This window comes from Centruroides sculpturatus, unplaced genomic scaffold (assembly GCF_000671375.1).
Source record: "Centruroides sculpturatus isolate CEXI.00-Female unplaced genomic scaffold, Cexi_2.0 scaffold1344, whole genome shotgun sequence".
Taxonomy (NCBI): Eukaryota; Metazoa; Arthropoda; class Arachnida; order Scorpiones; family Buthidae; genus Centruroides; species Centruroides sculpturatus.
This window is the reverse complement of record NW_019385699.1, coordinates 1-59,175: the sequence shown is the minus strand read 5'-3', so window position 1 is coordinate 59,175 and position 59,175 is coordinate 1. Positions and strand designations below refer to the sequence as shown.

The 59,175-nt window shown below is 33.7% G+C and overlaps 1 protein-coding gene and 6 non-coding genes across 7 annotated transcripts; 5 read left to right on the top strand and 2 right to left on the bottom strand.

Annotated features, from left to right (window-relative positions):
• Positions 1–32,421: 32,421 nt before the first annotated feature.
• On the top strand, positions 32,422–36,482 carry LOC111641308 (DEAD-box helicase Dbp80-like). Its single transcript, XM_023387459.1, has 11 exons — positions 32,422–32,566; positions 32,968–33,076; positions 33,262–33,400; positions 33,739–33,831; positions 33,921–34,023; positions 34,146–34,260; positions 34,463–34,640; positions 34,833–35,070; positions 35,338–35,500; positions 35,584–35,775; positions 36,076–36,482. Exons 1-11 carry the CDS (start codon positions 32,501–32,503, stop codon positions 36,138–36,140), a joined length of 1,461 nt encoding a protein of 486 aa, XP_023243227.1. The 5' UTR covers positions 32,422–32,500; the 3' UTR covers positions 36,141–36,482.
• Positions 36,483–40,193: 3,711 nt separating this feature from the next.
• Trnak-uuu lies at positions 40,194–40,266 on the top strand. Its single transcript has one exon. It is a non-coding gene; the product is annotated as a tRNA-Lys (tRNA).
• A 3,201-nt stretch (positions 40,267–43,467) lies between these two features.
• On the bottom strand, positions 43,468–43,549 carry Trnan-guu. Its single transcript has one exon. It is a non-coding gene; the product is annotated as a tRNA-Asn (tRNA).
• A 425-nt stretch (positions 43,550–43,974) lies between these two features.
• On the top strand, positions 43,975–44,058 carry Trnay-gua. Its single transcript is given in 2 exon segments — positions 43,975–44,011; positions 44,023–44,058. It is a non-coding gene; the product is annotated as a tRNA-Tyr (tRNA).
• Positions 44,059–44,127: 69 nt separating this feature from the next.
• Positions 44,128–44,211, top strand: Trnay-gua. The gene is given in 2 exon segments: positions 44,128–44,164; positions 44,176–44,211. It is a non-coding gene; the product is annotated as a tRNA-Tyr (tRNA).
• Positions 44,212–56,354: 12,143 nt separating this feature from the next.
• Positions 56,355–56,436, bottom strand: Trnas-gcu. The gene has a single exon. It is a non-coding gene; the product is annotated as a tRNA-Ser (tRNA).
• A 386-nt stretch (positions 56,437–56,822) lies between these two features.
• Positions 56,823–56,909, top strand: Trnay-gua. The gene is given in 2 exon segments: positions 56,823–56,859; positions 56,874–56,909. It is a non-coding gene; the product is annotated as a tRNA-Tyr (tRNA).
• Positions 56,910–59,175: the final 2,266 nt, after the last annotated feature.

Sequence of the window (59,175 nt, the reverse complement as noted above, 5' to 3'; positions counted from 1 at the left end):
TAATTTGGATATAATATCGCACTAATCTAAACTTCAAAATATTAAGATTGTTTTTTTGAAACAATCTTAATATTTCGAAAGTAAAATATAAATCGACAAAAGAAAATTGATTTATTAATACATTAAAAATTGGGTTGTATTTCGATTGAGAATTCGATAATCACACGAATATTTAATTAAAAGTACACACGGCGAAATCACTTAGTAATGGATAGTGCTATATATAAATTAAAATTAAGTATAAAGTTTTATTATACAATAAATTAAATTTGTATGAAAGAAAATACAATTTCGGATAAAACTAAAACTAAAATATTAAATTATTTTTGTTTATTTTATCCAACTGTATACAAATTTATAAACGCAAATTTCTAAATTAGACAAACTGCGATATTTCTTTTACAACGCTGGAATATTAGACACGAAATAAGATTCTTTAATGCAGTTATATAATACATTTACTACTGAAGGCCACTTATGCATTTTCGTCACGTGATGACAATTCAACATTAAAATCGATCGTTTGCGCCATATTCTAAAATATCTTTCATAAGAGAAGCTAAATTCGCTTTATGTAACGAAATAAGCTGCATTATAATCGCGGAATTGAGACTGAACCTAATATTGTTCGATATTCGCATTACGATCTTCGATACCTAACAGTAAAACATGTATTCAGGTTACAAGAAATGTAGTTTGTGCTTTGTTTGCTTTCTAGGACCAGTCCTCTGGTCGTTAGAAATATTTGGGATTAAAATTATGTATTGCGATTGTAGGAAGGCTGCCAAAAAATGGAAATATCTGTCAAAGTTATATCCAATGTACCAAACAGCGATAGATATATTTCTGTGGACTAACATAGTACTTTCTGGTCAGGAACTAACAGACAATTTGGTTTGTGTCGGATGGATCCGAATGTTCTCGAACAATCAGATACTCATAAAATTTATTTTAGCTACATTTGGTATTTTTGTAGCTTTTCAATTTAGTTTATTTAAAAGGAAGAAGCTTTATTTTCCTAGAAATAACAGTGGATACGAAGGAGAGGAACAAATGGCCGATGATATTCAAATACTTTTTATAGCTGTACTTACACTTTTATTTTTTTCAATAATCCCATTTGTTACTGTAATTGACTTATTTCTGTATCCTACTTTAAAGGAAATAACTAATTCCGAGTTTGAACTCGCATTCTGTAATCTGAATATCACATTAATGTGCATTTACGGAATTGGACAATTAGATTGCTGTATACTTGTTATGGGAACATTTGCCATCATTATCTCGAAGAGATTCAGGAATTTATCTGATGCAGTCGATGAATTGAAAAAAGAGGAAAGTTTTCTAAAGAATAAAATCGAAACCTTGATTGAAACTCATTGGGATTTATGGTCTTATATACAAGAATTAAACTTAGTTTTTGAAATATACGCTCCTTCTCTTTATTGTTGCGCAATATATCAGACAAGTTTCTTCTTCTGCGCAGTTGTTTTCTTTAGACTTGATGGTGTAATGCGTCTTGCAATTTCTATTGTTTTGATAATTCTGGTTATCGTAATTACATTAATATCTTTTCAACTATCTCGTTTTACGTCGTTGGTAAGTAAAATTTAAATATAGCGTGTGTGAAGTAAATATCTTCAGAAAGTTTCTTAAAAAATAAAATTTATTCTTTGGTTAATCAAAATCAAATATTAATGATAATCATAACCTATTTATGAACAACGAATTAAAAAGTTATTCTAATATACAAGTGGGTTAACGTGATAAACGACTGAAAAGAAAAGATGTTTCCAACGAATTTATTTAAGTAGGCCTACCAAATTTTTTTATAATAAAAAATGTTGAAGTACATCTTTTATACGTAAGTTTTTCCAATAGGCAGGGCCGGATTTGAGGCAATTGGAGCGATATGCGCCAATCGGGCCCCGCGTTTGAAGAGGCCTTAAGCACATCAAAATTTATATATTTAAAAATAGTGAATGTTACAAAAATAAATAGCTAGGTATATTATTATTAAAAATATAACAACAAATTTTTTCTTAAAAAGTTCGTGTCGATCATGTCGATTGAGAGTCAAGAAGCAAGCCAGTTGGCTTTTGATGCTATTTTAGATTTTACAGAACAAAAACTTCGTAACATATAAAACATCTTTTTATAGGTTTATATTTAATAAAATTTAGTTGTTTTTATATTTGGTACAGGTTTTTTAATGTAGACATTTGTTCACCTTATGGTTCATGGCTTTGATTTTTATAATTGGATTTTGAATTTTGTTTTAAATAAATAATTAAAATATATATTTTAATATGTAAAATAACTGTAAATTAATTTTGTTATTTAAAGTTTGAAGGGCCTCGCAAAAAAATTCAATCCAGCCTCGCACCTATTGCATCCGGCTCTGCCAATAGGTATCTACAAATTTAACAATTTGATACAACGGAAGATCGGGATATACAAACTTCTTTCAAATATTAGTGGAATCATTATCTAAAGCTGTTTTTTCAAATAGTTGTTGCAATTTGTGCAGTAATGTTACCTTTAACTTTAGTGATTTTCTTCAATCATTTCTGAAAGACTTGACTCCCCATTTTTAAGAGCATCTCTTGGAATGGCCAAGAGATGTTGACAATTGATGTCAGCTTCTCCAAGTCTTTGAGCTGCCTTCGAAGTTTTGTTTATTGCCATGGTATGAAAATGGGATAACTGGGATATGTTCATAATTGTTTGTTGAATACATTTGAACTTGAAAAATACACATAACTAGAGATGGCTGAATATCACTTTTCTCGAATGCTAATATAGAATTAATATATTAGCTAGGCCCGTATATCTACGAGAAATATCAGATGAGAAATGACTTGGAATAGTTTTTGTAATCACTTTTATCAGCTACGGCTGACATTTGTGGCTGTTGTAACATTAATCTGCATTGGAAACTATCTGTAAGTTGTTTCGAACAATGAGAATGCAATAAAATTTTAAAAATATGGCGACTACGAAAAATACGACAACATTGTCCAGAATTAGAAAAATGATCGATTTTATGATAAATTATAATATTAAAAATTATAAATGATAAGTTTAGAAATAGTTGTTGTGGTTTCACTTTAAACGACAAATACGTAAGAGTTCCGTGATGGTTTGGGCTGAATTTGGAAAACGAGGGAAAACAAATGTTACCTTTCGTGAAGTAAGGCATAGTGTTAAAAGATACATCCCGCTGGTAGATATGCATCTACATTCCTTTGGAAAAAAACTGGATGTCATCAATGGCATTTCCAATAAGATAACGCTTCCTTCCATATCGTCAACATTGTTTCTGGCCAACAGGGATCAAGTTACAGATTGGCCACCGGATTTGGTCTCTACGGACAATGTCTGGGACTTCTGATCAGGTCAGTGTATGTAATATGATAATACCATTGAACAGAAGACTGCAATTATTAAGAAATGCAAAGAAATTCGTGAAGGTTTTTTTTCAAAAGTTGAATTGAATGGATGATAGACAGTGTTTTCAAAATAATCGTAAACAAGGACATTCTGGTTATTAGCTTTCATAAATGACCTCGAAAATATCTTTTTAAGTTTGATATTAATAATTTAATTATAATATTAAGTATTATTATTAATATTATAAATATGAAGTTAATAAATCTTTTAAATATTGAACAATTGAAGAAACTCGTTTCTTCAATAAAATTATCCTATTTTTTCATATTAGAATTTTATATTTTGTATGTAGATGTATAAACTGGTTGAAATACATAAAATCGAACGTGAATTCTGATCGTTCCGTTAAACGAAAAAAAACTGTTGAGTGCCGAGAGTTCGTGTTTTAAATATGAAATAAAATTAAAATTAAATATATCGAGTTATATTTTATTTATAAATATATGAATGAACTATCTGTTACCCGCGACTTCGCCGGCGAAAGTTTTGCAAGCAAACCCCATTTATAGTCAGTATTTCAATAACCATAGCACTGTAATTGTCATATAACACCTACCGCTGAGAATAATGAGAATTGCTGAGAATCAAACGAACTGTTTTCAATTTGATCAATTTTCTGGAACGTTTACAATCGTTCTATAATCGAATCAATATGCAGTAAAAAATTCGAATTTAAAACGGTTCGTACATTTACTTATAAAATTGAAATATATAAAAATATTTATAACAATGTCTGAAATGTTATCAATTTAATACACCTAAGTACTCAATGAAGACTAAACGCAGTTAAAAACAAAAGATCGCATCTAAAATAGTACAGTAGAAGCCGTTCTTCCGGATATGCCTTAATGCTCGCCCTCTCCCCCGCGCGGGAATTTCGAAAAACCTCTTCTTAGTGTGCGTTTCCATGACGTACCCTAATTGTGTACCAAATTTCACCTCTAGGTTCAGCGGTTTGCTCTGGGCGATGATGAATCAGTGACTCAGTCAGTCAGGACAAGTAATTTTATATATTTAGATGAACAAGTCAGTTATTACCGTATAACAATTTTATAAAATTTTAATATCTAAAGATCTATTAAACTTTTATTTAAGTGCACTCTACACTAAAATATGTCATGATATTTTATTAAATTATATAGAATAAAAGTTTGTGCTTTATTTTTAATTAGTATCTCTCTTGAATTTGATCTTTCATTTTTTTCTTAACCAGAATTGTTAAATAGTGTTATATTAATTANCTTCGCGTTGAATTTTCGTCGATGTTAAGCCTAACGAAGACTATTGTATCGTTAAAAATTATTTTTTTATTTTGTACAAACAAAATAAATATATTGAAAAATATAAAAACAATAAAAAATTATACTTCAGAAGTTAATTTAGTATCAAAAACGCAAAATATTTGAATAGCCGAAGACATAGCCAAAGATTACAGTGCCACAGCACTGGCGAAAATTTAAATTTGTCGACTGGAGTTCCTTCGGATAGCCAACGTTTCGGATAACCGACCTTCGGATAAACGACGCTCTACTGTACTTTGTTTTGCTTGTAACACAAACTTATTGTTGGGGGTCGATGTGAGGTTTCGAAAACTTGTAGAGGGTCGGCGATCAAAAAAGTTTGACGATCCTTGGACTAGAGTATGCAATAACAAAAGACCTACGAGCAAGACGCCAACATTTTTTATTTTTTTCTTTTTTATAAAAAAAAAACAAACGACAACGTGAAAAGCAAGTGGAAGATAAATAAAACAGAACCCGATGATTAGAAAGCAGGGCTGTGGAGTCGCGTAAAAATCTACCGACTCCAAATCCGACTCCGACTCCGACTCCGTTTCATATACATAACAAGTTGGTAAGTAAAAGGGAGTCGGAGTCGGCGGATTTTTTGACGACTCTGACTCCGACTCCGACNCACTATAATCGAATCAATATGCAGTAAAAAATTCGAATTTAAAACGGTTCGTACATTTACTTATAAAATTGAAATATATAAAAATATTTATAACAATGTCTGAAATGTTATCAATTTAATACACCTAAGTACTCAATGAAGACTAAACGCAGTTAAAAACAAAAGATCGCATCTAAAATAGTACAGTAGAAGCCGTTCTTCCGGATATGCCTTAATGCTCGCCCTCTCCCCCGCGCGGGAATTTCGAAAAACCTCTTCTTAGTGTGCGTTTCCATGACGTACCCTAATTGTGTACCAAATTTCACCTCTAGGTTCAGCGGTTTGCTCTGGGCGATGATGAATCAGTGACTCAGTCAGTCAGGACAAGTAATTTTATATATTTAGATGAACAAGTCAGTTATTACCGTATAACAATTTCATAAAATTTTAATATCTAAAGATCTATTAAACTTTTATTTAAGTGCACTCTACACTAAAATATGTCATGATATTTTATTAAATTATATAGAATAAAAGTTTGTGCTTTATTTTTAATTAGTATCTCTCTTGAATTTGATCTTTCATTTTTTTCTTAACCAGAATTGTTAAATAGTGTTATATTAATTATTATTTCTACTAAAATTCGCATTAATAAAAAAATTATTATGGTAATTTCGAAAAATCTCTTCTTAGTGTGCGAAAAATCTCTTCTACGTTTAATCCCGAACAACTCTATTAAACCTTAAAATTATTTTAAAGAAATAAAATGTGAAGAACAAGTTACAACTCACAAATATCGAGCGAGTTACCAAATGAACAATGTCGTTTTTTCAAAAGTAAAAAAAAATGCTCGTATTTTCTGTTTAAAATAATTTTATTCACGAAAAACTCTTTCTGTTTGGTGGATTTCAAAGGATGTTGTTTAGCAGGAGTATTTCATCGTTGATCAAACTCTCACAGATTTGTACAATGAGCAGCTACAAAGTGTATAGGACAAATTAAGGTTAAATCATCTTTGGCAAATCGTCGAAGTGTTTTTGATTTTACAAGAGTATTTACATATGGCAGAAATACAAGAAAGAAAACAATGCAATTGGAATGGGAACTGTGACTCCATCCTATTTATTCTGTTGACTTAACACCGTCGAATTACTACGTTTTTTTAAAAAATTTTTCAATAATGATATGCGTAGAAAACAGTTCACAAATAACGCAGCTTATTATAAAAGAGGAAGAAAGTCCATTTTTAATACTAAAAATGGCAATTTCAAACTGCTTTTCCATTTAGTTTACTGTACAGGTACCTCGTATAATTGAATGTGAAGTTGATTATTTTGATGAATAAAAATATGTAAACAAAAAACACAAGCATTTTTATTCACATTTGAATAAACGACATTATTTATTTGGTTAGTTGATATTAATTTATATATCTTATTTTTCCTGTAATTATATTTCAAAAGAAGAGATCNTACGAGCAAGACGCCAACATTTTTTATTTTTTTCTTTTTTATAAAAAAAAAACAAACGACAACGTGAAAAGCAAGTGGAAGATAAATAAAACAGAACCCGATGATTAGAAAGCAGGGCTGTGGAGTCGCGTAAAAATCTACCGACTCCAAATCCGATTCCGACTCCGACTCCGTTTCATATACATAACAAGTTGGTAAGTAAAAGGGAGTCGGAGTCGGCGGATTTTTTGACGACTCTGACTCCGACTCCGACTCCGGCTAAAACACCAAAACTCCACGACTCCAACTCCGACTCCACAGCCCTGTTAGAAAGAAAAGAAACAAGAGCAACGTTTATAAACTATCTGCATTTAGGGCATTAATAAGAAGAGCCTGTCATATATGTTGGAGCAATAGCTCTAACATATATGACAGGATAAACGAGCTGGATAAAATTAAAAACGTAGCTGTATCCTTAGGATGTAAATCTATTGTAACTGAAAAATTGATAAAAGTTATACGGAGAATAGAAAGAGAATGGTAACAAAAAAGAACAAAATAACAAAGTTTACGAGTAACAAGAATATGAACAGTATTGTAAGTGAAATAGCAGACTACAAAGACTCTCAGTTCGTTTTTGAGATAGTGTCCACCATTTATTGCCTTTGAAGAAATGATTATGATAAAGATACGAAAGGAGAGCAGGCTGGAGTATACAAAATCCTGTATAAAAATAAAAAATTGGATTTGGAGAAAGAATACATAGTGTTATAAATAGAAACCTTAATAAACGTCTTAAAGAACATGTGAGAACCCGGGCTAGAGCAAATTAGTTTAATTACTAAACCTCATTTAATTTCATAATTTTGTTTTGTCAAAAACCTGTAAAGAACAAAAGTCCCAAGTTTTATACAGTTAAGGAACTTTATAAACTTCTCCCACAAATAGCACTTCCTCTATGAGCGACACAACTTTCAAATAACTAATCATCGAGGGAAATAGAGATAAAATCGCGGATCGGAGCAACCGGCAACTTCACCATAAATGAATATTAGAATGGCCGAGAAAAGACCCCAAATAAAAGAAAAAAAGGACAAATGACGATAGATTTTGCCTGTCAGAATTTGTGCACGCTTAATCCCCACCGTGTTCTATCGCCGATCTTCTCGACCTCCCGTCATTTTCATCGGTCCTTAGCCGCCCCGAACTAACGAACAATCAATCGAAATCCACTGTGAGTATTGCTATTAGCGGGAGACTATCCTTTCTTTCTTCAGAACGTGCAAAATTGACCCTGACTGATTCAGGTATTTACTAACACACATCCGAATTTGTAAACGCTCTGTCTCTGTTCGACGTGGTTGTAGAAAAGATTCTTCCATTGATGTTACGGTTTTTTAAATTAGATATAACCTTAAGAAATAAATTGTTATTATTTACTGTTTAAATGCGTAGAGGAGTGCTTTATTTCCGGCGCGCTGTCTCTCGACTCCCTCCTCCATCCCGAATTCGACTGTTCTCATACACGACAGCTCGCGCGAGATTTTCATACGAACGGAACGGTAATTCCTGGCTTGGAATTACCGACGTAGCCGTCGCGGTGCCAACTGAGAGGTCACAAACACACGTATAACATTGAGAAAGGACAGTATTGTACGGCATTGTCTACAATGGAGCAAAGCGAAGGATCAGAGGAATAATGGGAGGAAGCTAGCATTATAAAACTGGTACAGTCATTAGCATTAGTGATGAATTTAGAAAAAGTTGACATGTAAAAGCTGTAAGTAATCTTTTGTGCAGATGTAAAAACTATAAGAATGCCACAGTATTAGCCACAGCGTGGAAATATATGGTTGAAAAGAACTTAGAGAAAGTGCGTAATGTCCATACAATCAAAAACTGATATTACGAACGTAATTTTTTAATCTATTTTATTATTTTAAATTGTATATACAGTATATTACTGTAATTTATTCTTTGTATTCAAATAGTTCAATATTTCAAATAATTTTGTACTTTAAATGTGTTCTTGGCTGTTCTATACAAAAAGAACAATTACCATGATTTTTTAAAATCTGAAGATGGTCTGAAGAACACGTTGAAAACGTTTGTTAAAGTTAATAAATAATTCTCAATAAGGTCTGTTGTAGAAGTTACGAAAAATATATTCATATAAAGTTTCCGTTTAGTGTCTAATTTTTGTAAGATATAAAAGACATAATTGAAATGATGTTCTTTCAGAAACACTTGCGGTATTTTCTGAAGGATTCGAATTTAATTTCGAGTTAATTTCAAAGTTTCATAGGCATATGTCAGATGTTATTTTTCACTATCTGGCGTCAATCCGTGATCAAAACCAGTGGTGTGCAAGCTATTTCCGACCCCCCATCTTGTGTAAAATTTTGCCGCGACCGCTGAATAGGAAATAGACTTTTTTTTAATTGTTAACGTAATTAATAAATTAAAGTGAAATTCTTTCTTGAATTTGCGCTTATGTTTCTGCATTATTAAAGGTCTCAATTAAACATATAATTTTATGAAACAATGGCTTTATTTATGCATATGAATGTAAGTACTTATTTAATAAAAAATACTTTTGAAAATATTTACATCATAAGAATTTAATATGATCTATGCGCTTGCAAAGAGCTCATGATTGCTTCTATGTGTCGGATCTGTATTGGTAATCGCAAGTCATAAGTCATCATTGTCTGTATTAGGTACTAATACAGACAATTGTTTTCATTAAAAAATATAGTTCTATTTTTATAAATAACATAATTTTATTTCACTATTTTACTGAAACTGTGCCTGATACTTGTTGAAGAAAAGCCTTATATTTTTTTATTGTCAAATAAATTTCTTTGAATTTGGCGACCCCGAAAAATTTTCTCGCGACCCACCACTAATCTACACTTCAATTACAGTAACAAAGAATTAAACTTAGTTTTTGAAATATACGCTCCTTCTCTTTATTACAGTCAATTACAGTAACAGAAGTTTAGATTAGTGGCTTGAGCACCACTAATCTAAACTTCAAAATATTAAGATTGTTTTTTTGAAACAATCTTAATATTTCGAAAGTAAAATATAAATCGACAAAAGAAAATTGATTTATTAATACATTAAAAATTGGGTTGTATTTCGATTGAGAATTCGATAATCACACGAATATTTAATTAAAAGTACACACGGCGAAATCACTTAGTAATGGATAGTGCTATATATAAATTAAAATTAAGTATAAAGTTTTATTATACAATAAATTAAATTTGTATGAAAGAAAATACAATTTCGGATAAAACTAAAACTAAAATATTAAATTATTTTTGTTTATTTTATCCAACTGTATACAAATTTATAAACGCAAATTTCTAAATTAGACAAACTGCGATATTTCTTTTACAACGCTGGAATATTAGACACGAAATAAGATTCTTTAATGCAGTTATATAATACATTTACTACTGAAGGCCACTGATGCATTTTCGTCACGTGATGACAATTCAACATTAAAATCGATCGTTTGCGCCATATTCTAAAATATCTTTCATAAGAGAAGCTAAATTCGCTTTATGTAACGAAATAAGCTGCATTATAATCGCGGAATTGAGACTGAACCTAATATTGTTCGATATTCGCATTACGATCTTCGATACCTAACAGTAAAACATGTATTCAGGTTACAAGAAACGTAGTTTGTGCTTTGTTTGCTTTCTAGGACCAGTCCTCTGGTCGTTAGAAATATTTGGGATTAAAATTATGTATTGCGATTGTAGGAAGGCTGCCAAAAAATGGAAATATCTGTCAAAGTTATATCCAATGTACCAAACAGCGATAGAGATATTTCTGTGGACTAACATAGTACTTTCTGGTCAGGAACTAACAGACAATTTGGTTTGTGTCGGATGGATCCGAATGTTCTCGAACAATCAGATACTCATAAAATTTATTTTAGCTACATTTGGTATTTTTGTAGCTTTTCAATTTAGTTTATTTAAAAGGAAGAAGCTTTATTTTCCTAGAAATAACAGTGGATACGAAGGAGAGGAACAAATGGCCGATGATATTCAAATACTTTTTATAGCTGTACTTACACTTTTATTTTTTTCAATAATCCCATTTGTTACTGTAATTGACTTATTTCTGTATCCTACTTTAAAGGAAATAACTAATTCCGAGTTTGAACTCGCATTCTGTAATCTGAATATCACATTAATGTGCATTTACGGAATTGGACAATTAGATTGCTGTATACTTGTTATGGGAACATTTGCCATCATTATCTCGAAGAGATTCAGGAATTTATCTGATGCAGTCGATGAATTGAAAAAAGAGGAAAGTTTTCTAAAGAATAAAATCGAAACCTTGATTGAAACTCATTGGGATTTATGGTCTTATATACAAGAATTAAACTTAGTTTTTGAAATATACGCTCCTTCTCTTTATTGTTGCGCAATATATCAGACAAGTTTCTTCTTCTGCGCAGTTGTTTTCTTTAGACTTGATGGTGTAATGCGTCTTGCAATTTCTATTGTTTTGATAATTCTGGTTATCGTAATTACATTAATATCTTTTCAACTATCTCGTTTTACGTCGTTGGTAAGTAAAATTTAAATATAGCGTGTGTGAAGTAAATATCTTCAGAAAGTTTCTTAAAAAATAAAATTTATTCTTTGGTTAATCAAAATCAAATATTAATGATAATCATAACCTATTTATGAACAACGAATTAAAAAGTTATTCTAATATACAAGTGGGTTAACGTGATAAACGACTGAAAAGAAAAGATGTTTCCAACGAATTTATTTAAGTAGGCCTACCAAATTTTTTTATAATAAAAAATGTTGAAGTACATCTTTTATACGTAAGTTTTTCCAATAGGCAGGGCCGGATTTGAGGCAATTGGAGCGATATGCGCCAATCGGGCCCCGCGTTTGAAGAGGCCTTAAGCACATCAAAATTTATATATTTAAAAATAGTGAATGTTACAAAAATAAATAGCTAGGTATATTATTATTAAAAATATAACAACAAATTTTTTCTTAAAAAGTTCGTGTCGATCATGTCGATTGAGAGTCAAGAAGCAAGCCAGTTGGCTTTTGATGCTATTTTAGATTTTACAGAACAAAAACTTCGTAACATATAAAACATCTTTTTATAGGTTTATATTTAATAAAATTTAGTTGTTTTTATATTTGGTACAGGTTTTTTAATGTAGACATTTGTTCACCTTATGGTTCATGGCTTTGATTTTTATAATTGGATTTTGAATTTTGTTTTAAATAAATAATTAAAATATATATTTTAATATGTAAAATAACTGTAAATTAATTTTGTTATTTAAAGTTTGAAGGGCCTCGCAAAAAAATTCAATCCAGCCTCGCACCTATTGCATCCGGCTCTGCCAATAGGTATCTACAAATTTAACAATTTGATACAACGGAAGATCGGGATATACAAACTTCTTTCAAATATTAGTGGAATCATTATCTAAAGCTGTTTTTTCAAATAGTTGTTGCAATTTGTGCAGTAATGTTACCTTTAACTTTAGTGATTTTCTTCAATCATTTCTGAAAGACTTGACTCCCCATTTTTAAGAGCATCTCTTGGAATGGCCAAGAGATGTTGACAATTGATGTCAGCTTCTCCAAGTCTTTGAGCTGCCTTCGAAGTTTTGTTTATTGCCATGGTATGAAAATGGGATAACTGGGATATGTTCATAATTGTTTGTTGAATACATTTGAACTTGAAAAATACACATAACTAGAGATGGCTGAATATCACTTTTCTCGAATGCTAATATAGAATTAATATATTAGCTAGGCCCGTATATCTACGAGAAATATCAGATGAGAAATGACTTGGAATAGTTTTTGTAATCACTTTTATCAGCTACGGCTGACATTTGTGGCTGTTGTAACATTAATCTGCATTGGAAACTATCTGTAAGTTGTTTCGAACAATGAGAATGCAATAAAATTTTAAAAATATGGCGACTACGAAAAATACGACAACATTGTCCAGAATTAGAAAAATGATCGATTTTATGATAAATTATAATATTAAAAATTATAAATGATAAGTTTAGAAATAGTTGTTGTGGTTTCACTTTAAACGACAAATACGTAAGAGTTCCGTGATGGTTTGGGCTGAATTTGGAAAACGAGGGAAAACAAATGTTACCTTTCGTGAAGTAAGGCATAGTGTTAAAAGATACATCCCGCTGGTAGATATGCATCTACATTCCTTTGGAAAAAAACTGGATGTCATCAATGGCATTTCCAATAAGATAACGCTTCCTTCCATATCGTCAACATTGTTTCTGGCCAACAGGGATCAAGTTACAGATTGGCCACCGGATTTGGTCTCTACGGACAATGTCTGGGACTTCTGATCAGGTCAGTGTATGTAATATGATAATACCATTGAACAGAAGACTGCAATTATTAAGAAATGCAAAGAAATTCGTGAAGGTTTTTTTTCAAAAGTTGAATTGAATGGATGATAGACAGTGTTTTCAAAATAATCGTAAACAAGGACATTCTGGTTATTAGCTTTCATAAATGACCTCGAAAATATCTTTTTAAGTTTGATATTAATAATTTAATTATAATATTAAGTATTATTATTAATATTATAAATATGAAGTTAATAAATCTTTTAAATATTGAACAATTGAAGAAACTCGTTTCTTCAATAAAATTATCCTATTTTTTCATATTAGAATTTTATATTTTGTATGTAGATGTATAAACTGGTTGAAATACATAAAATCGAACGTGAATTCTGATCGTTCCGTTAAACGAAAAAAAACTGTTGAGTGCCGAGAGTTCGTGTTTTAAATATGAAATAAAATTAAAATTAAATATATCGAGTTATATTTTATTTATAAATATATGAATGAACTATCTGTTACCCGCGACTTCGCCGGCGAAAGTTTTGCAAGCAAACCCCATTTATAGTCAGTATTTCAATAACCATAGCACTGTAATTGTCATATAACACCTACCGCTGAGAATAATGAGAATTGCTGAGAATCAAACGAACTGTTTTCAATTTGATCAATTTTCTGGAACGTTTACAATCGTTCTATAATCGAATCAATATGCAGTAAAAAATTCGAATTTAAAACGGTTCGTACATTTACTTATAAAATTGAAATATATAAAAATATTTATAACAATGTCTGAAATGTTATCAATTTAATACACCTAAGTACTCAATGAAGACTAAACGCAGTTAAAAACAAAAGATCGCATCTAAAATAGTACAGTAGAAGCCGTTCTTCCGGATATGCCTTAATGCTCGCCCTCTCCCCCGCGCGGGAATTTCGAAAAACCTCTTCTTAGTGTGCGTTTCCATGACGTACCCTAATTGTGTACCAAATTTCACCTCTAGGTTCAGCGGTTTGCTCTGGGCGATGATGAATCAGTGACTCAGTCAGTCAGGACAAGTAATTTTATATATTTAGATGAACAAGTCAGTTATTACCGTATAACAATTTTATAAAATTTTAATATCTAAAGATCTATTAAACTTTTATTTAAGTGCACTCTACACTAAAATATGTCATGATATTTTATTAAATTATATAGAATAAAAGTTTGTGCTTTATTTTTAATTAGTATCTCTCTTGAATTTGATCTTTCATTTTTTTCTTAACCAGAATTGTTAAATAGTGTTATATTAATTATTATTTCTACTAAAATTCGCATTAATAAAAAAATTATTATGGTAATTTCGAAAAATCTCTTCTTAGTGTGCGAAAAATCTCTTCTACGTTTAATCCCGAACAACTCTATTAAACCTTAAAATTATTTTAAAGAAATAAAATGTGAAGAACAAGTTACAACTCACAAATATCGAGCGAGTTACCAAATGAACAATGTCGTTTTTTCAAAAGTAAAAAAAAATGCTCGTATTTTCTGTTTAAAATAATTTTATTCACGAAAAACTCTTTCTGTTTGGTGGATTTCAAAGGATGTTGTTTAGCAGGAGTATTTCATCGTTGATCAAACTCTCACAGATTTGTACAATGAGCAGCTACAAAGTGTATAGGACAAATTAAGGTTAAATCATCTTTGGCAAATCGTCGAAGTGTTTTTGATTTTACAAGAGTATTTACATATGGCAGAAATACAAGAAAGAAAACAATGCAATTGGAATGGGAACTGTGACTCCATCCTATTTATTCTGTTGACTTAACACCGTCGAATTACTACGTTTTTTTAAAAAATTTTTCAATAATGATATGCGTAGAAAACAGTTCACAAATAACGCAGCTTATTATAAAAGAGGAAGAAAGTCCATTTTTAATACTAAAAATGGCAATTTCAAACTGCTTTTCCATTTAGTTTACTGTACAGGTACCTCGTATAATTGAATGTGAAGTTGATTATTTTGATGAATAAAAATATGTAAACAAAAAACACAAGCATTTTTATTCACATTTGAATAAACGACATTATTTATTTGGTTAGTTGATATTAATTTATATATCTTATTTTTCCTGTAATTATATTTCAAAAGAAGAGATCTATAGAAAAATGAAATCGATAAATATAATTAGGGGCATTCCCAGAAATTTCTTTTCTAATTTAAATTAAATACAACAATCGTGTAAAAACAAAAGATGTATTATTCATATCGTTCTTACTGTATTTAAACTTGGTGAGTATATTAAACACATTCCTAATATAAGTGTAATATAATATAATATTGAAATCGATTCATCAAGTAATGTATTTTATAAGAGTTTATACAACAATTTTACAATTTTTGTTTATGATTTACGAATAATTATAATTTTTGTTTATAATTATTTGAATTTTTTTAAGATGTACGGAAAATTCATTGAAATCGATAAATTGTGTTCTGCTGATTTACCGTTAGAAACCAAAATGAAGGTAATAGAAATACATTCAAATTCTTTCTATCGGTCTATAAATTTAATATTATTAAACATTTTTTTCTTTAAAAGATGCTGAATTTTATGAAAAGATACGGTAAAACTCCATTTGGAATAAGCATCGGCGGATACTTTTATATTAAAAAAAAACTTCTTTATTCGAGTAAGTTCGTTCAATATATTCTGTTTGAATTTGTAAAAATATCATTTATAACTGCGTGTATAGTTTACAAATCTATTTAATTTGAAGAATCGTAGTAAATATGGAATTGTCTTTAGGTATAAATGTTATGGACCAAGTGATTAATAGGGCATTATTTATAATGCTCTGCCAATGTGAAGACTGAAATGGGCGCGCAGTGTGATAAATATCGATTAATTTATTAAATTTACCAACATTAGAAATACAGCCAACTTCCCTTTGGACAAATTGACTTAAAAAACTTCACTTTTTCATTAAGTATTATTTATTTTTTGTAAATTATTTCAAAGTATTTTAAAAACAATTCGCAATCTTTTAAAGTAAGCATTATTAACTGTTTTAATTAAACTCATCTTAACGAAAAGTATTATTATCAAACTTTTACTTCAATCAAAATATGAACTTTATAGGAAACTTCTGGAATTTTATTTTTGGTATAAATTACATAAAAAATTAAATGTTTTTAGTTTATTTATTCGAGCAATTGAGATTTTGCTGACATTAGGAATTACATAATTTTTTTTCTTTGTAGCATTTGCATCTAACTTATTAGATTTGCAAGCAATTTTGCAGCAGCATCGACTATAGCCTTGGCTTCCAGAAAATGATGACATTCTTGCACATTCTCTAAGCGAAATTTTTGAATCCGATACATCTCCAACAGAAATAAAGTTTTCTTTACAAACAGTAAATTGGTTTCTGGGATATAATAGATTTACTATGCCGTGTTTGATACCTGTCTGTAAAGGTTTTTATCTTCAATCGCAACAATGACACCTAAAATATTGTTTCTATCCTGCAGACTCGATCTACATCTGGTACACGAATCCTTACTGTATCATCGTTAGCTGTTGGGTATTTCGAATTCAATGTATTAATCATTTCTTCTGCTTGCTTTTTAAGATTAGACAAAGATTAGATTGTTATTCTTTTTCTATTTTTGGATCAACTATTTGAATTCTTCGTCATTCGAGTCGGTCAATGACGAAGAATTCAAATATTATTATTATAGAGTCTATAATAACAATAACTCTCTATTTGGAAATCAGCACGATTAGATTTTTTCAGGTGAAAACGATGTAGCTCTTTGAACTTGATCAATTATATTGCTATGTGCGGGTGTTATTATCAAATAATATTTTAGAATGTTTTCGTGGACCGTTCCCCGTCCTTCAGAGTTTGCGCAACTTTAACTTACTTTGTCATTAGTTTTAAAAAGTCTCTAGTTCTTTGTTCTTATTAACGTTGGTCAACAATTCGTTGGGTATAAAATGTTTTAGTTCAACTTTGTTCCAAACATGGTTTCATAAGGACTGAAATTTATACCAGTGTGATGCGCTCGATTTTTCATCAGTTGTACTAAACGTATACTAATTTTTTCGACAATTTGTTATTGTTGTTATTCTCCAACCAAGAACTAAGTATATTTTCAACGTCTTGTTTACATCTTTATATTGCTCCTTGACTTTGTGAGTGCCTGGGCTTTCTTTCCATGCACGGTTATTAAGTCAAGCCACATACTATACTTTAATGACATTGTTGGCGAATTCTCTGCCGTTATGGCTTTGCAGAATACTCGGTTCACCAAAAATTGTAAAAATGTCTAATAGAACGTATGCAACATTTTCAGCTTTTTTGGTATTTAACGGTAGTAGTTAAACGAATTTAGTCAGATGGACTTGGTAAACGAGTGTAAATTTATATTGTTCATCGGCTTACGACTGCATATGTATTACGTCGACCTGATATCTCGAGTTCATTTTATTACTTAAAAATGATTTAAATACCAAGCCACTCTTAGGAATTGCTTTTTTCTGTCAGATAAGTTCAAAAAATTTATGATTATCTTCCTTTGCCATAGTTTTATATTTAGTACTTAATTCTTTTTCCATGCGGTTTCTATTCCCATGTCCAATAGCAATACGGACATTATGCAATGTGTGAAATATTTCTTTAGTGTGAACGCAATATTTAATCATACTACCTTCTTTTACAGGCACAATTTATTTTTTATTTCTCCGATAGATATAACGTCATATCTATGTAAATTCTGATATTCTTCTGAGAACATAGAAGCCACTTTCATTTTTGACTCACTTTTTGTATCATTGACAAATACGCTGGTTTTTTAGACATTTATCTGTTCTGGTCTTTTATCTGCTATTAACATATTTAATCGGTTGTTGAAGCGATTATTCATATCACTTAATGATTGGTCCGTAGGCCTGCCTAATCGTTACCTCTTTCAAAGAAGAAAACACTGTTTTAAGAGGCAAAAGTAAAATTAAAATCTATTACAAGATTAATTACTGGTCGCATGAATTAAAATTCGATACTAAACTGCAGCTCAGGTGAGAGTGGTGATTGGGTAGTGTATGTTGGATGATCACTTCTCGACGTATTATTTTACTTCGTCCGTCAGTTGATAGCAGTACAGTAATACCTCGACCTACGCTACCCCAACTTACGCTAACCTGTAGTTACGCGATTTTCAAATCTCGTCGATTCGTCTTTTGTTTCAGCGCCACGCAACTCTTGATTACTCACTCCCCCCACACCATTGTTCAGCTTACATATTCGGACGTGTCGCGCGGAATCGACGCATAGCTACAATTTATTTTGTGTTATTTATTTCTGTGTTTGTTATATCTACGGAGACTTGAGAGACAATATGTGATGATTTCTTGTAACCGTGAACGAATCAAAAGGCGAGGTAAGCTTAACGAGAACATTTATTAGCTTACATACATCCGATTTGAATTTTAGACAAATTGCAAAATTATACCCCGACTTACGCGAATTCGACTTACGCGGTTATCGCTCGGTCCCACCTATCGCGTAAGTTCGGGGTATTACTGTATTCATAATGACCGATCAATCTGATAAATTATGTTAAAACATCTGAAACTTATTACAATGCCCGATTCTGTTTGTCATTATTCAAAATGACCATACATTACTCATAATGCTTGTATTAATCACTTAGTCCATTACATACATAATAATTTTGTAAATATTGTTTTACAGATGATGAGTGCCTTATATTCATCGCTTTCTCTGTTGACGGAACTTTTAATTGCAAAGAAACCACGTTCTTGTAAAGTTGAGATTAGAGATCTCATTCAATAAAGCCATTGAATTACATTTCTTCATAGGCGTACTTGAAATCTCAAAAAGTCAAAGAAAATACTTCTTACGAAACTTCAAGGTTTGATTGACTCTTTTGTAGAAAGTTACGACATTCGTTCGACAATAAATCTGTGTCAATAAATTTAGGAAATGTATTTAAGTTTAATTTTATTTAAAGTTAAATATATTTGTTTTATTAACTTGTTCTGATGTAGTAATAATTATTAATTTATTCTTTATTGTATATTAAAAATATTAACTACTTACGGGTTAAATAACACACAAACACAAACATATATGTGTGTGGGTAAGAGTGTATAGATTGTAAGTGTATTGTATATGTATATTTTATATAGACTATACATATAAACTGTATGTAGTGTTTAAAGTTATTATAAATTATGACTAGACGAGTAAGCTTTCGAATAAATTGCGACATTAACAATCGGGTGTTAACGTCACAATTTAAGGAAACAAAATTATTTATTGTCATTTCCATATTTTATTAAAGTTGTGTGTACAAAAAATCTGCACATAAATCAAACTTCTTATTCTTACAATAAGTTCATCCAGGAACACAAAATTTACAAAATTCATTTAATTTATCATGGAATCTGGTCCTCAATGGGCAGTTTTTTAGGTTCCTGTTGACGCCGACGAGGTTCGAAAGTGCTCTACATTAAATTGACAGAGTTTGGGTTTGATGAGCTGTCTCAGTTTTAATTCACTTTCGGGAGACTACTCATTTTCTTAAATGGGTGGTCTGCTGACGTAACGGACTACAAATTGCTTTAAAACGGTAACTGTATTTGTTGCGTAACGAGCAGTTGAAAGAAGATATACATGCCATCTGAGTTGTATTTCTTCCAGAATGCGATCAACCACTTGTTAATATACTGTACTTATTTATGTCTATCATCATCTACACAGTGGCGTACCACGAGTGTCAGCCGCCCGGGGCGGAGGAAAATTTCGGCCCCCCTTATTTAGGTATGTCAATTTAAAAGACCAAAATTCAGTTTTGTCACAGAACAAGCAATGACAAATTCGGTGGTTGCAGCGACCTGTTTAATATAGTTTTATTGGATATTAGTGGTGTATATGAATGCGAATGAATCGTGCAAGCAAGAAAAAAAAAGGTCAATAGGTTTCGCAGGATGAAAAAGCTACTAGTTCACACGGCGAGCCGATTCCCGGACTCTCCGGACGATAGCACTATCGTAGGCACGATGCAAGTTTAGATTAAGATGTTTCAAATATTTACAAAATATTATTATTATTTATTGTGAAATTTTTCCGCCCCCTAAATGTTAACTTTTCGGCTCCTAAAGAGTGCCACCCCCACTATGGTACGCCACTGCATCTACACTAATGACTCTAAACTGAACGACAATGTAAGTTGTTCCTTTGTTGTCTAGACACTGAATCATCCCATAGGGAGATTTGTTTGGAGAACACTACTTCATATTCATGTGAAATTATTCGCAATAAAATTTGCCTTTCATTGGTGCGTTGAGAATTGCCATTGCAAATAGATCAGAATCATCACCGACAGTGAATCTGCTATCTGACTCTTGAAAAAAAGCGCCACACCTTCTTGCTTGTGAGATTCACAATCTTGTTTCTAATTCGGACAACACATTTTACATCAGCACGAGTCTTGACTGGAAAGGACGAGCAAATGCACTAGAAAAATTGCTGCCTCTGACATCACTCTCTCAACTGTTTACATTAACGTGAATAATAACGTGCTTAAAAGACTTCTATGGGAAGATCTTTTGCAAGAATTGCAGCGAGATTAGAATTATTGTATGAATAGTATCACTTATCAGTTTTTGCCTAATGTTCAAGAAACTACTACCTATATTGGTTTTTCCCAAACCACAATATCGTACAATTCTGACCAACCATGGACGGTTTCCGAGCTATTTGTGTAGCTTTACATCCAACACCAATAACCAATGCCCTACTTCTGGGGTTGAAGACAGAGCCGTTCATTACTTGTTTAATTGCGTAATGCTGCAAAATGAACGACTGCAATTGAAGCTAACTGTACAAAGCAAAGCAGACAGTGGCCTTGCAGCTGCAAGGACTTCATAAATGACAAAAAATCTTAATTCTGCCTCTAGCATTTGTCTGCCAGAACTAAAATTGATCTTAACTTCACTTTACCCAATATGGATCTGGTGTACTATATGGAATAATAACCACGTTAGAGAGCTTTGTACATATGTTCTTCATTGGTATCTAATAGGTATCTAAAGAATATGTAGAGGTAAATAGATATCTAAAGGAAATAAAAATTTTGAATAAACAAATCAGGAAAGATATTCAGACAGAGGAGAATTATTATAGTCTCTTGTTTTTCAATATTGATTCTCCTTCGGATTTTTACCGATTTTCGAATTTCAACAAAAATGGAAATAAGGGATATTTACAACTTATTTCAAAACTTTTTAATTTATTTTATATTTATAAATTTAAAAAAAATAACAAAATAAAATCGACCGACATCTACACAAAACAAACAAAAGAAAATGCTAGATTATCACATTAAACTATATAATTTACTCTATAGAAAACCATAAAGAATAACAATGAATAATAAGAAAAAATAAGAAACAAAATATTATTTTATTTCTTATTTTTTCTAAGAAAATATGATTACAGAAAGCAACGAACGTCTGTAGATATATTGCTTAATCGTGTCCTTATTTTGCACATAAAATTGCCAAATGTAGAAAAAAAATCTCTCGCTACTGAGCTGGGTTTCATTGTCTTTAAAGCATTAAACAATAAATCTAAATTTTTCGTTCTTCTCTTTGTATCCTCTAATACTAAAACTCCTTTTTTAGTGTCTTAGGGCTGGACTAAGTCACATCTTCAGGTTCTTGGAGATACTGTATTTATGTATTGATTTTTTCCATAGCATTTTTTAAAGTTATGGCTTGATTTTCTTCTACACCACTTTCTCATCGCAGTCATCTATAGAATAATTTGGATATAATATCGATAATATTTGTCCAGATAACTTAATAATATCACATTTTGCAGCTAGTGGAACAAATACGTTAGACGACTTTGTCCAAACGCTCTGTGTATTTTGTAAATAAAGAAGTGTTACTAATCCCGTTTGTCTTTTCACTTGAATTCATACCTCTACAGCATGTAACAAGTCACATAATATAAGCTTTTAAAATAGCATTTTATTAAATTAAAACACACGACAATTAATTAATTAACGTATTTATTTATTAATACAAAGGTAATGCCATCGTCGATGAAGACTTTCTCCAACGAACATTATAACAACCCATCAAAAACACACAAAAGTTTAAAATACAACGTATACCAACTATAATACATTAAAGTACACAAATATAAAAAATATCGATTAACAAAAAGAATAACTGTACTAAAACACAGATATATAACATACAAAACCAGGTGGATGTATATACCATTAAAATAAAAAATACTAAAATATAGAAGAAAAACAAAAATATCAATAAAATACTAAATGTTATCAAAATTAATATTTATCAGCAAAAAATTATTTATTTGATTTATTTCAAAACATTTTTCTTGTATGTAGTATTTTTAAGCAATTGGTTGACAAATTTTAATAGTTAATACATTTATTTGAATAAAATATAAGCTGTGAATAAAACATTATTGGAAAGCAAGCTCAGAGATAATTTCTTTCAGACATTTCTCTGAAAATAATACAATCGATTTTCTTTTTGTAAGCATTAACTTTGAATAGGAGATAAATTTTGTTTCTAACTTAGTTACGAAATTAGAAAATTTCTTCGCTGAGAACTATTAAACTCTTACCAATTTGTACTTTAAAATACAGTTAATAATTATGACGGCTAAGCTTAAATTTTTCTCAAATTACTTCAGTGTGCACAAGAATGTGTAATTAAGAATATTTTAAATAAAAAGCCACAACTGTATTGAAATACATTTTTTCTGCTAAATTAATTTTTCAATAGGATCAATTTTTCAATCAAGTAAATTTTAATTAATTCACCAACTTCATTATACATAGAAAATATTCAATTTAAAATGAAAGCCTAAAAGTCAAAATTGTTCATTTAACCATCTATAATTGCTCAAATAAATATATTATTGTTATAATAATATTATCATAGAGAAATTATTTAATTTTATCTACAATAATTATTTTTTAAAATGTTTACTGTATGTGCGATGTCGCCATATTGTTATATGGCGACATCACTCATACGTATTGTAAAATAGTCAGCACTAAAATCGTAGAGTGCAACAGTCCTTATATGTATACTCTAATAGAGAGTCTCTATTAGAGACTACCAAATATCACCCATAACAGATATAACTGGTTACTGAAACTACACGAAGATGAATAGTATCTGATATTTACCGTGGGCGTCCAGTCTAATTAGTATAAGAATATCTCAGCGATATCTTATCCTTGAGAAATTTAATATTAATAGGATAGGAATATTAATCTTATCTTTGAGAAATTCCGTAAACCCAAAACACTGGAATTTGGAGCCAAATCAAAAATTTTAGAAAAGTTTACCTTGAGAGTAAAATCCTGGCTATTCCGAGAAATATTCTTCAAAATGTGGGATTAAATCTTTCAGAAATATATTGAAAAAAATCATTATCTGAGCAAATTGAAGGGAAAAATATTGAACACATTGCAAGTTATTATTCGAAACAAAATGCATGTAAATAATAAATAGACATATTTAAGTGATTTAAATCTTTGCGTTTAGCTATGACAAATCTTATACTTACAATTGCATAATAAACAAACAGAAAAACCACATAGTTAAACATTGCAGAAACTTGGGTTCTTTTTAATTAATCACGCTGGAAAAGATTTTAGCATTTCAGTCGTTTTTTATTTTAATACACTTATAAATTAGAATAACTTATTAATTGAATCTTTAACAATAGATTAAAAATACCATTGAAATCAATAATTCGTTTATTTAATTAATAAAAGATTTTATTTTTTGTGAATATTCTTAAAGCTACTTAATAAGACATCGTAGGTTAAAGTTTAACTTACCAAAAATGAAAACCAATAATTGAAAAGATAGAACCGTAAATAAGATAGCAGTCATTATCACAACAATGGAAAATGCAAGACTCATTACATCATCAAGTTCAATTGCGCAGAAGAAAAACTTACCTGATACACTCCAAAATAATATGCGAGTAGAAGATATTGTGTAAACCCGGCGATATCTTAATCAAAATAATAAATAAACATACATCGTTTTCAATAATATCGAGGTTGAGGCCGAAGTTTTCAACGCGAAAACGTGAACCTCAGACGTTCAGCGCCGCCATCTTGTAAGCCTAGAAGTTTGAGAATGGCGTTTGGAACGATAATGGAGTCATGCTCGACGTTCCAAACGCCATTATCAAACTTCTAGGCTAACAAGAAGGCGGCGCCGAACGTTCGTCGGCTGCAACCTCGCTAATATCTTTTGTCGGCAGCGATATCTATCAACTTCCACACCTGAGAGCATCACTTCCTACACGTTCTCAGCGTCAGAAATAACGCTTTCCTGCGACCTTCTAACATGTTATCCCTATTCCACCGTTTTTATATGAAAACTACGGCCGGTTCAGTCAGTCGTCACCAGTTCTTCCACCAGCATAGTAACTCTGTGCCTCCGACAACGGATTACACTATTGTCGCCGATACCAAACGCCCTGAAATCTATCACTCTCGAATAGATATACTCCTGCAACTCAGAAATAACCACCTACAGGACATCGTCTTCTAGAACTATCCAAATCAACCCTCTCGTGCATGCAACTTCTGGCTGCATAAACCCAGATGATTACATCCCATGGTGTAAATATGAACGCTTTCTTTCGCGGCAACTAACGGTGTATAACTAATTTTTATCTCGTTGTAGATATCTTGTATATTTTTTCCTTGTCAAATAAATGGATAGGCCTATTTGTTTGTTTAACTGGTGTCCGAGTCACTTCCATCTCGCTGTCTAGCCAATCTCCTCCATCTGGAATCTGATAGCCTACGCACGCGACCGCTCGCGTAATAAAGGTGGAACGAAATTAAACGCCCGTCGCGGCTTCCGCGGCGTTCGACGGGACATAGTGGAGTGACCCTGACGAAGGCACCATAGAGACTTTAAAAGTTGTTTACTTCTTGTATATAAATACATAAATCCCAATAAATTTCAATTTTAGTCTTCAGGAAGCTTTTCTCTTTTCTCAATTTATCGACTGCATCTGATAAATACTTGAATCTCTTCGAAGCTGCATATATAACAAGTATACCACAATCTACTTACAATCTACTTGTCCACTTCCATAAATGCACATTAACAGTGGCGTAGCGTGGGTGCAGCCGCCCGGGACAAAGAAAAATTTCACCGTTCCCTTATTTACGTATCTCAATTTAAAAGACTAAAATTCAGTTTCGTCACAGAATAAGTAATGAAAAATTTCGTGTTAGTGTTGCCACCTTTTTAAAATCGCTGACCCGGAGGGCAGGTGAGTAATGTCATTTTGTAATGCGAAGAATAATGTGCAGTGCATGCCGGTTCTAAATCAGGTACAGTTAGGGACTAGGGAGACTTGGGTAGGAGTAACGTAAGTAATCTAGATGACATACTGTAGCTCTATTGGATATTGGAGATGTGTATGAATACGAATCGTATAAGCAAACACTATTCCGTGCTCATTTTAATCGGTCCGAATCATAGGTGCGACGAAAATATGAAATAAAATGGTTCAAATTATTACAAGATATTATTATTATTTATTGTGAAATTTTGCCTCCCCCTAAAAGTGCCGCCCGGGGCGGACCACCCCTGCCCGCCCCCACTACGCTACGCCACTGCACATTAATCTGATATTCAGATTACAGAATGCGAACTCAAATTGTAAATTAGTAATATCCTTTAAAGTAGGATACAGAACCAAGTTAATTACGGTAAAAAGTTTAATTAATGAAAAAAATAAAAGTGTAAGTCCAGCGAGAAAAACTTTCTTTTTCTTCTTCTTCATATCCACTGTAATTTCTAAGGAGGTAAAGCCTCTTGCTTTTAAAGAAACTGAATTGGAAAGCTACAAGTTCAAAGTGAAATTAGAATGAATTTTATGAGTATTTTATTATTAGGAAACATTAATTCCAACCGATACATATCAAATTGTCTGTTATTTAGTCCACATAAATCTACCTACAGCTGTTTGATACAAAAGATATAACTTCGACAGATATTTTCACTTTTCGACAGACTTCTTACAATTGCAATTTCCCATGTTAATTCCAAATACTTTTAACAATGAGTGGATTCGTCGTAGAAAATACAAGATAGAAAATATGTCTTGTAACCTGGATATATATTTCATTCTTAGCTCTCAAAAGATGATGTAATTAAAGTGTGTAAAAAATTAGAATTAGTTTATTAAACTTAAAAAATTTAGTTTTAAGTTCACAGTTTTATTTCAACACATTCCGATCAATAAACTTCATGCAGATTGTCTTAACAGAGAAAGTATTTTTGAATAAGATATTATGCAAACGATTGATTTTTATTTTGTATTGCAATTTATGTGACCGAAACTGCATCAGTGACCTTCGCTAGTAAATGCAGTACATGAATACATGAAAAGGGTCCTATATCGTTTTTAAAATATCGATATTTTAACTCAAATAACATATGTTTTTTTCTTTTAATATTTCTTTTGTTACAAGTATCAAGTGAAATTTCTAAATAGAATTCCAGATGATTAAACAAATATATTTGAAATTTATTTTTATTAGAAATTTTTTTAAATGACAAATTTCATTTTCTGCGTAATAAAACAATGAAAATTTGCGTGTTTACGATTTATTTATTTCAATTTTATGCTCGATACATTTAAGAGTAACTGGTCCAATTCAGGCGTTACAGAGGTAGAAAAAACCCAGAAAACTCCACGTGTCCTTCCTGGCGAACTCGCGACCAAACTCCCCGTGTTCAGGAAACAAAACAGCTTAGTGGACCCGAGTCTTCTAATAAATTCTTTAGGACAATTTTTTGCCTTATATTTAACAGATGCTCACTTAACTGATGAGGGGCATTATCATTGGTGTCGAAATGCATTTTACAAGATAAAGTAGATTCCCCTATAAGACGGGTTCCTATAATTACGATTCCATAAGACGGCGAAAAAATTGTGGCGGTATCCGTAAACAACGGTAAAAAGAACTCCTATAATTACGTAAAACATCATCGGGCAGCCGAACTAGTTTCCGCCGTCCAGCGCCACGCTACGGACAGTTTAGGCGGGTAAATTGAGTTTACTATCGTCTGTGCTGTACATATAATTATATATAAACTATATATAAATTATATATAAATTAGGTACTGTATATATAATTATATATTAACTTAATTTACTGTAACTTTATTATAATTATATATATTTTTTCCGCCGTCTAGCGCCACGCTACGGAGAGTTTAGGCTAGCTATCGTCTATACAGTATGTAAATTAGGTACCGTAAGTCTAATACAGTACTGTACTTTTATACATTTCTTGTGAAAGAAACATTTCTTATTCAACGGCCATAAAAATTATTTATATTAATGATGTCTCCAAAGTTCAACGAAGTTTTCACAGAAAAATAACATCAAAAATTGCGGCCGCGGTTTGTTGCGCTGTTCCGCGACGAAAACAAGCTTGAGCAACGGCGATGTCGAATGGTGCACACTCGGTAAGTAATCCTACAATTTTTTGTTTATAGTAGTTTATACGGATTATTCCCCCAAAAAAATATACATGTTTTGGAAATGTTGAGTCGGTTTAGTCTAGAATCGATTAATTTTATGAAATAAAACCTTTCAAACAGCCATATTCCGTAAACTTCACACCGTGTCAGGCTGTGATTGGCTGTGATTCCTACAAAATTGATTCATAAAGAACGGAACGTATCTACCGTCTTATAGGGGAATCGACTGTATATAAAACATTAATTGTTTCGCATGTATGATTGTAATAATATTCTACGTATGTGTAATAAAATATATTTGTTTTAAATATGTTATGATACTTTAAAAAAAAAACTTTTTAAATATTTTAAATAGCCTACCAGTGGCCAAGCGGTTTCGTTCCCTGAACACTGGGAGTTCGGTCGTGGGTTCGAGCCTTACCTGGACGTGCTGGCCACGTGGAATTTCCCGGGTTTTCTCCATGTCTGTAACGCCTAAATAGGGACCAATTATCCTTAAAAAGATCTCCCGGAAGGCATCTCCCCTAGGCAGGTCGCCCAAGTGTTGTGTTGCTATAACTTAACAAACAAAGAATACTTTTAATTATTATAAAATGGGAGGAAGCTCAATTTCGAAGTAATAGACATGTTTGAACAAAAAAAAGAAACAATAAATGCTAATAACGAGTAATATGTTTATTTAGCCGTATCTCACTGGAGATACGACGATCAACACCACTCTATCTCCCCACCATTTAACCACTAAAATTTAACAGCATTAATTCACCTAATACACAAACCTCTCTGCCAAATTTCACAAAAGTTGAACACAGGACTTTTTATGCTTTAAAGTGAATGAACAAAATCGTCCTCTCTCACTCACACATACAGAAAAATACACGAATTTTTTACATGTTTCGATGTTTCAAGGGTCCATGACACGAAAAATATAAAAATTTGGGCGGGTCATATTTTGATCATTCGGAATACTTTTATTCTTATATATAATAGAGCCTGGAAAGTAAAAGTACAGATATATATTGTTGAAGTAAACTTAATCACTTTTAGCTCACACTCGCTAGATTTTACTTTCTATTTTTTCTCATAGAATTGAGTTCGTTTCAACATTTAACTTTTATAATCTAACAATATTTTATACAAGATCTTATAGATTTCAGGGTTATTTGATTGATCATAAGAATATTACTTACATTTGCATGCGTCTCAGTTATGATTTTAACTGGTACACTTAAAATACAGTTATACCTCTGGACAGTGCCGTATCCAGGCAGGTGCAACAGGTGCACCCGTACAGGGCCCACTTGGAAGGGGGCCCAAAATGCATGTATTTGTTTTATTATTTTCCCAAACCTAATTAAAATTAAATGGCCTAAATACAAATTCTTGCACAGGGCACAGGAATGGATAGTTACGGCACTGATCACATGTACAGTGCTTGATTGGTTATCTGTACAAAAAGAGATTAATGGCTTATTGTTAAATGGTAAAAGTAACATAACAGTTGGTGTCACACGTGTGCAGTTTTAAATGTAGTTAATGGGAAAGTTTAAGCAAGTCCTTGCTGAATTTTTAAAAAGTTTATTAGTTTTATGTGTAACAATATTCAAACTGAAGAAAGAAGTAAAATTCAGAAGTGCAGTTTAGTTAATCGTAATAATTGTAGTACAGGTAGACCTCCTACAACGCGGTAGATACGTTCCTTGAAAATACCGCGTTGTGGGAAATCGCCTTATAGGAGGCACCAACTTAATACAAAAAACTGAAATTCGGTTCTAAAAAGAGAAAAACTTGGCGTTTGAATGGCGTTTTTTGAATTTTCCAAACCAGCCATTGCTAGCCAAGAATTTAACACTGGTTTCATAAGCTGACGACTGTCCCATTTGTTTTAAATAATCAAATATTTTTAAGGCTTTGTGTTTAAGTGCAGTTTTATTTAAAGGCACCCGTTTTCTGTTCATATCTTCTACCCATAATATTAGCGCTTGTTCCATTTTTTTCATTATAGGTGCTCTCAGACGAGCAACATTTTTCGCAAGAATAGATGATCCGGATTCGACCAAATTTCTGATTTTTTCTCCCGATTGCTTAATCGACTGAATAGTCGACTCATTTAAATTAAAATTCCTACCAATATTAGCTATTCGCTCTTGATTTTTAATTCGATCCAAAATTTCTATCTTTGTTTGAAGAGTTATAAATTTCCTTTTTAATGACAGTCCTTTCTTTTCATTCGGCATTGTTATGGCTAAAATTTTTTCATTCAGTTTTGTGGACAGTAAAAATTGCAAAAAATAACTTCCTTTCATTATGTTGTTAAAAATATAAACCCAATAGAAGTTTATACTGTATTTTGGACCATTTTTGCAATCCTCACTTATTGAAAGAGTATAAATGATCGAAAATTTAGTGATATATTTGAGTGTTTACGGTAACTGATGCACATCCATCTAGAAACCGGTCTTTCCGTAAAACTTTCAAGGGAATAACACGCCAACGTCGACAAACAGCTGTTTTCAAAGACTTTTAGCTTTGTATACCGAGCTGCGGCTCGTATCACGTGATCCGTTGCGATTTTTCTGTTATGTGAAGATAATTCGTTAGTCCGTAAAGTTCACACCTATCGGCTGCGATTGGCTCATGTATTTAATCATTCCTACAACGTAAAATTCGATTAGCGTGGAACGTATCTAAGCGTTATAGGGGGTCTACTGTATGTTCAATAGTATTAGAATTTATTTTATGTGAATCTATAACAAGGCGAAATTTGTTTTCGGTCTGAGGACGAACAATGAATTGATTCAAACAGGTAACAAGTTAATACCATTGTTTCGGGGATCATCAACGACCATCATTTGTCGCTACGGCTGCAGTGACGTAGTCTCTAGCATAAAAAATTAAATAAAACAGAATAAAAAATTGCGCGCTTGTTCTAGCCAATTTGATTGATTGTAAATTTCATCCTCTCCTCCGTATCTGGAAAACGAACTCAAGGAAGCTCAATTTTATTGAATTTTTTATTTCCTCCACGAAATAATAAAAGTTTAGACTTGTCATTTTAAAAAACAAGAGAGTTGTGTAAACTGAGGTTTAACAAACTCGACCAATAAAATTTGCAGAACGAATCAACCGTGTAATTCTCATAAAAGAGTCTTCTCTAACGCTCCCGCGGATTGCCAAAAAATTGTTTTATTGTGCGAATTGTAACTTCGTGCAACGAGTCGAAAAGGATTTCCGGAAAACACATTCCAGGAAAATACGAGCCATTCATAGAAATTTATCTTAATGGAAGGTCGAAGACAACCGTGTCCCACCTGCTGACAAATGAGATAAGTGGATTTAGCCTCAAGGAGCTTATGAGTAGAAGAAAGAATATCGAAGAAAAAAATGCATTTTAAATACAGATCAAGTTCTAGGAACAAAAACTCCTGGGATATTTTAATAACATATTTTTAAAATTCATAATAAATTCTATGTAATGTCCTTACCTATACAAAATATTTCTATCATATTTTAAGGCTTTTAAGTGTAATAATATAGGGTTTTAACACATTAATTAATATACGTTAAATTTGAAGAGTAAGAACTCATTTTCGTCAAAATTTGATTCGTTTTTTATTAGTTAATTTCTAGATTTCTTTTATATAGAAATCTAGAAATGATACCCCAAATAATTCAAAGCTAAAGATATTAAATTAATGTATATCCCTTAATTCTACGAAGGTTACAGGTTAATTAAGGCCTCGTGCTTTTAAGTATATTATTATTTAGTTTAAAAGAGCTTTTACATGTTGTAGCATATGGCCACGCTTAAAGACATTTCTACTTGTGCGTATTGTTACGCTCCAGGGCCCTTAGTCTCGAGTTTTTCGTGTTGTACTCGAATTGACGTCATCGAACTCACTCGTGTTACTGTGACTCACATAATCGGTAGTCTCGAGTTAGACCCATCGAGCGAGCTCGAAAGGCGAGCGGAAGTAGGTCATATTCACTTGTTTACGTGTATCGTTAAGCATGATGGGATTATTTACAATGCATCTGGGTTTGCGACTATACTGATTCGACCAATCAACTTTACTGTAACAAGTTGTAAACAAATCAACGTGAATTAGTTTACACGTGTTATAGTTAAAAGTTTTGTCCTATAGCAAAATGGAAACCTCCAATATTTTATTTTAAAAAAGAAACGAAGAACAAAAAGTAGTATTAGTAACATATATAGAAAATAATAAGAAAACGAACAATAAAAAATTCGACAACGAATTTACAAGAAAAAGACAATTTGATTTGTGGAGCAACTCGCATGGTGAGATGGGAAAGCATGTGAGTTATAACTGGAGACTACCGATTTGACGTCAGAGTGTGAGATGGCACCACGTGACACCTTCAACACGTTGGGAGTTGTAACATGAAAAACTGGAGACTAAGGGCCCAGGTGTGTCTTGCTTAGTAAGGGATTCGTTTAATTAACTAAACAAAGAAACGTGACAATTACCCGGAGGCATACTTTTGCACACGGCACCAAAACACTTTGGGTCGAGCAGTACAGTAACTTTTTCACACCAGGTGGCTTTGTTTGTCTGTCGAGAGAGTGTCGTTTTTCAGACGTTTCAAACGTTGAGATCGAGTTCTACGGAGTTCACTTCTAAAGTTGTCTCTGATTGAGCTTCTTTAAAATTTCTTTTAATCTGTTATTTGGGAGCTAAATATGGATGGAAAGATGGCAAATTGGGGTCTATGGGCAGAACATCAGGAGAAAAGTCTATCGCAGAAGGTAAGTGATGATTCGTGTTTGGTCTGTGTTTTACAAAGTCCAAACACATTTATAGAACTTTGAGTAAAATCTAACAAAACTTTTTTTAATTTAAAAAAAATGAAGAGATCAAGTTTAAATACTTTTTAATTAAGTTGTTTTATTTCTATGATAATTACTAAACACGTGAGTGTGTTTTGAATTTATTCGACAGATTACCACGTGCTTCGTTCCGATTTATTTCTGACTAATTAGACTACTATTTTATCATTAAATCTACACTTTAAATCGCATTTATTGTTTATTGCAATTTTGTTCGTTATTTAAAAAAGACTTAAAAAATAGATCAATTTATTTAAATAAATTAGTAAGATTGACAGAAAATTAGAAATAATATTATATTTTTTAATTATATTTTACAGTTTGAAAGTATAAAGATCAAATCTGCAAATGACGTGGAACTTGCGGTAAAGATTGCAGCAAAAAATTCTACTGAAAATTCTGTTGTTAGCGGCAAACCCGATGAACCCGGTACGATGAATTTTATTGTTATCGCTTAAAAATTAGCAATGAATTGGTTTAAATCCATTAAATTTTTTTCATTTAAATTCCAGCAATTTTTCAGATATTATACTACAGTGATTAATTATAGGATACGATTATTATTTTATTGAAGAAATTGAATATGTGTTGACTTATTTTTCTTATGTCTTTAGAAATTTCCCTTGCCGAGGAGTCATTAATGAGAAAATTTCTACATACAAAACTTGTTCGTACTTTTCAAAATGTGGAAGTTGAGAGAAAGAATCCAAATTCTCCTTTATATTCCGTCAAATCATTCGAAGAATTAAACTTGTAAGTGCAATTTTGAACATTTTAAAAGAAATATTATGTATTTAAGTGTAAAGTGTTATTCCTTATAGCATTAATTGACTTGGTTATAAACATATGTTTAAAACAGTATAATTTTAGATGAGATTTTCAATTATTTACTGGATATTTCTGTAAATAAATATAATACGAAAAGAAGATGACTTTAAAACGTAAACAAAATGTAGTAAAGAATTACAAATCTTACTGTCTTTTGACTATAAATTGAATATAATGTCTCATCGATTGTTATTTATACAATTATTTTGTTATATTTTAGTAACGTAATAAAAAAAATTACACATTGCTGTTTATATCTGCAGGCGTCCAGAACTTCTGAGAGGTGTTTACGAAATGGGATTCAATGCGCCATCTAAAATACAAGAAACAACAGTTCCAACGTTACTGGCCAATCCGTGAGTACATTTACTTTTCTACGTTATTTATAAATGTGCAGCTTACAATTATAAAGTATGTGATTTCGATAATTTTCGTCATAAAACAGAGCTCAAAATCTGATCGCCCAGTCTCAGAGTGGAACGGGAAAAACTGCCGCTTTTTTGTTGGCAGGTTTGAATAGAGTGGATCCACATAAGAGATTTCCACAGGTAATTTACGTTAATTTTAATTAATATAAGAAACTTGTCAAAACATTGAATTTAGAAACCAAATAAAAAGTTTAAAAGCGAAATAAGGTTTGTAAATTGAATTCATTTTATTTCGAATTTAGTTATTAATTTTGTCGCCAACCTACGAGTTAGCAGAACAGACCGGCTGTGTTGCAAAGCAAATGACAAAATTCTGTTCGAAAATTGGAATTCGTCTTGCGGTGAGAGGAGAAACACGTAAGTCTTGTTTTAAAATATTACCGTCTTTCTGTCTGAATAACGATCCATGCAGCAGCCTCTTACTCACCAATATTCCCGCTTCACAGATGAGTATTGGGTGACAGAATCGGTCTAGAAGTGCCGCTTGAAACTATACATTTATGAAGTTTACAATTTACAAAAGTAGTCATAAAATAATTGCTTATTTTTTTGCCTTTAGTGAGCAGAGGTGAAAAAATATGGGAGCAAGTTATCATTGGAACCCCCGGGAAAATGTTGGATTGGAGCAGGAGATTCAAACTGTTCGACCTGAAGAAAATTAAGGTGTTTGTACTGGATGAAGCCGATATTATGATCGCCACCCAAGGCCATCACGATCAATCAATCCGAATTCATAAGTAAGTTAAAGCGTATCTTGACCTTCTTTTTAAATGAAATCCTGTGTAAAATTAAGAAGAGAGTCTTCGTTTCTTACCTAGGACATTAGCAAGACATATTTCTATAATTATAATCTATAAAGTTATTTTTAGCTATTTTAATATGTCCTGCGAGTGGTTGATAAGAGAATTAATGGCTTATGTCTTTAACAGTCAACTATCTCCCGAGTGTCAGATGATGATGTTTTCTGCTACTTACACCGAAGAAATTATTGATTTTGCCAAATTGATTGTGCCTAATGCAGTTGTTTTACGGCTCAAGAAAGAAGACGAGAACCTGAACAACATCAAACAGTATTACGTGTTTTGCCGGAATATTGAGGAGAAATTTAATGCATTATCGAATATTTACGGAGTTTTATCCGTTGGCCAGGCAATTATATTTTGCCAGGTAAGTTTTAGTTATTTACAGTATTAATGTATATTCTAAACTAGTAATTGCGAATTAATTAAAATGAAAATTATAGAAAATTAGACGAAAATTAAGCTCTTATTTAAAATGTTTTTGTAATGAATTAGTAGTATTGTTAACACCCCATTGAATATCATTTATAATTAAAAGAAAAGTTCGCTTAACAAGCAGAGAAATGAGAAAATACAAATCAAATATTTCATTTCTTGTAATAAAAACTTGAAATATTTAAAATTAATATTGCAGACAAGACGTGCTGCTGCTTGGCTGTCCGAAAATATGAGAAAAGTGGGCCACGCAGTTGCCCTTTTATCTGGCGATTTGTCCATAGAGCAACGAATTGCTGTTATCAAGACGTTTAGAGATGCAAAAGTGAAGGTCCTTATTACAACCAACGTTTGTGCAAGAGGTAGGCAAACTCTTATTATTGTCTAATTATTAGAAATTGCATTCACTTCGACATAATATTAATACGATGCGATTTTTCCATAGGTATCGATATCGAACAAGTCACTTTAGTGGTAAACTTTGATTTGCCCGTCGATCAGTATGGTAACGTGGATTGCCAGACCTACCTTCATAGAATTGGGCGTACAGGGAGATTCGGAAAATCCGGAATTGCCATAAACATGGTAGATGGAAAAAGAACAATGGACATGTTAGAAAAAATTGAAGATTGCTTCAGTAAGTGAAATGTGATAATTATACTCGGTTTAAGGTTTTCTTTAACACGTAAAAGTGTGCAGAAAAACAAATATTTTAATTGTTATACTGCACATTCGAGAATATTTTTTTATTTTTAGACTTTTGTTAGATTAATTTAAACAAATAATATTTCAAATAAGTGTAATCTAGGAAGTAATTGCAAGTACGATTTTTTTCCCGTAGCTTTAGCAAATTTTTGAATTTTTAATTTAGTGATTAGATGATATTTAAGTTTGAACACGGATGAAAATTTTAAACGTGACGAATTTTCTGTTTCAGAGCGCAAGATCACCCGATTGGATGCGGAAGACGTGGACCAAATCGAAAAACTCGAAGAGAATTGAGTGCTCGGATACGACTTGTGCCGTAAAATTTCACATATTTTGTCAACTTTGTAAAAGGAATACCATTTAAAATATAGAAATTTCCATGTGTAAAATAGATATGAAGGGTAATACCGAGGCTTTTTATATTAAGTTCACTTTTGTAAATTCCGCGAGTTGGCATTTTATACACATAAGCACATTTTACGGATTCTTCTGATATTATATTTCCATGTTTGATGTGACGAAAGCATACCGAGTTTTAATTTATCAGTAAACAGATAATCTAAAATAGTCAATGTTATCGTTATGATACCGTTTCTCGTGAAAAGGTCACGTTACGGATGCTGTATAGTGTTTTTTTACTAGCAAAGATTTTTAGTTGTAAATAAAATTATTGACTTTAATGATAATTGTGTCTTAACTGTTCTTTGATATTTATTTATTACAAAACAGAATGGGGCGCAACATCTGAAGATGTGCATGTAAATCAGTAAAGTGGGTTTATTAATCAGTTGGAGATCGTCTTCTTTTTTATTTGAACTTTTAAAGATCTGCATCCACATCCATATTGTGGATCTTTAAATGCTTACAGATTTTATTTTAACATCTAAAGAACGAAAACTTCATCACTGATGAGGATACGAATTAGATTGGTCCTATATTGTGCTCCGTTTCATTCTAACTCTAAAAATCTGCATCCAAATTTCGTTTTTTGTTACATGTGTGAGATTTCTTTCTAGAATCTAAAGATCTGCATCTTCATCCTCATCTGCACTGTCCATTGATGTGGATACAGATTTTTACTTGCTAAAGTAACATTAATTATCTATACAGTATATATAATCGAGACAAGTTGATAATGATAATAATAAGCGCAGAGCCCAAACGTGAAAGTTGAAATTTGGTACACAGTTAGGTACTGTACGTCACGAAAACGCACACAAAGAAGGGGTTTTTTCGAAATTTCCCCCTGGGGGAGAGACAGGATTAATGAGAAACTACGGTATTGCAGCTTTTAAAGAATGTTAATTTTAGTGTTTAATTTTATATTTTTCAGAAAAATAACACCTTTTATCAGAGCTAGAACGGAAAACTGCAAATTCCCGCAGAGATTTTTAAAGAACCTCTTTCACTTGCTGCAGATCCAAAAGCGAATCTCAAGACGGTCTTTAACATAATCAGTCACATATGCAATTCGAAATAGTTTTTAGTAATGCCCATTTATATATATCAAAAATATAATTTTATTGTACAGTACTTTCATCTATTTTAACCAGCTGATGTACTCAGCCTTGTTCAGTTTATCTTAGAAAACATCGAACAGGTTCGATAAATTATTGCGTTTGTTAGTTGATGAATATATACATTAAATAATTACTTCCGTAGCGTTGTCCACGAATAAGTCAGACAGGAGGTATAGAATAAGGAATTATTGGTAGTTTTAAAATAGTAAATTATATTGGTTTCGTTGCATAAACATTGCAATAATTTTGCAAATATTTTAAACATAAATATAGTACTTTGAAATTCGAACAAATAGCTTTTACTCGTTAAGTATTGTTTTACTATATTCCGCTCTGTCGTCGATTAAATTCATCAATGATTAACTGGATATCCGACTTTTGCAAAGTTTCCGCTTCTATGCATAACATGGATACTGCGTTGAGATGAGTTTCAGCTATCTTAGAGCGTAAGTAGCTATTTTTTAGGCTACTTTTAAACAATGAGTTGTAGAATTTGCACAAGAACATTCTGAGCTATAGCACATTAAGATAAATAACGTACAAATCTTTATTCCATACACCATTGACAGTGGCGATGAAGTCTTCGGGCTTGGAATCTACATTGAGAACTTCAAGATGAGAGTTAAGAGGTAATATCTCATTTTGAACTATTGATGACATTCAGCCTATTCCTTTTGTCGATCATTATTTTCTTTGATAACTTAATATCACTGCGTCGACACCTGCGGACGATAAAAATTGTTATTACAATAATTTCATTATAAAGAAAATATTGGCGTCATCTTTTAGCGCAATAAATCTTTCAAAAACTGAAGGTAGTAAATATAATCTATTAATAATTATAGGTAATAATAATTAGTAAACTTCTATTATAAAGGAAATAATTTTGAATTTCTTCATATAAATATTATTAACTATAAATATGAATTACTTTATCATTGTTATTGTGTAAACGATTACATGATTATTAAGTTATACGAAATGCTTTTTCACCTAGGAGAAATACCTTGAGTTATTACGCACAAAAACGAAACATTTTACATTTCGTATATAGTCTACTTTGACTACACGTAAGATAAAAGTATTCGTAGTAATTGCAAATCATTTCTTTTTCTACTGAATACTTGCAATGAGTACATATTGAGAATTTGCAAGAAAAAGTAATTGTTAAATAGGGAACGTATCTGTTACTTGTACTGTACATAGTATAATTTGCCGATGCAATCGTATGCATTAAAACGTTTCCAGCTATCCGACTCCGTGGTGTTCGGTAGATTTGCACAGTAACAATAATAAGCAAAGAGAAGAGAGACGTTTATCTCCTTATATTAAATCCGATTTGTGAATGAATTACGAATCGCGGGTTCATATAGTTGTGTTGTAAGAAAAACCATACAGATGTACGAACAGATGTAATTTATAGGAAATGTATAAACATTGCGACAATTCCGTTGGAAAGCGTCGGTTGAGGGACAATTCAATTCGGGGCTGTTCTCGCACGAAAGGACAAAAGTGATGGGAGATAACTTACGTGAAATCGTGGGTTGCGGGAAAGCAACGGGAGAGCAGTCGTGCGCGTCTCCGAAATTTTGTATAATTTTATTTCGTGTTTATTCATCTGTTTTGTTTGTTAAACCGCGATGTGCAATAGCAGTTTGGCAAAGAAGCAAGATCTTTCTATGCTGTCGCGAAAGCAAACCAGCATCAGCAGCGATGTAAAGAAGCTATCAACTTGATCGAGTGTTTTAAAGCAATTTCGAGTACAGCAGTCGCTTTTTCGTCGGGCGTTGTCGCAACCGCTTAGATACAAGGCGCACTGATCGGGAGACAAACAGAATCCGTTTGCAATTGGATTCAGTGGAAAATGCCAGAAGAGTAAAGTGATCGTCGGTAGAAGTAGACGGCAATACCTACATGCTTGTTGACGTCCGCAGAGTTGGAGACAATTGAAAAGGGTAAATTTTTAAGACAGATGCCGGTAATTCCCAGGCTAAAAATATGTTTAATGCGAGATATTCTCCTCGACAATGATGCTTTTGTGAGAATACGAGGGCACAGGGTCAGAACCGTAATTGTCACTTACACATCGAGTTGGTAAAACTCGCCTACTTTATCTTTTGGGTGGCTTTCTATCGAGTGGCGAGGGGAGTGAACAATTCGACAAGGGTCTTTGGATAGACAGGAGACAGGTTTAACAATTAAATAAAGCATTTATTAAGATCTAAGGTTAATATAGAGGAAGTTAGATGCGAATAAATACTAAATATATACTAAACGGCAGCTCTTAGCTAAGCCTATTCCTGTTGCGGGGAGAGAGAGTTCACAAATCGCTAACAAAAATACCTCTATGAGGAAACGAACAGTATGCGTCGATAATTTCGTAGGAATCGCAATCCTTGTCGATATGGCGAACTGTATGGAAGTCCGAAACCGTGATCTGTCTTCAACTGGTGTCTTGTCCTCTCGTTGGATCGGGGCCGTTGTATGGAGGTTCGGGAGACGGTTTGCGCAGTTACCAAGTATAACTTCCAATTCAATCGCCTTGAACTTCCGGGGGCTCGAGCTTTTATTCGCTTGTCATGGGAAAGAGGTCACGTGATCGACCATGTTGACGATGACAATGCATTTTCTGACACCTATGTGTCAACTTTCCCATCTGATTGCTGACAATCGGGGTGACATCCTATCCGAAACTATTCGATAGTTTTTCTATCGGCGGATGTTTACATAGAATTAATTTAGTAACGTAAGTTAAAACAACCTCAAAACTCGTGGATCTCATACTTGGTTGCGTTATTAAGCCGGGGTGCAGAGTTTATTGACCGGAGCTCGGATAGCTCAGTCGGTAGAGCGTTAGGTTTTTAACTTAACGGTCCAGGTTTCGAGTCCCTGTTCGGTCGATTGGCTTTTTTTTTTCTTCGTTTTACCAAACGTGGTTGTGGATTGCCGCAATTGTATCTCATTTTACAAAGACTCAGGAATGCGCTCCTAACTGGATATGCGAAGAAGAAGTATACAGAGAAAATATCAGATTTGTTCGGCAGACTATGTATGTGAGTTGATTTTACATACAGCTTTTTTCTGGACGACTATCGACTCTTCGACGATTGTTTTTATTGCAATTCGATAACACGACGAATCTAGCTGTGATTAATTTCTTTAAAATCCACTTCAAAAATTAGAATATGACGACAGTGTTCTACCCACACAAAGACAGAATATTGCACTAGGAGAAAACGAAAGTGTTTTGAATCAAAGGTGACAGAAGAGCCCGGTTAGCTCACTAGGTAGCGTATTAACCTTTAACCTAACGGATCTCAATAAAACATAAAAAACCCATCACATACCGTACACCTTTTGTAATCTAAATATACTATCACAAAATACACTCATTCTATCAGCCAAATCCCTCCAATGGGGTTTGGGCTCTTCTAAATTAAATTACATTTAATAGTTTATTTTAATTAATTAAACGTACAGTAACACATTAAAATCACATTTCTGTACACTAAATAAAGTATCAAAATAATACACTCATTCTTTCAGCCCAAACGCCTCCAAAAGGATTTGGCCTTTTCTAAGTTAAATTGCTCTTCCTAATAATTTTTCTTTATAAAATTTAATGTACAATGAAGCATCAAAACCATACCACATGCCCCCTTTTGTTTTCTATATATAATATCACAATTATACGCTCATTTTTTTCCCAAATCCTTCCTTTGGGGTTTTATCCTCTCCAAACTAAATAATTCTCCAATTAATTTATTCTAACAAATCTTTCGCAAAACTGTACTTTAAAACCACAATACCTCAAACACTACTAGACAAAACTACAACAAACCTACATTGCCCAGCTTAATATCAATTCTTACTCATAACACCAATTATTTACTCCCTCCATCTAACTCATACTCATACTTGGCACTATCCTACAGTCATATAATCACCTCCATACCTAAATGCTAACACCATTTCAATTCACTTTATTTCTCTTACTTTCTCTTTCATTGTACATATTCATCACAGTTTCTTTTCCTCTTATCACTTTTATTCTTTTGTTTGTTTGTTTGTAAAATTTATAAAAAATATTTATAAAAACCTCTGGGCTGGCCCTGTTTCACCGGCCATTTCGGAGGGTAAAAAAATAAATAAAATAAAATAAAATAAAATAAATAATTACCCATTGAGATACGCGTCAATCATATTGTATATACCTTCATCTTATCATTCCTGTCTGTACTCTACTACTCATTCTTCTTCTCAACCCACAAAAAAACCCCTCAAAATACTCAACCAAATCTTCCCCTCCTTCCTTCCAATTAATTTTCCAACTAATCGTCCTAATCAAATATCATTCTTCAAACCGTAGATCATTCTTTCTTTTCCTACTTCTGCTGCACTGCTCGCACTGCTCTTAACAATAAAGATATTATAAATAGATAAACAAAAAGAAAAAGTGAAGCAGTCAACTGAACAAGAATCCAGCACTGAACCTCTCTATCGAGAAGAGTAGTCATCATTCCACACCACACAGGACAACGCCCCTGTTGGAGACTGTGTGGTGGCTGTTATCTTCATCTATTCTCATAAGCATTATCTCCCTGTCACGTGGTAAAGTTTTCCAGCACTCCCCTTGTACTTTTATCCCCTGTACATTTTCTAAAAGTATCATTCTACGTCTCCCTGGCTGACCAGGTGGAGTTTTTCCGGGTTTCCTTCACCTCCTTTCTTCCCAAATGGGGGTCAGTTTCCCAGTAACATTCACAGGCCTCCCGGAAGGCTGTTGCACATACTAAAACTGGTATTGCACTCCCCTCAAAATTCTATTCCAAATTTGCTGGAGCTCTTTATCGCTGGATTTCTCACTGTGGCTTCGCTCTGAGACATCCAAAAAACTGGTTAGGTCAGATTGGTTAGCAATGCATACTGCAACTATTCTATCTATCTTTCCCTTCCTCTTGGTCAACAAAAATTGGTAAGTTAAATAAACATCACATAAAATATAACACAGAATAAAAACTAAGACATAACAAATACACGTAAACTTATGAGCCCTACTTGGGACGCCTATAAACCCACTTAGAAACACTAACCAACGCAAACACTCTTCAATATATAACATTCTTAACCTCTTTGTGCTCCCTGAGCGGCAAGCGGCCTAAAACCACAAATAATGAAAAAAAAAAAAAAAACAAACAAACAAACGAACCTGGGTTCAATCCCGAATCGGGCGAGAGATTTTTGTATTGTTCGACGCATTTTGGTCGTTGCTGTATTTGAAATTGAAGGCGCATGTCACGACAGGATTTATTGAACTGACTGCAGTCTCTTTTGTCAAATGTAATTTTATGAATGAAGAATTAACATTACTATGCAAATGTTCTAATAATAAACATGAAACCTGTCGATGACATATTTAAAACAAACAAATATAGTCCATTTTACTTTTCTTTATTTATCTACGGTTTTAGAAGACCGATGCCATCGGCGTTCAGTAAAACATCGATGTCATCCCAAAATTACATCTTAAATGAAATACGAAATTTTCGAGATACCGTATTTTTACGTTCATTTAAAAAATTAATTGTTAGTTGGATCTGCTTCGCCGTTACTAAAGAACTGTACTTGAAACTCCTTCAGTTTGTATCGTGCTTAAATAAATGCACAAGTCGTTTAACCTGGAATCGTCAAATTTATACAGTCGTAACTATCCTGTCATCGGCGGATTTGCAAACTAATTGATGTTCGACTTAAATTTACGATAGTGAGTCGAGTCGACAGTGACGTCACCAAATGTCGTTGGGCAACTGACACATCAGACTAGGGCAACTGACACATCAGACTAGAGCCACTGCATGGACTAAAGATGAAGTGGGACGCTGGTAAATGCAGGATGTTAAAACTCGTATAAATACGGCTGGTCGTTAACGAATGCGAAAATATTCGCGATCGACTTTGGAAAACAGTTGTTAAGTAAGAATGGGAAAACTGCAAGGCTAAAGAAAAATATTACAAAGCGATTACTTCGCGTGCGTTTGACACCGCAAGACCGGTCCGAGCTAAGCGCAAGTTAAAAAAGACGCGGCCAAAAAGAACAGTACTGACGAGGGTGGGATTCGAACCCACACGGGTAAAACCCAATGGATTAACAGTCAATCGCCTTAACCGCTCGGCCATCTCGTCCTTAGAATTAACTCTATCTTTCGATACATGCTTTTTCGCCAATCACTCCACAACGCTTAGCAACAACAGTTGCACACGTAATATTGGCTTCAGTAGCGTACCATATTTGGCGAGTGATCGGGTGATGGCGTCGTCGCTAACATGGGACACTGTCTCACAGCGTAAGTATTTCGTCTCCGAACACCGAAAACTTAATGGTTGGGCGATGTGGCGTCTTCTTGTCTGTAGTGATATGGCTTTCTACCTTACTGGAATGCCAGCGTACCGCTACGAACCAACTGAAATCGCGCCGGTTAGTTCTGCAAGCGCGCGCAGGCAGAGAAATCGGTGTAATACAAGCCCTAACGTGCAACTAAAAAAGGTAAAAAGAAACGAATTGGGCGAAGCAAAGCACTTGTTATCAATTCGCAGACGTTATGTTCGTTCCGTCGATAGCTCAGCTGGTAGAGCAGTGGACTGTAGTGGCTATAGCTATCCATAGGTCGGTGGTTCAAATCCGCCTCGACGGACTTGATTGTTTTTTTCTCACGTTTGGCGCCAAAACTTATGACAACTAATTCGCAGACGCTATATTCGTTCCGTCGATAGCTCAGCTGGTAGAGCAGTGGACTGTAGTGGCTATAGCTATCCATAGGTCGGTAGTTCAATTCCGCCTCGACGGACGTGATTGTTTTTTTTGTCACGTTCGGCGTCAAAACTTATGAGAGCAAATTCGCACCTTCGCTGTACATGTCGTTTCGAGAACACGCGTATGCCAAAATACTCGTCCTGTGAGAATTCAGTTTTCATTTTTCGTTGCAGAAGTCACGAGCGAAGTGTGATAATCTGAAGATACTCTTAAAAGGAATTATATAATTTTCTACGTAAACCAACTTAAATAAATAATTTACTTTAATGTTCACTTAAAATGTTTAAAAATGATAGAAAATTTTGGCGTAAAAATAATATAACCTAAAAAGGCTATAAACTTCAACATCCTGAAAAACTGCTATGTCACTCAACATTTAACAAGAAATGGGGATGTTTTGCTTCCTTCTTCCACCCCTTATATCTTAGAATTTTGCACACCACCTGGTCCAATGACACAGCATTTCTGGGCAGTGGCGTACCGTGGGTGTCAGCCGCCCGGGGCGGAGGAAAATTTCGGCCCCCACTTATTTAGTTATTTCAATTTAAAAGACCAAAATTCAGTTTTGTCACGGAACAAGAAATGAAAAATTCGGTGGTAGTGCAGCGACTTGTTTAAAATAGTTCTATTGGATATTAATGGTGTATATGAACGCGAATGAATCGTACAAGCAGAAGAAAAAGGCCAACAGGTTTCGCAGGAACTCCTCGGATGAAAAAGTTACTAGTTCACCCGGCGAGCCGATTCCCGGACTTTCCGGACGATAGCACTGGAGGTAATGGATGGCTGCCGTCGGTTAGTCGAAACCTTGCCGTCTTTCTCCATCCATTTCCATTTCCACAAAGACTGTCTTTATCAGAAGGCGGTAAACGTGAATTAGTTAAGTCCACGACCACGTTTTAAACTAAAACAACATTTATTTACAACAATCTTACGAGTACACTTGAGAGAGAGCTACACGTGTTCATGGCAGCGATCACCCGACAAGAAAAAGGCAACAATACCTAGAATCCCATCCGGGAAAATCCCTTGTCCCCGTTTTTCAATCCGGGATTCACGGGAAACTCCTAGAGGAGTGGCGCCATCTCACCAGTCCGTGATTTGTCGCCGCAGCACTATCGTAGGCGCGATGCAAATATAGATTAGGATGTTTCAAATTTTTACAAGATATTATTATTATTTATTGTGAAATTTTGCCGCCCCCTAAAAAGTGCTGCCCGGGGCGGGCCGCCCCTGCCGCCCCCACTACAGTACGCCACTGTTTCTGGAAAAAAGATGAGGTAATATTCGGGGATAAAAGGGCAAGTTTCCATACACTCGAAGCAGTTCTTCCAGACCTTGCCATAGGAAGGCAGTTCACGAAGAGAAGGAACATGCCATAGGGCCGGCAGATTATGCCATATCGACTCGTCCAGCATACCCATCGGCCCACTGAGTGAATATGCTACGGTCTTACTATTAAACCACGGTAATATGATGTTATTGTAAACTCTCTCTCTCCTACGGATTATAGTCATAGAGTAGACATATGTTTTATGTTTTGTTGTTTATTTACTTGTCCTTGTTATTTTGGTCTTCTGTGATTAAATTGTTGATTTTTATATTAATGACTTTCGTAGTCGAGTATATATTCCTTATGCACAACCCCACACAGAATCTTACTACTCGGGTTCTGTTAAATTAAGCCATTCAGTGACAAAGTGAGCGGATCTAACAGATCTGACGATTAGAGGGCCTTGACCCTCGTCTGTATTCTCACAGAAGGCTACAGTTCGCTATTTCGCGCAGAATTTAAAGAAAAGCTGTAATTGCGCCTGCTTTCCAGAGGCGGCGTAAGGCGTGGGCGACGTGGGCCACCGCCTACGGCCTCGCTGTCCGAGGGGCCTCGCTGTCCGAGGGGCCTCGCGCTTCGAAGGTTTATGCATTACATAAAAGCTGTAAACTCAACGAAAAAATTTTACTCGTCATAAAACGATAAATATATTGACATACCAAATTTTTTATTTGTCTAGCAACATTTGCTGGCGTTAGGTTGCTATCGCGGGGAATCCTTGCCAGCCAGAGCTGGGGATTTCCCATTGTGTTTGTTTACGTTACTTTCACGATTCTCAACGGCTAGAAAACCAATCAAAGTATCGCAGTAAAGTATTCCGTAAATAATGGAGTTAAAACTCGAATATTAAATATTAATCTCAGGTCATTTTTTACACTTTGCGGTTGTCATAGCTAGAATCTCAGCTAGTTCTTCTGTGGCAGCAAAAACATTTTTTGGTTTTATTCAGAAAATTTATTTGGTATTTTCAAGTTCCAGCAAACGCTGGGAATTAATCAAAGGCAAATTAAAGCTTACTATGAAGCCTTTATCAGACACAAGGTGAGAAAGCAGAATCGAGGCAGTGAATGCCGTATTATTGCAATTTGATGTTGAATGCATCGAAAGCTTAAAAAATCAAACGGAACAATCAGACACACTCAGTGATTGTGATTCGGTTTTAAACGAAATGCTCAGTTTAGAATGTATCATATCATTACATGTATGGTATGAGATATTATCGCGTGTTAATATCATAAGCAATTATGACAATCTTTACAAGTCCATTTAAATAATGCTCTTGAACATTTGTGTACGTTTTGTGACTGGATTAAAGAATATCGACAAACTGGATTCGAAAAATACTTGTCTGACGCTCGTCAATTTATTGAGAATAGCAGTTATGAACTGCCAAAAGACTTTAAAAACGAAAGGGTAGCCAAAAAGAAAAGGATGCTCGATGATGAAGGCAGCGATCAACCTATACAGTCTCCCAAAAGCAGGTATGAAACAGATTTTTTTTAACACCACGATTGATTCTATAATAAGCAATATGGATTCGAGATTTATGTCTTTAAATCAACATTTTGAAAATTTTGGTTTTCTCTATGAGCTAAGCAAGTTAAAAAATATTCCAAAAGAGCAAATATTAAAAATCTGTCACAACCTTACGAATTATATGAAGAATTACAAACAATGACCCCAAATTTACCAACTTCATTAAAGATGTGAAACAGCTGCTCCAATACATAACAGAAAATGACTTGAAAGAAATTTACCCAAATATTTACATTGCCGTTCGAATTTTGTTAACAATACCGGTAAGTACAGCCTACGTTGAAAGGAGCTTTTCAAAATTAAAAGTAATAAAAGATTATTTAAGAAATACAATGGGTCAGGAAAGACTTTCAGCTTTGGCAGTTTTATCTATTGAAGCATATAAGCTGAATTACGATACAATTATTAAGGAGTTCAGTAAGGCTAAAAGCAGGAAATTTCTGTTTCTTTAATTTTTTTAAATGTTAGTTAAAGAATATAGTTTGCATTTTTAGGAATAAAAATTTGACAGTTTCAACTGCTTTTTATTTTATAAAATCCGTTTTCTTGCGCCACCAGAGGGCCTCGCGAAGAGTACCTTGCCCACAGCAAATTTAGGTCTTGCCCCGCCGCTGCTGCTTTCGAACACCGTTTGTGTCCTCACAGAAACGCCTGAAAAAAAAAAAATTAATATTTGAAACGAAATAGCGGATTATTCACACACCTGTGTTCATGTATGCACGTTCGATCAACCAGGAAGAAAGAACAGACGGAAGTTTATTTTCGAGCATGTGAAGTCGATGCGGAAGTAACGGTCAAGATCGCGTTACAGCGTGTTCCGTTCTGTCCGTGCTTTATTAGCGTTGCACATTGCAAACGAAACCAGACCGAAGATTGAAGATATAGTCCTGTGCGCGAGCGAACATTTAACGTAACTGAAAATCTGTCGGCATTTCAGTTTGAAATGCCAACAGTTACGTTCAGTTACGAATGAGAAATAAGAGCCACCGTTCTTGTGCAAATTTCACAGCTTATTGTTTAAAAGTAGCCTAAAATAATAGCTACTTACGCTCTAAGATAGCTGAAACTCATCTCAACGCAGTATCCATGTTATGCATAGAAGCGGAAACTGTGCAAAAGTCGGATATCCAGTTAATCATTGATGAATTTAATCGACGACAGAGCGGAATATAGTAAAACAATACTTAACGAGTAAAAGCTATTTGTNGCCAATGGTGCCCCTTGTCAGTTACCTTGCGCAGTAGCAGTTGACGGTGTTGAGTAAATTTCGTGCAGGTAAAGATGAGGTGGAAAGAGTCGTCCTTTTCTTGAATGTTACAGTCACATAGTCCATTTCCTTTATTAAGGAACCTGTGTAAATAACTTTTGAAGTTACCATGCCCCGTTAGGATTTGAGTAAGAACGTGAGTCGTGCTCAGATGCTTCAGGTGAGGCCTCCTGATGACGTCTGGGATAAATTGAAAGGTATTGCGTCCAGTGGGGCTGTTTTCCCAGTCAGATTGCCACCAAGCCATGATGACAGAGTGAAGTTCATTGCACAAGAAGGAGACTGGAATTGCTGTGTACGAGTAGTTAGAAGCTACAATGTGAGCATTTTTAGCAAGCTTATCAACATTTTCGTTTTCACTGGTACCAGAGTGCCCCTTGACCCAGTGGAAGCTTATGTGAACCTTTCCTTCCAATGCCTTTATGGTGTTCAGACAGTTCTGGATGATTGGAAGTTTATAATTTTCATTTTTAATTTGGTGCAGTGCCGTACGGCTATCACTAATAATGTAGATTTTATTACCTTTATAGTATTGGATGTTATTATGGATATGATTGAGTGACTTCCAAATGGCAAGTGACTCTGCCTGATTTATTGTACAGTTTTCATTTAATTTGTAAGCAGCTTTCCAGAAAAAATTTTTGTGGGGTCTTCAAGACAGGCTGCAGCTCCAACTGCCCCCGAAGCCCTTGAACCATTTGTATATATGCATAGGCCCTTTACAGATGGAAAGTGTTGTAGGTCAAAGTTGTTAGAAATAATGTTGGCTGGGTGTATTGCTGGTTGGGAGATGTTTAGGTCCAGCCCAAGGTTGATAATCTTGTCCACTAAAGTATGTACAGATTTAGGGACATTTAGATTGTCCAGCGTCTTATGGATGGCATCTGTGTGTTTATTGGTGAGGATAGACTTAATGATGAGGTTCTTTAGAAACTTGTAGGTAATGATTAGATTGGATCGAAGGCGACAGTTCGCGATTTCGCCTGCAATTCAAATAAAAGTTGTAATGACCAGTTGCACTTTTCGCGTTGTGATTGTTTTCATCAAAGCATTCGTTTAACTCGGCCGACACAAATTCGAAGATTTGAAGGCGAGAAGAAACTCAGATGCGTCGCCTGGCACCTGAAGAGAAGATTTGATATTTGAATCGAAATAACGTATTATTGACACACCTGTGTTCAGGTACTTTTCGTACGATCAACTAGGAAGAAAGAACAGGTGAAAGTTTGTTTACGCGCATGTCAAGTCGATGCGGAAGTGAGTTCGAGTTACAACGAGTTCCGTTCTGTCCGTGCTTTATTACTGTTGCGCATTCCAAACGAAACCAGTCTGAAGATTGTAGATAACGTCCTGTGCGGTAGCGAACATTCAGCGTAACTAAAATTCTGTCGTAATTTCAGTTTTGGAATGAGAAATAACAGCCACCAGCGAGTGTAAAAATTCAGTTGGAGGCAATTGCAAAAACGTACCCCTGGCGGGACTCGAACCCGCAATCCCCGGTTTAGGAGACCGATGCCTTATCCATTAGGTTCAGCTTTTCTTATTCTTCAAATCGCCTGCGAAGTGTTAAGGAATGGAAACAGAAATATGAAGTGGAAAATACCGTCATTATAACGAGTGGTTCAGAAAGGAAAGGAACATTAAATTTTCTGAGAAACAATCTCTGATCCATCATCCTTGGAATGTGAGACTTATTTTACTTTGAAGAAGTTTTCATCGAAAACATCGCTCAAATACTGTTGGTTTACTAATACTATTTAACAGAATAGGTATTGCACTCTCTTTAATATATTCCTCTCCAGATGTTTTGAAATATTACGCAAATACAATTTTACAAGAGTTTGATAATCTTTTCTTGAGAGAAGAAGAGGACAGGATTCTTAAGGCTAAGTACCATTTATGGTATCTAGAAATTTTAGACAACATACCGGTGCTTTTACATTTATTATCAGCAGTTACCGTTTATTGTTAAAAAACGATCATACAGATTCGTCTAAATAAATTTCGCTTAACATCAGTGGCGTGCCGTGACATTTGATGATAGGGAAGCTGTGTTTCTGTAAGAAGCCGACTTCCAGGGGAGATCAGTTAATTCTTTAAATGTATTTTTAATATATTATTTATCTGACGTAATTAATAAATAGTTATTAATAAAGTTCAATATAATTAACTCTATTATTAGATTCAATAGATTCCCTATGCCCTCTAAATGCCGATTCTCGCTTTGATAAAAGCATAGAACATCTATTAATTTAAATATATCTATTAGCCGTAATTATTTCGTTATAATTTTCAATATTTATTTTATATTGTTTACTAATGTTAAATTCTATTCCGCTTCTATTTCCAAATTGCTTCAAATACGAAAGAATCGACGATTTTCGTGTCTTTTGCCAGCTAAATTGTCAAAGCCATTCTTATTCCACGCACTAATTTCATTTGAAAATAGTAGGCGAGCCAACAAAACAATTTTTGCATTTTTATGCATTTACAGAGCCATTTTATCGTGAAAATGTCGAACAAATTTTTTTATTGAAGCGTTTATATTTAACTTGGGCATTGGCCTTTCTCTTTTAATAATGTTTTCTTTTTCATTATATGATCTCGAACCAAAACTTTTTAAAAATGAATTTTCAATAACGCAATTACATTCTAAATCGCTAGCTATAAGGGCTAAAATTCAAAATAATATAATAAAAACTTACTTGGTGAAATAAAATGTGTGGTGGATATACATACCTGGTACAAAATATTCTTCAATTGTATGAATATACTTTTAAAGAAAATTATAATTAAATATAGCTTTGTAAAGAAACTACATAAAAATAACATAAAATCTTCTTTACTTTTTAAAATCTTAACCACTTAGTCAAATAGCACCCTACGAGTGGAATCGGAGACGGTCATGCTAGGTGTGCGGTGCGTGCATACACGCGGGCTGCCAAATCCCCAGGGTGCCCATACCGGTTAATGTCAAATGCCTCTTTTGTCGCATCACTAGTATATCTCAAAGGACGCGACAGGGTTGTTGTAAATTTTAAACGTTTCTCATCATAGCTGTAAAAATCTAAATATGTTAAACTTAATAGTCATTTGTTTTCTAACTAATTCGTTTTAGGACCAGGTGTCCTCCGAAATTTCCAAAATTTACAACTTTTCGGTCACTCTCGTTGAACTGGAAAAATTTCTGTCTTTATTACATCTAATACAGTATTTCGAAGAAATCAGTCCCCACTGTACTCGGCTATAGATTGGTTCGGTTAAGCTTTTGTTTAAGTAATATTCCGGCTCTTTCGTCAGGGTTTTGTTTATGTCCCCAATTCCCTAATCGCTTAATTATTTAACTACTTCTTAAGTAGAAATAAGTCGACTTTACTTTGTACTCGAATATTTGTAGTCTCGGGAAAAAAGTAGAAAGACAAATTTTTATGACAAACGGATACATAAATCGTAAATTTAAGGAAAATAAATTCTAGAGCTTTTTCCGTACCTCATGCATCTCTCTCATTCATTAAATTTAGTTGTAAATTATGCTGTCAAAGTAACAGTGAATTTTTAACATTGTATTGTACAAGAATTGTACACTTGTTTTCTACATCCCCTTATAGATGGGACATACGAAATCGCAACATCACTGGTTTAACATTTAAGTCCGTAAGTAATATAAGATGGGAGAGCAAAATAAAAGCAGAATATATATATATATATCAAATATTTTAATGGATTTTTTTTAAACTCTTGCCAACTATACAGAACTATCATAAAAGCATACCAATAAACTCTCATCTGTTGAATTAAGTTATAAATCTACTCGCGGTTCACGTAATGGGACGAGGGCGGCCAGATATCTAGCGGGCGGGCGGCTGACAGCCCGGAACCGGTCTTGGATAGAATCATTGGAAGCGTTATACCATATTTTGGTGTGTAGCATTTACCAGCTAAACCACATGAGGTTGGTGCTATGCCTATAATCTGACTGCTTTACACCGTTCAAATATTTTCGCTGAGGAAGCTGTCCCGTATTCGACAATGCAGCGCTTCCATTCCGCCACCGATATTCGAATATACAACTGCAATTTTATCGTTTTTTTCTCATGTAGTATAGAAATTTATAATAAGATACATAATGCGGTTATAATAAAATATTAATTTCAATTAATTTAAAGTACGTTAAAATATGAAAATAATCGCGCAATATGTATTTATATTTAAGAAAATACGAGGAATGCGGCGCTTCCACCGCTTCCAAGGACGACACGCCGCTGCTCTTCTTTCACTCCACTCCATGACACGCGGAATTCAAGTAGACTCGTCGTGCAAGCGAGCGCTTCAAAGAAGCGTGAAGCTTGGATAAGCTATTTAACGTATTGTACCGTAACATTACACTGTCAAATTTGCAATGAACACTCAGTCGCGTCGTGATGATATCGTAAGGTCAGCTTAACATCGAATTCTAATAAATTTTATTATATTTATTTTCAAAGATATTCAAGTTAATTCAGCTGTTTACATACTTTAAGAAAGAATTTAAAATAATTTTACAAATTCATAAGTAACTAATACCTAGTGATCCCAAATAATTTAAAATACTTCCATAACTGCGAAATTACTGCTGAGAAAAAGTACCAGAACTCTACAAGTTAAAAAAAAAAATGTATTCTCATTGTAACAAAATTGCGAATAACACAACAAAAGATACCGATTCTCAGCTTAACACCGAACTATTTAAATGGCTTATGTAATTCAAGTTATTTTATAACAAAAAATCTAATATTCATACGTCGCTAAAAGTTTGACGTAAACAATTCAAGAATTAAACAATCGTTCAAACAATTCATTATTGAAGAAACAATACTTGTGACAACAAAGAAGATAATTTCAAGTATTGTAAAAGTTATACATTTATTTTGCATTTAAAACATTAATAATACTTCTACGATCGTAATTATATTTGATTAAGTAACTGAAATTCATCACTTATAGTTCGAATTCTAAATAAAAGATAATTACAGTTTCTTCAGTTCAACGGAAACATCTCCTACCTGCCTAATAAGGGATTGACATAGATGAAAGAAGAAAAGCAATCAAAACAACATGAAGAAAAGAAGATGCAGACTTGAAACAACAAGATACATAATACGATAATTAGTACAGTATAGTAAGTATAGTAATTCTTGTGCCCGGAAGCACGCCTTCATTGCAAGGGACCCGGGGGCAAGTCCATGACACATTGGTACAAATACACGATTGATATTACATGTCCGAGACAAATTGGATCAGATACACGATTCATTTCTTAATACTCGATTACGATTACTTTTCATTCGTCGTTGCTATATTTCGTAAGAAAATTCTTGTGCCCGGGAGCACGCCTTCATTGCGTGGGATCCGGGGGCAAGTCCATGACACATTGGTACAAATACACGATTGATATTACAAGTCCATGGCGAATTGACACAAATACACGGTTGATATTACAAGTCCATGGCGAATTGATACAAATACACGGTTGATATTACAAGTCCATGGCGAATTGATACAAATACACGGTTGATATTACAAGTCCATGGCGAATTGATACAAATACACGGTTGATATTACAAGTCCATGGCGAATTGATACAAATACACGGTTGATATTACAAGTCCATGGCGAATTGATACAAATACACGGTTGATATTACAAGTCCATGGCGAATTGATACAAATACACGGTTGATATTACAAGTCCATGGCGAATTGATACAAATACACGGTTGATATTACAAGTCCATGGCGAATTGATACAAATACACGGTTGATATTACAAGTCCATGGCGAATTGATACAAATACACGGTTGATATTACAAGTCCATGGCGAATTGATACAAATACACGGTTGATATTACAAGTCCATGGCGAATTGATACAAATACACGGTTGATATTACAAGTCCATGGCGAATTGATACAAATACACGGTTGATATTACAAGTCCATGGCGAATTGATACAAATACACGGTTGATATTACAAGTCCATGGCGAATTGATACAAATACACGGTTGATATTACAAGTCCATGGCGAATTGATACAAATACACGGTTGATATTACAAGTCCATGGCGAATTGATACAAATACACGGTTGATATTACAAGTCCATGGCGAATTGATACAAATACACGGTTGATATTACAAGTCCATGGCGAATTGATACAAATACACGGTTGATATTACAAGTCCATGGCGAATTGATACAAATACACGGTTGATATTACAAGTCCATGGCGAATTGATACAAATACACGGTTGATATTACAAGTCCATGGCGAATTGATACAAATACACGGTTGATATTACAAGTCCATGGCGAATTGATACAAATACACGGTTGATATTACAAGTCCATGGCGAATTGATACAANTGTTATCGACTCAATTTCATATTTATTTTCACATTTTCACTTCGCGGTCCTTCTCTGTTCTTTCTACGTTATTTACACATGTAGGACATTTCATTGTTATCCACATTTGATATAATCACTTATCACATACTGCCATGACGCTCATGTCTGTCCGCTTCAACTGTCAAGAATTAACGCGATTGGCGAAGCGTAGTGACAGCGGGCCAATAGAGAGCGGGGTCCTTGCCATAATGCGGTTTGCGCGGCAATTTTCGTACGCGCGATAATCGAGCCGAATAGTTTGGCCGAATATTCGGTATTCGGCCTGAGGCCGAATATACTATTCGTTACAACACTAATACATATACATTAATTAGTACAAGAATAGTTGAAACATAGGAGTAAAATGTCACAAATTTTATGTCCATCTGCATCAGTTCAACAATTGAAATTATTGGACTTCTCCCAAGAGTTTTCACCATCTTGATTACAGCATACATCAGGTAAGTGTGTATTATTTAATTGTATGCATTGTTAGCGCGTATTTCATTAATTGTAGATTTTATGTTATTTTTATATATGTATACGTGGTATATTCATTACAACACTTCCTTACAAACAGCCCTCACGATAACATTCAAAATTGAATCATTATCTAAGTTGTTCATCGCATCCATTCATTTACATATCATGCGTCACAGCCGTAAACAACCCCGTCACATAACACCAACACCGCTTCCCAAAATCCAACCCTGAGTCCTCGTCCCGGGATGTGGAAACGCCACTCGATGAATTTTTGAATGGCGGCTGAAGGGGCTCTGGTGCACTAGATATACTGGTTCGTTTATAAAATTATATTTTATGAAAAAGTTTATTGTTAATTTAGTTTATTTCACTTAATCGTCTTCCTACTTCAAGTTTAGACAAAATACTCAATAATCATTTAAGTAGAAAGCAGGGCTGTGGAGTCGGAGTCGGAATCGGAGTCGTGGAGTTTTGGTGTTTTAGCCGGAGTCGGAGTCGTCAAAATATCCGCCGACTCCGACTCCTTTTTACTTACCAACTTGTTATGTATATAAAACGGAAAAATATTGGAATCGTGTCAAATTTGCCCCCCCAAGTTTTTTTTTTTTTTTTTTTTTTTTTTGCAAATCTACACGTTTGGAGAACTCCCGAACCCCTCAAAAAAGTCAATACAGGGGAAAAATTCGGGCGAGTGTGTGTGTTGGCGTCTAATTTGTTTAATTTCTTTATTTTCTGTTCTGAGATATTAAACTATCTCAGAATGAGTAATGTTTAAGAAACGAAATGTGGCGCCTATCTGAGTTTTTCGAGGACCAATGCTATCGGCGTTCAGTAAAATATTGAAGTTCTCCCAAAATTTCACCTAACGTTTGCTGTAAATCAGACTCCAAATTTTCAAGATATCATCCGAGAAATTAATCGTTAGTTTGAGATGCCATATTAATAAACAACTGCACTTGAAACTCCTTCACTTTGTATTGAGTTTAAACAAATGTAGCAATTTAGCCTGGAACGTCAACTTTATATACTCGTAACTATCCTGTCACTGAGCGAACTTGCAAACTAATTGATGTTCACCGCCTTCAACTTACCATGGTGAGTCTAAAACGATACGCAGCCAAAAGGCACATTATCGACGAGGGTGGGATTCGAACCCACGCGGGAAAAACCCAATGGATTAGCAGTCCATCGCCTTAACCGCTCGGCCACCTCGTCCTGAAGTACTGCCCTATCTTTCGATACATGCATTTTCGCCAACCACTCAATACTTGGCAATAAGAGTTGCACTCAAAATGTTGGCTGTAGTAGCGTGGCGAGTGATCGGATGATGGCGTCGTCGATAATACGGGACACTGTCTCACAGCAACTTGATTTCGATTCGGGCGATGTGGCATCTTTTCTGCAGTGATATGGCTTTTTATCTTACTGGATGAATGCAGCGTACTGCTACGAACCAGCTGAAATAGTGCCGGTTAGTTTTGCAAACGCACGCAGACAGACTAATCGATGTAATGCAACCTCTACCTGCAACAACATCATGCAAGAAACGAGTTGGGCAGAAACAAAGCACTTGACGTAAATTCGCAGACGTTATATTCGTCCCGTCGATAGCTCAGCTGGTAGAGTGGTAGACTGTAGTAGTGGCTATAGTTATCCATAGGTCGGTGGTTCAAATCCGCCTCGACGGACTTGATTGTTTTTTTCTCACGTTTGGCGTCAAAACTTATGAGAACTAATTCGCAGACGTTATATTCGTTCCGTCGATAGCTCAGCTGGTAGAGCGGTGAGGAGGGCGCTGAGAGCATAGTGGTTTGCAGTGGAAATTTCTGCTTCTGTTCTTTTATCGAATTTTCGTGGAAATTTTTATTTGTTGGTCATAATCTTATATATTTTTGGATTCCGTTTTGCATAAGGATTCTGAAAATGTCGTGTTTGTGAAAATCGGACCATTTTTGAAGAAACTGTTCATTTTTGAAATTTGCGAATATTCGAATTCAATTATCTGAACATATGTGACCGATTAACCGAAGATTGAATCTGATTCTTGACCGCATTGATTACGTGAGTACCATATTTACATTTTGGGGTTCTGGACTCAATATTAAATGAGATATACAAGACTTCCGGTCTATATTTGGACGGTCATAACGGGCTTCCCGTTTAGAATTTAAAATAATATTTAGGCATTTCTATCTAGACATCAAATGCTAATTTATCCGAAAATTTTATGTGTATATCTGCAATAGTTTTCAAATTATCGCAATTTTTAAAATTACAACTTTTTCAACTTTCTTCTGCAGTGCCATCGTCATCGAACTTTCTAGAACTTTAACCGGAAATACCGATTTTTCTCCGTTTTTTTTCATAATTCACTATACATTACCTTAATTTTATTGATTTTGATTACGATATCTCTAACAATTGATATGGAATCAGATTTGCAAATATTTAAAGACAATGCCAATGGCATTATTGAAGAACTTAAAAAATATTCCGTAGAAAACCCAAAATAGGAGTTGCATGCCATCTCACGTATATATTATCACAATTCACTCGGGTAATTCAACTTGCCGAAACAATTCTTAAGAAAAATTGTATTACTGATTACCTTGACCAAAAATTTTCGGCACTTTTAACAAAAGAGGATTTGAAAGGGTTTCGGAAAGATGAAAGTGATAGCACTATAGGAATCTTGACGGACATACAACAAGCTGTTAGTAATATTGGGAAAAGTTCTACAGCTGATTTATTTGACCGAGCAAAAGANCCATAGGTCGGTGGTTCAAATCCGCCTCGACGGACTTGATTGTTTTTTTCTCACGTTTGGCGTCAAAACTTATGAGAACTAATTCGCAGACGTTATATTCGTTCCGTCGATAGCTCAGCTGGTAGAGCGGTGAGGAGGGCGCTGAGAGCATAGTGGTTTGCAGTGGAAATTTCTGCTTCTGTTCTTTTATCGAATTTTCGTGGAAATTTTTATTTGTTGGTCATAATCTTATATATTTTTGGATTCCGTTTTGCATAAGGATTCTGAAAATGTCGTGTTTGTGAAAATCGGACCATTTTTGAAGAAACTGTTCATTTTTGAAATTTGCGAATATTCGAATTCAATTATCTGAACATATGTGACCGATTAACCGAAGATTGAATCTGATTCTTGACCGCATTGATTACGTGAGTACCATATTTACATTTTGGGGTTCTGGACTCAATATTAAATGAGATATACAAGACTTCCGGTCTATATTTGGACGGTCATAACGGGCTTCCCGTTTAGAATTTAAAATAATATTTAGGCATTTCTATCTAGACATCAAATGCTAATTTATCCGAAAATTTTATGTGTATATCTGCAATAGTTTTCAAATTATCGCAATTTTTAAAATTACAACTTTTTCAACTTTCTTCTGCAGTGCCATCGTCATCGAACTTTCTAGAACTTTAACCGGAAATACCGATTTTTCTCCGTTTTTTTTCATAATTCACTATACATTACCTTAATTTTATTGATTTTGATTACNTTTCAAATTATCGCAATTTTTAAAATTACAACTTTTTCAACTTTCTTCTGCAGTGCCATCGTCATCGAACTTTCTAGAACTTTAACCGGAAATACCGATTTTTCTCCGTTTTTTTTCATAATTCACTATACATTACCTTAATTTTATTGATTTTGATTACGATATCTCTAACAATTGATATGGAATCAGATTTGCAAATATTTAAAGACAATGCCAATGGCATTATTGAAGAACTTAAAAAATATTCCGTAGAAAACCCAAAATAGGAGTTGCATGCCATCTCACGTATATATTATCACAATTCACTCGGGTAATTCAACTTGCCGAAACAATTCTTAAGAAAAATTGTATTACTGATTACCTTGACCAAAAATTTTCGGCACTTTTAACAAAAGAGGATTTGAAAGGGTTTCGGAAAGATGAAAGTGATAGC

Coding starts and splice junctions, on each gene's coding strand:
- LOC111641308 (XM_023387459.1), top strand. CDS start 32,501: ATGGATGGAAAGATGGCAAATTGGGGTCTATGGGCAGAACATCAGGAG. Junction 32,567..32,967: donor AGAAAAGTCTATCGCAGAAG/GTAAGTGATGAT, acceptor TATATTTTACAG/TTTGAAAGTATAAAGATCAA. Junction 35,071..35,337: donor AGGCAATTATATTTTGCCAG/GTAAGTTTTAGT, acceptor TTAATATTGCAG/ACAAGACGTGCTGCTGCTTG.